We start from the raw sequence: 72,089 nt of genomic DNA on the forward strand, positions 1-72,089 counted from the left end.
CACCATTATGTAGCTGGACATAGGTAGTGACCTATGTCCCGTACACACGTTAAATGGTGTCGCCACCCTCACGAAGTTTGGGAAAATGGTCCTTGACGATGTGGGGGCACCTCTGCTAGTGCAGGGGTGCCCTCACACACAGGTTCTCTGCACCCTGCCCTCAAGGCTTGAGGGCCTGCTATAGCATTGATTATAAGTGAGCTGGTGCATTGTAAATGGCAGTGAAAGGGTGCATGCACCTTTTCACGCAGGCTACAATGGAAGTGCTGCAGAACCCTTTGCATGGGCTCCCCATGGGTGGCAAAAGAAATGCTGCAGCCCATAGGGATCCCCTGGAACTCCAATGCCCTAAGTACCTAGGTACCATATAGTAGAGACTTATAAGGTGGCACCAGTATGCCAATTTTGGTGAAATACTGGGTTACCATTATGCAACAACAAAATTTAGAGGAGAGAGAGCTTGATCACTGGGGTCCTGGTTAGCAGGATCCCAGTGAACACAATCAAGCACACTGACATCATGCAGAAAATGGAGGTTACCGTGGCCAAAAGAGGGTACTTTCCTACAGTTGATGACACTGAGACATTTAAATCTAAGGTGCCTTAAGTGGAAGGCTAGCTTGGCCCCTTCTTAGAACCGAATTCCAAGGTAGTTGTGATGCTGTCAAAATGTGTAAAACGCCCAGCCGCCAGCTAACTTGCTTTTTGTGGAGGTACTTGCCAAAAACAACAATCTTGGTTTTACATTGGTTTACCAGCAGGTTATTCTCCTGATTGTAGCAATGCAGTGCACTCAGGGCTGTCTGTTAACCGTCTGCTAACCATCTGTTAATCGTCTCTGGTGTTGTCCATGATTACAGTGTCATCTACATACTGCATAATGGGAGGAGGACCCTGCCGGCTTTGTAGTAACTAGGCTTGTTCTTACCAGGGCGGCTGAAAAGGAGGGGGGCCGATACGCAACCCTGTTTGAGCCCGTTGTAGGTCGACACTCTGGTTTTAACTGTATTGGGGCTTGTTTTTAACCTGAACCAATGTCCCCTGGTGTAATAATATGATTGCCCTAAGATGTAGAGGCAGGATTCTCCATGCGCTTAACTTCCCCCATAACCTGCCCCATTCCACCATATCTAAGGCAGTGCTTTAATTAACGAAGCAGCAGAACAAGGAGAGACACTTCTTCCTAACTGCATAAGAGGCTAAGTACGACAGCGCCATGATGTTATCCGTTGTTGAGCCTTGAGGCCTAAAACCTGATTGAAAAAGCTGAAGAATAATTTTTTCTGTTACCCATATTTCTAAGTCCTTCAAAAGGATACGTCCGTAGGCTTTGGCTTTAAGATCAAGAAGAGCAACAAGCCGATAATTGGCTGGGTGAGAATCAATCCCCTCCAGGTGAATGGTATTGTTGCTGTAATGAATGTGTGGTTGAAAAGTAGCGTGAGGGTGGACATCTAGAAATCTTGAGCCATTTTAAGCATGGCAGCTGGAATCCCCATCATTCCTCATTTTCTTAATAACTTCTCTTACCGCTCTTTCTTAGATAGATGCACTCTGCTGGAGCCAAAAGTCAGGAGCAGGTGGATAAAGGGCAACTTCCACCGTCAGACTGATTGTGTATAACCTTTCAACGTCTCTGATCCAGGCCTTTTCTGCCACACCATTCTCCTTAGGCTGCTTTGAGTTGCCCTAGTGATTTAAGTGCCTCCACAGACTGGACTGTTCTTCTGGGTTAAGTCTGCTATGAGATCCTCCCAATGCCAAGTACTGTTGCTACGTTGGGTGTCATCTTATCTGCCTTTCTCCTCCTAGCCCAGACTAGAAGTTTGTCTGGTGGACCATTTGATTCTATGGAGAAGCTTGTGATGCTCTTTTCCTGTTAGTTCCCCAAGTGCAAGTAATGAGTGAGAGTCTATGGAGGCCAGTTGAAGGGTTTATCCGCAGGGCTCTGTGATCACTTTCATCCCTATTGTCGACTTCAAAGTCTTGGATCATGGGTGCCAGCCCTTTGCAGACAAAGATGTAATCAATTGTAGAAATGTTCGTAGAAGTGGGATTAGTGCGCCATTGGGGGAACTTCTTTTAAGGTTTGAGTTGATCTGCGGTTATGGTTGTGGAGGAGAGCATATATAGGTGCAGCAATTCCAGGCTATGCAAAGAGATTGTAAGGCTTATTAAGTCCCCGGTGTTAAAGTCTCCAGCTACTACGGCTTGATGGGAATCACATGTAAGCAACAGCTCTTCAATCATGCTTGCTAGCCAGGACAAAACCTCTTTCTTTTGATACTGGGCAGGTTTGAGGTAGACGTTAATTAGCTAGCAGACATACGGCTTGAGTGTTAGACTTGAAACTTTTGATAAGCAGGGTGTCAAGAGTGTCCAAATTGCTGGAAATTTCTGTAGTCACCATCTTTTGGGCGAACTAAAATGAAAATGAAAAGGCCACCCAATGGTCAACCAAATATGTTATGTTATGAGGCCATAAGATGAAAATAACCTTCAAGTGACAAAGTGGCATATTTACAAGAAAGTGGTGCATCAGTCCCGTCCCTGCCCCACCTAACAACACCATGGCGGTTGTTAGGCCAATAGCGTCAAAAAAATTTACGCTATTGTGGGTGTTCCTCTGCTGCATCAGCATCACAAATTTTGATGCTAGTGCAGAAAAGCACAGGGAGGCCCATTGATTAAAATAGGTGTATCATTTTAATGCCTGCTGCTAGCAGCCATTAAAAATGATGGAAAAAATGGTGCAGTGAAATGTTTTAAATTTTACTGCACCATTTTATCTGGCCTCTCTGCGTTGGGACGCCCCTCCTTGCATACATTATGACGCAGGCATAATTTGGTGCAAGGGTCTGTTAATAAGATGCTGGGGAAAAGCCACCTTACGCCGCCTTAGCGTGAACAAAATTACATTTGGAGGCACAAGGTGGCGGTAGGGGCTTGGAATTATGCCCCATAGTATGCCCCCATTAAGTAAATAGGAGGGAGCTAACTCACCTGCTAAAAGTTTCGAAAGACCTGCCATATTCCAAGAACTGATTGTCAGTCATTGACTGCTGCCTTCCTCTCTGTTGGTATCATTGTCTGACTGTCTGAGATTGATGTTAGTAGTAATGCCTTTCAGACCTATGACCCCCAGAACGATCTGCTGAGGGTGTCCAAAAAGACACATCCTGTTGATTGTCAGTGCATGTTATCCTAAAAGCGTTGGGGGCCTTAAGGCTTGTATAGAAAATTATGATGCTGTTGTTGCTATTGTCTGTGCCACACAGGACTGATGCTACCCTCTACCCCTTTGGGGTAGTGGGGGGAAAGAACATGCAGATACTTCTACGGGTGAGGGGACTTGATGTCTATCCCCCAACCCGCTAATTGAGGTGCTTCCTTGAGTACTGAAGGTTGGAGGTGATGGTGGTGAAGGTCCACCACAGTTGGGTGCCCCCGGGAAGTTTCTGAAATGTTACCCACTCCAGATCCTCTGAGTGGATATGAGCCAGAGATGGTATATGTTTGAATATATTGCTCCAGTTCAAGATATCATATTAGCCTTGAATGCAGTATCTTAGGGTGAGCACTGCCTCATAAACACTTGAAGCTTTGCTTGATGCAGATGCTCCTAGATTCTATCTGGCTGTTTGAGTTGGAATAGAAGGGCCCAAGCCTGGTGGGTCAGTTATTAGGATTCCATTATGGCTAGTGGCCAGCGCTACAGTGTCAATAGGTTGCCTGTTGGATGAAGAGGATTAGCGAAGGCTGACGTAGAGACGCCTCTACTGGGTGCACAAATAGTTCAGCACTTGGATCATATGCCTAGGTAACCTGATTACTGGCTTCCGTACTCAACTTGTTTGGCACTTGTACATGTATGGACTCAAAGGCAGGACTTTCCTCTTGTTTGGAGTTGAAGATTGAGTATATCAGAGCACAGTCCTTAGATTCTGGTGTTGCAGTTTAAGTGAAGTTGCTTCCACGCAGCTCTTTTTATTTTGCGTTTTTATGCTGCTTCCTCAGCTTTTTCTTGGGCTGTCTAGACATCAGAGCCTCTTGAGAGGCAGGGCTCAATGGTGTTTCATTTTTGTTCTTTTTAAGCTCAACCTTGGAGCTGAGGCTGGAACATGATTCAAGATCTGGCACATCAGACCATGCTGCGGAGCCTGATTGGTCTTGATAGAGCGGTGGATTATCCAGTTTGTTTGAACTTAAACTGGAGAGTATCCATTCTACACTTGCGAGACTCAGTGTTTTTGCGGTGGGCGCTCGGGCTGAACAGTGCCAAAGGGCCGTCTTTACCTCTGAGTGAGGTGACAATCTCACCAAGAATCTCAGGAAGTATTGTCCATTTATCTTTTATAGTTGCACAAGAACAAAAGCACAACTTGGTGCCCAGTTTGCTTTGTAATTCATCTTCAATTAAATCAATCTTAATACCTAGGTCCACCAGGTGCTGCACAGTTGACTAAAGAAAATCTATTTTAAGCTCCACTTTTGTCGACTGCCTTATCATTGCTTTGGCTATTGAGTTTTGTACTGCCTTTGTGACTGATGAACGCAGATCCTCAATACTATTAGAGGCTTACATTCCATGGCAGGAGGACCCTGTCTCTTTAGGCGTTCTAAACAACTTTGGTGTGAGCTTGAGTGTTCTCTTTTATTTAGTCTGGAGGCTATGTAAGAAAGACACTGTCAGTTCCCCTATGTCTGGATTCTCAGTGGCTTGGTAAGGGTCAGGCAGGATGGGGCCAGAGGAAATTATCAGGCAGTCGGGAATTGATCCTTCAGGACCTAGGACCTCATTTATGAATCTCTAGCAGCACCCAGAGCCACCAGAGCGTTGATTTGTTTTTATGCTCATGTAGCGCAGCGTACCAGCCCATATATACATGGCCACGCAAAGCCACCTTGCTTGGCTTTTCATGGCCTTGTAAACATGGACTGCTTTCATGTATAACACTGCATGAAAGGGGTGTTCCATGGGTGTTGCTTGGGGTGTTCCCACATAACACTCATAGAATCTAGAGGAATCTGATGCATTCCCAGATTTACAAGTCTGGAAATGCATTAGACCTGTAGAATGACGCAATGGGGAGAAGTATCTTTATTTTTCCCCATATTTTCCTCTTTCTATGTGTGCTGCAGAATGCAGCACAAATTAAAAGAGGGACACCTTCCTGCACAAAAACAATAATCCCCACAATGCAGGCACCCTTACACCATGATGCAATGGTGCTTGCGCTGGCACTAGGCAATTTGTGCACCATCGCAGAGGGAGAGGACAGACAGGTGCACTATCTTGTAGATACGTCACATTTCAGCCCTTACCAGGTGGCACAGGACAGTGCAGCATGTTTCTTGCTGCACCACTCAGTACCACAGGCCTTGTAAATGAGGCCTCTAGTGTGCTATGATGATGGATTTGTGCCACAATTAATTGTTCTTTTTTAACTTTTTTTATGAGGCTCCCCCTCACCTGCTATGTTTAGAGGGTTTGTGGAGACTAGCATCAGGTGTGCTCTTGGGCCAGGAAGAGGTGAAAGAACTGCATGAAGGCTCCCCTTTGGAGGAGCCCTCGTTAATGATTTAGAGGGTGAGCATACCTGACCAGTGCTCCGGGTGGTCCTTGCTATCGCTGGGGTGAGGTGACCTTCCCCTCTGTGGTGGAGTTTGGGTGAGTGGCAGGTTTTCTCTTGGCTCCCATGTAGATGGGTGCTTAAGGCAATTCCCTTGTATGAACTTCAAGGGAACTTAAAGTTAAATCGTTAGATGCCTTCTCAGAGGTTATTGGAGCAATACAGGGCACAACTGATTGCTTGTGAAAGGCGGTAGCATACAGGTTGAGCAGTGAAGAGAAGAGGCAAGACTGAGAGGCTAGAGTGAGTAACGAGCAGGGCTTACCAGCCAGCCACACCCAGCACTAGCTGGACCACTTCGATGAGGTCCTGGGGCACACTCTTAGCACTGGTTGTCAGCAACCACCGCGCTCACCCTCTGAGGGCTCCAATGGCTCTCAGGTGCATGGGGGGTAGCGGTAGTGGAAAGGGGAAAGGCTTCAGAGGGCAATGACCACACCTTTCCTCATCTCATCCGACCCCTGCCACTTCTGCCCACTGCCTCACAGTGCACTTCAATGAGGGCCTTAGCTTTTGCAGCATCCATGGAGCTGGAAGCTCGTTGAGTGCTACCTTGTGGTCTATTAGAGACCTGTTTTCAATCTGCCAGTAATTACAGATTGAAAAGTAATCGCCACTCTCAGCTCTGCCTCCCCACATCACTGTGTCACCTATCTCTCAATACGTCTTTCAGTGCATCTGCACCCCACTGCGTCCTGCACCCAGAGCTGCAACTAGTCACCATTGAAGAATGGGAAATAACCCAAATAAACATATTAAACTGGCAAACTATTATTGATTCATGTCATCAGTTGGAACCAGACATCCTGCTTCACAATAGGAATCCCACATCAATACCACCAATAGTCAAAATCAAAAGCCATTTTGTGGCTAAAGGATCATTTAAAAACACTGTGGCACTCTCTGGATGCTTGTCGCAACCAACTTCCAGTGTCCAGTAGATGCCATACCATACATATAAGTGAAAGAATGCAGCCATATGTCGATATGATAGCAATGTAAAATGAAAGACAAAATGTTCACGTTTTGGACTTGTCAGAAAATTTTATAAATAACTTTAATATTGTCCCATTTTCTGATAAACGAATATCTGTATGTATTGTCCATGAAATGGTGCCACATATGGGGAAAGGCATATCTTGTGCTGCAAGCATATATGAGACAGGCTCTCAATCACCCATAACAATTTGTCACATTCCTACACACACTTGTTCATACATCACCAACACCCGTGCTCTCGACACACATGGCAGCCCTTCCATACTGCCCTTAGACATTCTATATGGTTCAAATCATAGTATTTGGCTCTAAAAACACTAGGTATCAAGTCAATGAAGCTGTGTGTGGGTTGTATGCTAACAATGTACAAGTTGTTTAGCCTTCAGTAGGTCAGAATGATTTGTACTGATCAGAAGTAGCTCACACTACAGGAAATGTTTCAGACCCCTGACCTATATGATGTTTGTGGGCTGGATTTGTAAAATGAGGAAATTAAGGCCCTCAGTACAACATTGGCGATAAATGCCACTTACCGCCGTGCAGAAGACCGCTAACACACCACTGCGGCGGTGGAATTCCGCTACAAGCTATCAAGACCCACAGCTCGGAATCTGACATAATACAGACACCCACACAAGTCCGCCACACCAAAGGTCAGTGATAAACTGGCAAAAACAAAACCTCCTCCGCCACGCCAACAGGAATACGCCCACACTATTCCATTGGCGGTACACACCGCCGCGCTTAAAATACACACACATTTACAAAACACAACCACATTGGACAAATCAAAATACACACACCTGATACACATACACACACTACTCCCACACACCCAATCCAATATAAAACACACACCCACATCACCCACAAACCCTTAGTACCTGAAATTCCAAAAGAAGGCCGGAGAGAGACACCACCAGAAACAACACTAGCATCCATTTCTGTTCCTTTCTGTAATATTTCTTTTGGTAGGCATACAAGCAGTAATACACATGGAGCAGAACATTGGACCACACTGAATACAGATACAGCATGTGAAAAATATTGCAATCATTACACACAGGATAGTCAGTAGTTTCCAGCCCCAAGCGGAAACAAGAGCCCAAAACCATCCAGAAAAAGTTCAAGTACCAGTCTCTGTGTTGATTTCTGCAGCAGTCTTATGCCATTTAAATATTGCATCATATACTGAAGGTGAGTGATCTGGAATGAAAACGCAGCAACTACTACCGATGATGTGACATGCACCACCTCGATCAGCTAATATCACATCTAGAACCATACGATTTTGGAGCGCTACAGTCCTCGCAATTTGGAGCTCCTCAGTAATATTCCCAAGTGCCAGAGCTGCCTGATTGGTAACAGATTCCACATCCCTAGTCAATCGTCTCACTTTCCTACTGTTTAACGAAGCACCCACAAAGGAGAACAACCCTAAATTAAAATCAACATATTGTTGCAGGCTAGTGTCCGTTTGGTCTACCTCATTTGTACTTATTGTTCTTTTATATCTATTTTTAATGATGTCATTGAACAGTTTAAAATCTCGGTGATATGATGCAGGGGCCAAAAACACAGGGGGTAATAAAAAAGATACATAACACACACCTGACCACCCAACAGGTACTTGGTAATAACCATAGTTACCACAAACAAAATATGTATTATGTGAAGCTGTAAAACTACTATTATTTACACCCTCAATAGTTAAAATCAAGGTACAATCGCTTATCCCCACTGGAATTTGCCCAATGCTATGTATACATAAATCTGCTTTAGTTTTTGTAACAGAAATCACCAATTGTTCTTTCTTGTCAAAGTTCCTTAAATTTGTGAAGACATATGGTATTGAAACATTGTCTGGTTGATACTCTTCCCATTCCCATTTAGTTCCTTTGGCTTCGGGATACCCATCTTTGTCTTGGTAGCATACTTTATTAAGGCGAAAAAGAAGTCCGCCCTCTGTACCTTTTCCAGATGCAAACAAAAGTGTATACCAAGCTTGACAAGAACCATTGTGTGAAAAAGGAAGAGGAATGAAAGGTGTTCCTCCTTTCTTTTGATTCACAGGTATCATTCAACATACCCAACAGTTAGTAGTATTTGTAGCATTATGAGTATGATGCAACATCTGAATGAAAGTATTATTGAAGTACGATTGACGGTGCTTCTGCTCCTGATAGGGAAGCGTAAAGTAATAGTGATCCTCTGGTACTGGAGTAGTGGCAACAAAAAACTCACGAGCAGGAGCCTTCTTTTCAACAAACCACCAAAACAACAACAAACCCCATAGTACTAATGATCAGTTTGTTATTCATTTTGGCAACAGTAATAATCGACCCTTTCAGGAATTAATTAAAAACAATCGTTGGAGCTCTTATCCCTGGGCAGCTGCTGATTTCTTCACCACGTGCCAAGACGGGTGTCACTACTCTAATGCATGGCTGATCCCCCCCCTTCCCACATTGGCTCTCCGTTTCACTAACCCAGGGCGGCAGCTCAACCAGTTTTCTCCAGCACTACGGGGTCTTTTCTCGGTCTCAAATTATATCGCGACACTCCAGAAATCGCATGGTCCGGAAAGAACTCCGCAGATTTGTCAGGTGATATAGCACGGCCTTTCTCCGTAGTCAAAATCTCTTTATGATCGGTCCGCATAGCAGGTTCCACCAAGGTAGGTAGCACTCTCTTGCAGTGAGTACTATGGACCCAATTTTTCGGTTCGTCACTCGAACTGCTGTCCTTGTTGCAAGGAGCACCTGCTCTGGGCCTCGCCACCTTGGTTCCAAGCTGCTTGATCTTTCAAAGGACTTAGGGGGTCATTCTGACCCCGGCGGGCGGCGGTCGCCGCCCGCCTGGCGGGAACTGCCATTAGGCCGCTCCGTGGTCAAAAGACCGCAGCAGCCATTCCGACCTTCCCGCTGGGCCGGCGGGCGCTAACATTAGCGCCCACCGGCCCAGCGGGAAGGCGGCCTGCAACACTGAAGCCGGCTCCGAATGGCAGTTGCACCTGTCGCACTTTTCACTGTCTACTAGGCAGACAGTGAAAAGCAGGCTGGGGCCCTGTTAGGGGAAGCCTGCACCGCCCATGCCAGTGGCCCCTAGACACCTGTTACCGCCAGCCTCTTCCTGGCGGTGACAACCGCCAGAAACAGGCTGGCGGTAAGGGGGTCAGAATCCCCAACAGCGCCGCAATGGCGGATTTGCCCAGCCGGGGGAAAACCGGCGGGAAACCGACGGCCCCGGTTTTCAGATCGCGGCTTTACCGCCGCGGTCAGAATGGGCAAGGAAGCACCGCCAGCCTGTTGGCGATGCTTCCGTCATTCGCGGCCCACCAGGGTCGGAATGACCCCCTTAATCATCACCTGGTTACCAGGTCGGAGTTCATGGCCTTCACCTGTAGATCTGTCAGGAAGTGCTTCTCGAACCTGTTGATGAATACAAACCAAATTGTCGGTTAACTGTGCCAAATAATCATTCATCAGGACACAAGGTACATCATATACAGAATTTGGCTTAGGAACTCCCCAAATGTTCATTGGCCTTCCAAACACTATTTCATAGGGGGTAAGGCCTATTTGAGAGTGTGGCACTGACCTAATAGACAATAATGCCAACAGTAATGCATCCGGCCAAGTTAAGGATGTGGAAGCCTGTATCTTCGCTAACTTCAGTTTCAAAGTAGCATTATACCTTTCCACCAACCCTGCTGATTGTGGGTGGAAAACCGCATGGAACTTCTGTTTGATCCCTAATACTTTCAGGACATACTTAATAACTTCCCCAACAAAATGAGGTCCATTATCATTCCATAAAAGTCTGCAAACACCAAACCTAGGGAAAAATTCTTTCAAAAGCACCTTCGCTGTGGTAATGGCAGTATTATCCTTTGTGGGGTATGCCTCTATCCATTTACTGAAGGCACATACCACCACCAAGACATACTTTAAATTGTTGCAGCGTTCAAGCTGAATATAATCCATTTGTAGAACTTCGAAAGGTGCAATTGGTGTAGCAAACCCTCCCGCAGGAGTTCGTGTCCCTTTTCCAGGATTGTATTGTAAGCAGATCAAACAAGACTGTACTACTCTCTTAGCTTTACTGGAAATTTCTAGATGCTCCCAAACTTGCGTAAGCAACTTCGTTATTGTTGAAGCTCCAACATGTGCCAGCCCATGTGCCATCTGAACCATAGGTTGTACAAAATCTATAGGCAATTTCTATTTCTCCATCTGTTTATTCCGCCAACAGCCCTCATCATCCAATTCTCCTTCTTCAGACCATTGCTCACGTTCTTTCACAGAAGCAGATTTCTGTATATCTAATACGTCTTGCCTAGCATTATGCCAACATTCAGCTTGTGACTTCACTACATACATAGAAGTAGTACTTCGCTGCATCGCAGTCTCAAGTGCTACGAGGTCTGCAAGGGCATTACCTTGCCCTATCTTATCGGTCATTTTCTTGTGTGCACTACATTTCACAATAGCTAGTTTCTTTGGATATGTCAATGCAGTGAAGAGTTTATGCACTAATTCTCCGTTCATTATCTGCATCCCGTGGGATGTGAGAAAGCCTCTCTCCTTCCAAAGCAAACCAAAATCATGAGCCACTCCAAAAGCATAGTGGCTGTCTGTATAAATGTTCACACATAAGTCAGTACTAAGCTCACATGCTCATGTCAAAGCTATTAGTTCAGCTGCTTGAGCTGAATTCTGTGTTATACGAGCTGTCTCCACTACTGTGTGTATTGTGGTGATTGCATATGCAGCTGAGGTTGTACCGTCTGGCAACTTCAAACAAGACCCATCAACCCACAATTCCCCGTCTACATCTGGAAGGGGCGTATCTTGTAAATCAATACGACCCTTTATCTGTTTTTCGGTAAGGAATATACAATCATGTGTTTCTTGTGACTGAGGCTGAGTCACCGGATATGGCAACAAAGTGGCTAGATTTAGTGTTGCACATCTCTTCAGTGTAATGTGAGGAGCCAGCAATGTCAATTCATATCCTGTCAGATGAGCGCTAGTTAAATGTTGCATCTTGGTTTGATTTAAAAGACCATCAACCGCATGGGGTACTAACACCAACAGCTTATGTGACAAAACTATCCCTTCACTTTGACGTATTGACATAGCTGTTGTAGCAACTGAACGAAAACACCCAGGCAACGCTAGTGCGACAGGATCAAGTACTGCTGAAAAATATGCACAGGGACGCTGCTTATCTCCATGTGTTTGTACTAAAACTGACAATGCACATCCATCTTTCTCATGTACGTAAAGTGCAAAAGGCTTTGTGTAATCTGGAGTACCTAACACTGGTGCTGAACAAAGGGCTTGTCGTAGCTGCCGGAAAGCAGTCTCACATTCATCTGTCCATGGGAGGGGCATTGGAGTGTCTTTAGTCAAAAGTGCTAGCAAAGGTTTGACAATGTGTGTAAACCCTAATATCCATTGCCTACAAAAAGAAGTAAGACCAAGGAATGCACAAACATCTTTCTGAGTAGAGGGTACTGGTGTGTCTAAAATTGCTTGAATACGATCTGATGTAAGTGCATGGCCCTCCTTAGGCAAAAGGTGACCTAAGTAGGTTACCTTTTGTCTACAATATTGCAATTTCTTTCATGACACTTTATGATGGTGTGAAGCAAGAAAATAAAGTAAGGACAAAGTGCACTCTTCACATTGCTTAGGGGTATCAGCTGCCAACAAAATAGCATCAACATATTGTATGAGAGCCACACCTTCAGGCAAAACAAAAGAATCAAGTTGTCGTTTTAACGCTTGACTATAAATACTAGGACTCTCAGTATAGCCTTGAGGAACTCTGCAAAATCTATATGATCGTTTATTCAAAGTAAAACCAAACAAATATCGGCTATCAGGATGAATAGGGATCAAAAAGAAAGCATTCTTCAAGTCTATCACAGAGAATGTAGTTGCTGTCGGGGGAACCAAAGTAAGAAGTGTCGTGATGTCAGATACCACAGGATATTGTGGTACCACAATCTTATTGACTTCTCGTAATATAGCATATCAAGACCCACAATATTGTCTGGTGTATTTGGAGAAAGTAAAAATGGACATGGAGCAGTAAATTTATCAACATGGAATGCAAGTGGTTGTGACAATGGGCTAGGGGAAGGTGTTCCATCGAAACCTATCGATGTAATGGTTAAGCCAGACAGGGGAGCCCTTGGAATCAATTGTTTAGACAAGGTGCTACAAGTAGCTCCTGTATCAACCAGAAACTGATCAGTGCTGTAACATAGGGACGCCTCTGATCTACTGGAACTTCAACTGATTGCTACCCCATCCTAGGCAATCCTATGCATAAGCAGAATCTTGCAAATCAGGCTGCACATAGTTAGACATCTGGTATTGGTTCAGTCTATCAAAAGTGTTAAACCCATCCTGCCCTCGTACATTAGAATCATTCCTAGCATGATCATTCATGCTTCTTCTAGGCCCTGATTATCCTTTTCTCATCGATTTCTCATTTGTCTCCGACCACGTGAACACTGCTGAAAACGTAGTGCTGGACAATCGGCAGCCCAATGCCCAAATTTCTTACAGTACGCACACTGATCAACAGACAAATTCAAACGAGTGTAAGAAGAACCATAAGATCCACGTCCACTTCTATCACTACCTCTAAAAGGCAGACCATAAGCTTGAGCCAACATAATCTTCGTCTTTAATTTGTTAATCTTTTTATCCTCGCTACCTTTTGCTTCTAATTCCTGACATTCATAATACTGAGCCATAGTCAAAAGAGAAACCGGAGTAGAGGTAGTCCGTGAACTTTCACTAGCTTTTAGACAACTAACTATTCCTGGTAACAGATTTGCGACATATTTATCGACAAACAAATGTCTGCCCGTATCATCTGACAATATCTGACAGCTAAAATCATGAAATGCTTCTTCAAAGCATGTAAAGAAATCAGAGGCCGATTCATCTGCCTTTTGCTTCCAAAACGCTAAAATAGTCCAATCTATCTTTTTAGGGGGAATAATCGTTTTTAACTTAACTAATATGGCTGCGGGAAGATCTAGAATCAACTGATATGGCTTTTTCACGGGTTCCCTATCCCCGTCCATCTGTTCTAATTCTTTCCATGACGCCCCAAAAACTACACGATCATCAACTTTACGAACAGTTCTCCACATATCTGGCTGCAACATCAATCCAAAAAATAAATCAATGTCAGCCAAAGTCATAGTACAAGAACTAATTTCTCCCTCAACTTCCTCATAAAAGGCAGCTGGATTTTTCTGCGGGTCAGGTAATGCTGTTTTAAGTGCCATTACATCTGCCCTATTCCAAGGAGTATACACCCAATTATAAATAAAATAACCCTTAGCATTATCATCACTTGTACCCAATCCTTTAGGAGGAACATACAAAGGCGCGGCCTCCCTCATTGGTTTCGCGTGAACTATCATAGTCTTATCTGTTCCGAAGATGGAAGCTTACACCCCGCTGGTCTGAGATGTCCGTGCAACTACATCCACGGCCCTTTTCTCCTCTTGCAAATGGACTGCCACAACACATAATTTCACCAAACGCCTGATTGCATCAGCCACCTGGGAGAAAACAAAAAGACCATCACGCATTTGCTTATGATCAGCTGCTACATCATCGGGCTCTAACTCATCAGAATATTTCCGAAATAGTTCAATAACTTCTGTGCCAAATGCCTCAGTAAAATATAGCTGCTCCTTTTCCGTCCACCCTTTCATGTTGTCTAAAAGTTCAGAAGCAGAGACAACGCTACGACTTGTTTTACGAGCAATAGATCTAAGCTCAGACGCACGGTCAGCAGGCAACATAGAGCGACTGTCTAGTATCTTCTGTTGCTCTGTACCGGAGACCTCTGCAAACTCATGAGGGGCAGAAGGAATGACATACGGAGGTGGAGGGCGATCTAGTAACAAAAAATCATTATATGGTTTATTAAGGATAGGATAGAGAGGTTGCCTAACAGTGTATTGGCCAGTTACCTGTAATTTACGTTCTTTCTCTTCTAGCTCCTTTAAGTCATTTATTTCTTTCTTTCTCATTTCCAATGCTTTCACATATACATTCTTCCGCTGCTCTTTCTCAAGCAAGGCTTGCTCACGCTTCACTCGTCCACGCACTTCTTTCTCCCACATTCGTACACAGTCAAACATATCTTGCCTAGACCTTCGCTTACACATACATTGTTCCACATACTCAATCTTTCGCAAATCAAATGACCCATGCATAAGCCAACGTAACTCAGGATCCACACGAGTGTATTTATTCCATAATGTGCTGTACATTATAGAAGAAAGACCATGTTTAACATACATATCTCTATTGGGCATCCCCTCTGGGGGTGCCGGTTGCGATTCTTCCAGTCTCAAATTGGTACCATTACAAAAGCATCACATCCTACGAAGTGCGCTAAAAACAGGCATGCCAAAAATAGTGCAGAATATGCAATATTATAATCAAAGTAGCACTTAAGGTGCTGTTCAAATCAAAATTAAATTGGAGAAAATTCTCCTCATTACCTGCCTATATAAATTGCAATTTATATATCAATTCAAAGGACACAAATTGACTAGTCACCCAAAACACGAGAGCCACAGTAAGTGATGTTAAACTTCATTACCAAACAAAGGCATTAAAACCCACAGCAAGTGCCGTCAAACAGCTCTTACCAATCACAGGGTGTCCAGGTTCCAACTGCCAAGTTCTAAAATCGACCAAATGGTCACTGCATGATGAATGAACAAAAAGGATCTCAATCGAGGACCGGCGCCACCTGGATGGTAAAATCAGGAAGAAGGGAAAAACGCACTGGTTGCCAAGACTCGGGTCTCCTGAGGCATTGATCGTCCGCAGCGAGATCCCAATCCTTCGTCACAACCAATCCGTTGGGCGTCAGAGTCGCCGATGAGTCCCTGTTCGGGCGCCAATTTGTCGAAGTAAGCCTCAGCAAGGCCTACTATTGAAAGGGGTTCGCCCTTCTCTGCACAAAGTCCTCAGACCATATAGGAAGAAGTTGGCACAGAAACTGAAATAAAAGACAAAGTTTATTAAACCTCATGAGGTGGTACTACAGTTCAAACAGCACCCTTCGGTAATGTTTGAAGTAGCACACTGAACTAAGAGAGCATGGTCCTTTTATACCCACGCAGGGGCTAACAGAAGGTGGTACAATTAGAAAAGCAAGACTTACATACATATAAGGTCATATGAAAATGCACAGTCGACAGGTAGGAGGGGCTAACAGTTTTCAAGGACTAGTTCACATGGGAGATGTACACACCATCTGCACATTCATCGAATGATAGCTTTTCCGGTTTCTGTACGCCTGTTCACTTCTGCGTGGGGGTACCAAGGCCACATGTGTCCCATCAATGGCACCTATGATGCTGGGGATATGTCCCAGGGCATAGAAGTCACCTTTCACTGTAGGCAAATCCTCCACCTGAGGGAAAACGATGTAGCTGCGAATGTGTTTCAGCAGGGCAGACAACACTGTGGACAGCACGTTAGAGAACATTGGCTGGGACATCCCTGATGCAATGGCCACTGTTGTTTGAAAAGACCCACTTGCCAGGAAATGGAGTACTGACAGGACCTGCACTAGAGGGGGTATCCCTGTGGGATGGCGGATAGCTGACATCAGGTCTGGCTCTAACTGGGCACACAGTTCATGGATTGTTGCATGATCAAGTCTGTAGGTGACTATTACATGTCTCTCTTCCATTGTCGACAGGTCCACCAGCAGTCTGTACACCGGAGGATGCCGCCATCTCATCACCTGCCCCAGCAGACATGCCCTATGGAGGAGAAGAGCAAGCAGAGAGTCAGCCTATACTGAGGTATCACAAAATGTAATTTGCACACATTTAATAATCCTCACTGTCCCTGTTACTGTGTGTATGCAAGGCCTAGATACGCGTGACGTAGTTATTATTAATGCCATGTGGCCCCCTAAAATGGCGGCTACCTGACCTGTAAGGTGGTACAAGGGGATATGAGGTAACTGCGCTGGCGTTCTACACCGTTGCGGTAGGCGGTCGAAGACCGCGGCGCAATCCTGCATTGGTTAACATTGGACCCCATGGGTCCGAGGAGCCAATGATGATGTGCGCCAGCGGTGACGGTACTCACCGCCGCGGACGTGACCACCATTTTCTATCTGTTCACTCACTTGATACCTGACCTTCAACATGAGAGGACCTATACTGCAAGTGCTGCTGTGACCTCAGTCTGGAAGCGACGATGGCTCATGTGTCTGGTGAAAGGGCCCCTGCCTTCACTTTCGGAGGAGTTGGAGAAATTAGTGGATGGGGTCCTCCCCAGTACACACAACTGTACGGTCCTCCAGACAAACAGGTGAGTACACTGTGAGCATGCTACATGGCCAATGCCTGTTTGGAGTGGTGTGGATGGAAGATGCATGGGGGGGGGTACTGAGGCCTGCATGATCAGATGGTGAGTGTATGTGCGTCAGGGCAAGGGTGGGAACGTGGGTCAATGAGTATGACGGTCCGGACGGGTAAAGATCTTCCTTTTCCCCTGTACTATTCCTCTAGGTCAGCGCCCACCAGAAGAAGGATATTTGGCGTGCCATCGCCAAGGACGCCTCGACCCTGGGGATCCACCACAGACGGAGCACCCACTGCCAGAAAAGATGGGAGGACACTCTCCCCTGGAGCAAGAAGACGGCGGATGCCTAGCTGGGGATGGCCTCCCAACGTGGGAGGGGTGTCTGTTGCACCATGACCCCCTGATGTTCCGGATCCTGGCGGTGGCCTATCCAGAGTTGGATGGGGTCTTGAGGGCATCACAGCAGCCACAAGGGGGTGAGTACAGTCACATTCATCTGACTGTGCGCGCATTACGAGATGTCTGGGTGGGGGAGGTGGGCAGTGGGTTACCCTAGGCCGGGGCGAGCTTGGTAGGCAAGGTCCCTTGAGAGGCAGGTTCAGTGGAACCCCAACCCCACTAGTGGTTAGTGCCATCTACACCTAGTCAGGCTCCTGTGACTTCCATGTGTGCAGCAATTGGGCTTAGGCCTTGTACCCCATGGGCATGTGAATAATCTAGGAACAATAAGTGCATGGCGTAGTACAGAGGGCTGCTGTGTCTATAGTGTCCGCCAACAGTAGTGGTGTTGCATGCACTGAACATGTATTTCTTCTGTCTCCCCCCCCCCCCTTTTTGTGGTCTCCCTGTTCCTGTGTGCAATAGCATCATCAGGCGGAGAAGCAGTGGCACCGGAGCAGGAGGGAGCTGCATCCCACTTGGCCCTGGAGGGCGAAACAACGGAGTCAGAAGCCACCAGTGGGACAGAGGGCGAGGGGAGCTCCACGGCGGGGACATGAGGTGACAGCAGTGACAGCACCTCCTCCTCTGATGGGAGGTCCCTTGCGGTGGCGGGCCCCTCTGTGCCCCCCGCATCAACAGGTAGAGCTGCCACCCCCCTACCAGCAGCCCCTCAGCATGTGTCCTGTGCCCGCTCACCCAGAAGGGTGGGCATCTCCTTCTCCCCAGGCACCTCAGGCCCTGCCCCAGTCAGCCCTGCTGCCCTCAGTGAGGAGGATATTGACCTCCTGAGAGCCCTCACTGTGGGGCAGTCTACCATTCTGAATGCCATCCAGGGTGTTGAGAGGCATTTGCAACAAACAAATGCATACCTGGAGGGCATTCATTCTGGCCAGGCAGCCCAACTGAGAGCATTTCAGGCTCTGGCCTCAGCACTGATGGCAGCCATTGTCCCTGTGTCCTGCCTCCCCCCTCTAACTTCCTCCACCCAGACCCAATCCCCTGTATCTCAGCCTATCCCAAGCACACCATCAGGCCAGCATGCACACACCTCAACACACAAAAGTGGTTTAGGCAAATATAAGCAGCACACATCCCACAGGCACTCACACAAGCATCATACCCATGCAGACATACCAACATCCACTGCCTACACTGTGTCCCCCTCCTCCATGTCTCCCTCCTCCCTCCCAGTCTCGTCTCCACTCACACCTGCATGCACTACATCTTCAGCCACTACCTCCATCACCAGCATGCACATCACCACACACCGCTCACGTGCACTCACCACCCCACTTCCATTCACACATCCCCTGTGTCCTCTCCCAGTGTGTCAGTGAGCCCTCCTCCCAAAGTACACAAATGCAGGCACACACCCACCCAACAGCCATCCACCTCACAACAGTCTCCACCCCATGCACCTTCACCCAAATTCAGCAGACGTACACCTCCTACAGCCACTACCTCTTCCTCTACTCCCAAACCCCCTCCATCTACCCGTTCCAGTTTGTCTAAAAAACTTTTCCTGGCTAATATTGCCCTCTTCCCTACACCCCCCCGTCCATCCCCTAGGGCCAAGTTTTCCAGGTCCCAACCCAGAACCTCAGCCACCACATCCCCAGGCCCAGTGGTGCCAGCAACTGCGGGCTATTGGAGTGCGCCAACCATCACAGCTGCCAGTGTGCCACGGAGCGAGGGCAAGGACATTCCATCACCTGCCAAGCTAAAAAAGTTGCCCACATCCAGGAGGGAGAAGCAGAAAACACCTGCTACCAAGGGGTCAGGGAAAACGAAAAGGGATAGTGGCAAGACAGCTGCGCCATCATCAAAGGTGGGGAAGGGCCAGAAACTGAAGGGCAGGTCAGGAGAGGGCATGGTGGCACCGACTGAGGGACCAGTGTCACACCTTGTTTCCACGTCAACGCCAACCTGTACGGCTGAGAATACCGCCACCGGCACCGCCGCCAGCACCGCTGCCACAGAGCCTGCAGCCAGCACCGCTGCCTTAGAGCCCGCCGCCAGCACCGCTGCCACAGAGCCCGCAACCAGCACTGCCGCCACAGAGCCCGCAGCCAGCACCGCTGCCACAGAGCCCGCCGCCAGCACCGCTGCCACAGAGCCCGCCACCAGCACTGCTGACACAGAGCCCACCGACAGCACCGTTGCCACAGACACCGCCGACAGCACCGCTGCCACAGAGCCCACTGCCAGCACCGCCGCGACTGACACTGGCGCAAGCACCGCCGCGACTGACACCGCCGCAAGCACCGCCAGCGTCCCGCGACATCCTGAGCCAGTGGCACCACCGCAGACATGGCTGCCATCCCCAGTGGTCAGTCATCCGAGGCTGGTGGTGGTGAGCTCCAGGAGCCTAGGCAGCTTCCATGAAGCATCACTTTCAGTGGAGAAAGGCATCTACTACCTCAGTCCTTGGCAGGATGAAGCACTCTGGGCACAAAACCCCCTCCAGAACCAGTGGAGTATCACATCCACTACCTCTGTCCTTGGCAGGATGAAGCACTCTGGGCACAAAGCCCCCTCCAGAACCAGTGGAGTATCACATCCACTACCTCTGTCCTTGGCAGGATGAAGCACTCTGGGCACAAAACCCCCTCCAGAACCAGTGGAGTGATACATCCACTCCTCTGTCCTTGGCAGTATGAAGCACTCTGCAGAACCAGTGGAGTATCACATTCACTACCTCAGTCCTTGGCAGGATGAAGCACTCTGGGCAAAAAGCCCCCTCCAAAACCAGTGGAGACTGTTATCCACTTGAGAGACTGTGGCTTTGCACTCCACAGGATGAAGCAGTGGGCAACCCACCCACTGAAAAGACTTGAGAGACTGTGGCTTTGTACTCCCCAGGATAACGCAGTGGGCAACCCACCCACTGAAAAGACTTGTGAGACTGTGGCTTTGCACTCCCCAGGATGAAGCAGTGGGCAACCCACCCACTGAAAAGACTTGTGAGACTGTGGCTTTGCACTCCCCAGGATAAAGCAGTGGGCAACCCACCCACTGAAAAGACTTGAGAGACTGTGGCTTTGCACTCCCCAGGATAAAGCAGTGGGCAACCCACCCACTGAAAAGACTTGTGAGACTGTGGCTTTGCACTCCCCAGGATGAACCATTGGGCAACCCACCCACTGGAGAGACTTGAGAGACTGTGGCTTTGCACTTCCCAGGATAAAACAGTGGGCAACCCACCCAGTGAAAAGACTTTTGAGACTGTGGCTTTACACTCCCCAGAATACATCAATGGGCATGGAGCCCCCTCGTGGAGCAGTGGCATCGTGCGTTCATCAGGCTGAGGTGCCCCCCTAGATGCCTGTATATTTTCTATGTGATGCCCCTCCAGTGTTCTCTCCGTTTGGAGTCAGGTATCATGTGTGGGCCTCGCCCATGCATTTTGGGCCCAGTGGTCCACGGACAATGATTGGTACACTATCCGGACTTCTGTAGTTGGTGTACATAATTGTATATACTGGATTTTGACTTTTGACTAATGGATTTTTATTGATTACAATGGTTACAATCATTTCCCTTTGTCCTTGCGTTCTTCCAAGGGGGGTGAGGAGATGTATGTGTAATGTTGCAGCATGTATTTGTGTATATGGTGTTGTGGGTGAGGGTGGGGGTGTTGCGTGTGTATGTTGCTCTCGTTTCCCTCCCCTCTTCCCTGTGTTGTAGGTGCAGTACTCACTGTGGTCGTCGCTGCCGTCGTTGGAGCTCCTGATAGAGGAGCAGGAAGACCATCGCCGGCAGGATCTGGAGTTCTGACTCCCTGTCATCCTGGTTTCTCGTCGGGTGTGGAGAGGTGAGTGATTGTCCCTTCTGTGTACTGTTTCCGCCGTGTTTTTATTTGCGTTGGTTCCACCCCGGAAAAGGTGGCAGATTGCTGGGTTGTGATAGGGTGGGCGGTACATTGTCTTCCTCCTGTCTGTTGCGCTGCGCTGTTTGTTTGTACTGCCGTGGCGGTCGGAGTGTTAAAGTGGCTGTCTATGTTGGCCGGTTCCGCCGTGGTCGTGATTCCATTTTTTTTTCCACCGGCCGCCAGGGTTGTAATGAGGGCTTAAATGTGATGAGGGTACTCAACAGGTCACATCAAATTTGTATTTCCCAGGAAAAATATAATTGTTTGGTACAAAAATCTGTACTAAAAATTTAGAAATGCTTGTGAGGGATTTAAGAAAATTGTGTTACAGCAATACAGACAAACAAAACCTCACAAAGCATTTTTTTTCTTTCTTTTTCTAATCCAAACAGGTCAACGCCCATCAGAAGGCCATCGCCAAGAAGGTGCAGACCGTAGGGGTCTATAAGCAGCGCAGCACACATTAGCAAAAAAGGTGGGAGGAACTACGATGCTGGACCCGCAAGTGATCTGAAGTCCAGCTCAGTCAGTCCTCCTAACGTGGGAAGCACAGTGACCTGCCCTCTAATGGCCTGCATACTTGCCATGGCCTATCTGGACCATAATGTGCAGTTGAGAGCCCAACATCAGCATCAAGGGGGTAAGGTAATTTTTTGAGTGTTTATTGTTAGTCAACCATTTATTGTTAAAGCAGTGATTTCTGTCATCGACATATAGATTGACACACCTCCAACGCAAAAAAGGATTCCTGGAAGGTATACATTTTGCACAAAGTGTATGGTTTTTTGTGTATTGATTTTGGTTGAGGGTTACCACTAGATTCCTTATCACACAAGACTGTTGTGGGCAGACATATGCCTGACTAAGAAAAAAGAGATACCTGGATTTTGTCTATGTTATTAGTGACAGTTGTACAAAACAGGCCTCAGTTGTGGATTCTGTCAGGTGTAATGCTCCATCACAAATGTGAGGAGGTAAATTTGGCCCTATTACAAGTGACATGAAATACAATGCACATATGAAATCACCCATCGCTTGACCGGGAATGGTTCCCTTCTCAGGAAGCAGGACGACAAGCAGAGAGTGGAGTGCAGAGCCATGTGGAGCAGAGCGGAATTGTAGTCACTGTAGTCCTGCAGAGTGGGAGCAGGGAGGAGGACAATATGACAAGTCAGCAGTGGGGCAAAACATTCTCTGCAGAGGTGAGAGCAGTCGGCTCAGACCCCTGTGTGGTTGGCAGCTGCGGTGGGAGGAGAGGCAGCAGTGAAGCAGAGACAGCAGCGGGCCTGAGAGAGGAGGTAACATTGGTCACAGACCACATCCAAGCCCTGTGCGCACTCTGCAAAGGCCTTATCACACCTGCCTAGCCACAACCATCATTACCATCTTCGCCTTCTCTTTGTCTCCTCACTACCGCTGTCAGCCGTTCTCAGCAGCAGCAGGAAGCTGGCAGATAGCTAGCCCAGGCTAGCATAAAATCAGGTCCTTGTAAGCCCCGCAGCCCCGGTAGCTACCTGTCCAGCCTAATCAAGCATTCTTCCCATTGCTGTGCTGACCAGTGCTCTACTCTGCTCTATTCTGCTCAATCTGCTGTATTCACCTGTTGAAGGTGGGCTTAAAAGCGGGTATTAGCAATTCTCCCACCCAACTCGCTTCAGAAGCCTGAACATGCATTTTTTTGACACCCTGCTCTCTGCTGTCAGCCATGTCCTCTGCAGTTCATTCAGTTCATAATCTCATCTCAGGAACTCAGCTCATTTAAGCATCAACTTAACTTTAGCCTGGATTTCAGACTCTCTGACTCCACCTGCGGAAGAAGTGAAGGGAGTAGCATTGTCAGAAGTGACAGGGCGACCTTAGGAGGCTGTGGCTATCATCAGAGGATACAGAAGCAACTGGTGTTAGAATGATGTGGCTTGTACCTCTCTAGACATTCCCACCCAGGTATTGCCCCAAGGGTGAGCCTGATAAACCACAGAATAGCAATGCACACTATGAAATCGCGTAAGACGTGTAAAATGATGAAACGTAAGAACAAGGCCCTCCGGCAACTTGAGCTAAAAGAAAATCCACCCTAATCAGCACCTCAACACACAGTAATTCTATCCCCAAGGGTGGCAATGAGTCTCCTGGCCTAGCCCCGGGTGAGGACAATCCCCACGCCCTACAATACAATCGATACATCCACTCAGAGCAGTTGGGACGTTCTCTATATGCAAAGTCTAAACGATGGACAAGAATTCTTGTTTCTTAAGGACCAAGCAGCCATTATTTTTACTTCAATTTCCAACATCCCAGGACAATTGCCCCTTTTGGAGCTAAATGTTATTAACCTAGTAGCCTCATACGGCCGGACCACCTTGCCCCACAAACAGAACTAATGCGCCTGCTAACATCAACATTACTAACAAGAAGGATGCAAAACTTATTTACCAAAGCCCCCAAACTATGGAAGTGCATTCTCAAGCCCTGGGAAATCTCACAAAAAGAGATTACAAAGTGGAGAGATTCAATCTATACTTACCTGAAGTGCATTCAGGTGCATAACCCAGGAGCAGGCACACCGAAATCATTGGATAGAAAGGACGGCAGTACCCTCACTCTTTTTTTGAAGAAATGGAAGCAAAGGAGAACATTATTAAAGAGTATCCATATTCCACACCTTCCAAACTCACAACGATGGACCAGGGATTAATGTTTTGCAACAAAGCAGCTTCCCTGCCAAATAACAGCCCTAAAGTAATAAGCAACCAAGATGCCTTTCAGCAACAATGCTTATCAGCACAAGCTAGTTGTGGCTCCCCTGATAGCCTAGTCAACTTGGATCCTCCATGAGCAAAACCCTTATCAAACCAGTCTTCACTCACATCATCGGAATGGAAAGCTATCTTAGCCATGTATGGCGAAGACAAGGAAATTCGGTCAATGGCCCTCATTATGAATGTGGCATTCTTAAGACCTCATTGCAGATAGTGAAAAGCGCATCAGGTGCTATTGCACACAACACACCACAATATTGCCATCAGCACTATTACGAGCAAGTGTCAATGTTGTAGGCTGTTTCCCGCTGGGCTAGCGGGAGCTCTTAATACGGGCTGCGGGAATGAGACCACAGGAGTATGGCGGGCAGCATTTTCCACCTGCTCATGAGGGCCATTATCCTTTCAAGCAGAGGCCCATGAATCTGTATTTGCAAGCGCAACCAACATCTCGTTAAGAACACTGCAGACAACAATGGTTGCCCTAAACTATCAGTCCACGAAAATGGACATTCATATTAAATTACTGAAGACACTGGGAGTCTTAAGCACCGGGATCAACACGAAGATTGACAGCCTTAACAGCCCATAACTAAAGCACACAAAACAGCGGAAGTCATTGCGCCATTAACCTTCTGCGCCTGCTCTCCAATTCTAGACAAACTGGAGTCACTCTTTTAAATGTTGGTTGACATCCTCAACAATCTCAATCAGGACTCAAAGCTTCCAAATTTGGCAATTAACTAGACAAAATAAATTTCTGAGTGCCTCACTCAGCATGCCTCACAGCCAACACACTAAGAAAAGGAGCGTGCGCCAAGTGACCACCAGGAACAGATCTCCCAAGCCCCTTTTCCATATACAGACACAACAGCCCTCATGGCTGCATCCGAGGGCCCTTTAACCAACCATCCGCCTATGGAAGGACCAACTGCTGGACTAAATTAGGACTCTTCTGGCAAGAGTCAGCAAACACAATTGGTCCCTGACCAACCACCAGTAGGCCAGAAGAAGAAGAACCGGTGGAAAGCCCATAAACACAGAAAAAAAACAGGCACAAGGAAAAGTATTTACTCATTTCAGCAACCGCAGCAGAAACCTAAACTTACACAGCAACATACCTGATGAAGAAGAAACAAACTCGGGCAGCGATCAGGCCGACTGGGTCGAGCACACCCGCTCTCAACCTGCCAACCCAGGTATATTGACTAACGAAGAAACAGTTGGCTCAGGAGAGGCTATAATGGGCCCAAGCAGCCAACACTGCCAGGCGTCAACCCAAGTAGATAACCAATTCCCTGTAACCCCCTCTGACACCAGAGAACAGAACAGCTGACAGACCTCCTAAAGTAGGCCACTAAGTGGTTTTGGACTTCCACGTCCCCACAACAGACCACACGACTAAGAAACTGGAAGAATGTGTCCATTGACATGCTTGCTTAACGCCCAAGCAATAATGGTGTGACACTATAACCCCATTTTGAACATACACAATCTATGTCAAGATAAAACCAGGGTCCGGGACAACTACAAATTAGATTCAATCACATTGTAACACGGTTTCATGAGCAACCAGACAGAAGGGACCTGCTTTTCAGAAACTTCGCTCAGACACTTTGAGCTATTGGAAACAGGCCGCTCAGTGTCTCTATCCCGCACGCATTTGGCAGCTGAATAATTGTAATGTACCCCGACTATTAATCATGAGGCCACTTTGACATTCTTAACCACAAGAAGATTCTTGAATTACTAATCAAAATTTCAGAAACTAAGGGCCAGAAAGGGACACCTTCCTGCACATTAACAATAATTTCTGGCATTTTGCTCTTTCTATGCATGTCGCAGAAAGCAAAAAATGAGGAGGAATAAAATTATACCACCTTGTTGCACCTTGCTCACGCCACCCCTGAGGGTGGCGTTAGATTTTGGCGCTGCCTCAGGTTTACAAAGTTTCATAAATCTGCGGCAGCATAAAAATTTAATGGGTGTTGCTGTGGCACGCCCACAGCAACACCCATTGCACGCTCCTTCCACACACAGTGCTGAGTGGGAATTGGGCCGTATTTACAAGGTGACGTTAAGCCACAAATAGAGGCTTAACGCCACCTTGTAAATACTGCGCAGTGCTTAGCATCACAGGAGCGTCACAAAAAGTGCCACTGGGGACCTATAAGTACGCCCCTAAGAACTTAACTACGGCCAGCACAGACTGTTGAATTCTTGGCTCCAGCACTGGTCACCTGCAGCTGCCAACCAGGTACTAGAGGTGGCAGCAACCCTTAAAAATTGGGAGATACTGGTGTCTTCCGAAGCAGAACTGGTCTATCCTCACATTCAACCAATCACAAGATAAATCAAATGGCCACCTCCCCACACAAATATCCAAGCTTGATTCTAAGGAGCGCACAGAGTAAGTCTCTGAGGCCCCCCCACCCACAGCCCCCTCTTGAGCACCTCTGTCGCACTTAACTGCCAGAGCACCCGCACAAGACAATGACTGGAGCTGGATTCCAGGAGCCTTAAGTCAACCAAAAAGTCAAGCATGAATAATGCTGAAAGCAGTGGTTCAAACTGATCATACCGGCAAGCTTCAGATCTGCTATGGAATATTAATTGATTGTCAGACAAACTAGCAAACAATGCAACACTGAAATACCTGCAATCCTTTCAGATTATTATGCTTGAAGAGACATGGGTTGAACAAATGCTGGCAATTCCGGGTTACGTCAGCTAACTATACAACGCCTGCTACAAAAAAAACTGCTCACATCAGCCTATGTGGAGACATAGGGGGTCATTACAACATTGGTGGTAAAAGGCGCTTACCGCCGTGCAGAAGACCGCCAATACACCGCGGCGGCGGCGGTATTCCGCCACAGCTATTATGACACACATCTTGGAATCCGCCGATATTCAGACACCCACACAACACCGCCACACCAAAGGTCAGTGATAAACTGGCGGAAACAAAACCTCCACCTCCACCTCCACGCCAACAGAAACACACCCATGCTATTACGACCCACGAATCCACGCGGCGGTCTTTCAACCGCGGTATTCCATTGGCGGTACACACCGCCGCGCTCAAAATACACACACATCTTCAAAACACCGCCACATTGGACAATTCCAAATACACACACCTGATACACATACACACACCACTCCCACACACCCAATACAATATAAAACACACACCCACATTACCCACAACCCCTACGACCAAAAAATCACGAACGAAGGCCAGAGAGAGAGCACAGAATAGACAACCCCATCACACAGAGGCACACAACACCATCACCCACACAACATCCACGCACAAAACACCACACACCACTACACTCACCACACACATTACCACATACACCACCCCACACATCACCCACACCACCCCATTTCACGCCAAAGACACCCCCGCTTCTCCGAGGAGGAGCTCAGGGTCATGGTGGAGGAAATCGTCCGGGTAGAGCCACAGCTATTTGGCTCACAGGTACAGCACACATCAATGGCCAGGAAGATGGAGTTATGGCGCAGAATAGTGGACAGGGTGAAGGCCGTGGGACAGCACCCAAGAAATAGGGAGGACATCAGGAAGAGGTGGAACGACCTACAGGGGAAGGTGCGTTCAACGGTCTCCAGGCACAACATCGCGCTACAGCGGACTGGCGGCGGACCCCCACCTCCTCCCCCACAACTAACAACATGGCAGGAGCAAGTCTTGACCATCTTGCATCCTGAGGGCCTCGGAGGAGTCGGTGGAGAATGGGACACTGGTAAGTCAAATCTTAACTACCATATCCCCCACCCTACCTGCATGCTATCACACACCCCCACCCTCACACCCTCCCCTATCACTCCAAATCCTCACTAATCTACCCATAACACAAACCACCCATCCCAACACCAAGACCTGCATGACACAACTAAGCATGGACACCCCTCACTAAAGCATGCCCACTGCACATACCCAGAGCACCCCCCCAACCATCATCACACAAACCCACACACAGGAATGCTTGCACTGGGGTACACAAACACCAACCCATTGCACACCATTACACACACGCATGCAATAATTATGCTCTTATGTCCCTGCGGGAACACAAAGGACCGTCACCACACCAGAGGGTCCAGACAACACCACTCCACCCCCAGAAGAGGCCCACAGTGACTAGAGCAGCTCTGCCCTACTGGATCCTGATGACCAGCCCGGACCATCGTGGGCCTCGGGACAGTCGGTTCCCCTTGCACAGGCACAGCCCAACACCGACCTTCCACCCTCTGGTAACACCAGCACAGCACCCACCCAGTGGGCCCAAACCTCCCTACCCAGGACAGGTCAATCAGCAGTGTGTCCACCACTATAGGGAACCCAGGCTAACCCGCCACCCCAACAACAACAGGGACCTGGGGGCAGTGGTAGTGGGCACACGGTCCAGGGGACGGAGGCCCAGGAACACAGGGGAACTGGGAGGGCTGCTGTGCAACAGGGGGCGGACAGGCCAAGGGAACCCACTCTCCACGAGGCCCTATCCTCCATCATGGGAGCATACCACCACTCCCAGGAGACGATGGCGACGGTCCTGGACAAGTTGCAGGAGACCCCGTGCCTGCAGGACAAACTGTATTTGGGGTTCAGGGAGGAGCTCAGGACCATCAGCTCCGCCCTGGGCACCATCGAAGGGGTGCTGAAGGACATACAGCAGACCTTGAGGGACACCGTGGCACTCCAAGGGGCCCCTGACACTAGCCAGGACGATGAACTGCCCACCACCTCCGACGGTGCTAGTGGACAGGACGCCCCGCCACAGGACCAACACACCAGCACCCCACCCCCTGCAGACAGACAACCACCACGCAAGCGGTCCCTGAGATCCAGGAACAGGACAGAGCAAGATGGCAAGACCCCCGCCAGGAAATGAGACCACCCTGATTGTCCTCCCACTGTCCCACTTTGTTACCCTGTCCATACTTAAACTGCGCCAGCTCCACTTCCTATGCCAAGATGGGCAGTGCACCTGTGAGACTAATAGACTGGACTCTGCCATGGACATTCGTCCGCCATCACCCATCCTCATTTTACAAACCCCTCACATTTCAGAGCACTTCAATAAACACCCTTGAAACACAAAACAATCTGGAGTCAGTCTGTGATTTAGTAAATATGTATTATCAATGACAGTGTCATAATGGGTTTACCATTGTAAGGCTAACATACCTATGTCACACATCACAAGCCCTTGAAGGATGCAAGCAGTTGACACGTAGGTAACCACACCTGTGAAACCATAATGGAAGGGTACAACTTACCAAATAGTGATTTAAATCGAGAAACAGGATAGAGGTAGACGTGTGAAAGTTAATATAATGCTAAAAATGAAAATGTTCTCACCTGTGTCTCACTGGAAATATTGCTGTATGACTGACTCCCTGTTGTCGTTGTCTTCTTCCTCAGCTTCATCCACATCACTGTCCACAGGCTCCACAGACTCCACAGCTGCTACAACATCGTCATCTGGATCATCCTCCTGCAGAAAAGGCACCTGGCGTCGCAAAGCCAAATTATGGAGCATGGAGCAGGCAATGATGATGTTGCACACCTTCTTCGGTGAGTAGAATAGGGAACCACCTGTCATATGGAGGCACCTGAACCTGGCCTTCAGGAGGCTGAAGGTGCGTTCGATCACCCTCCTAGTCTGCCCATGGGCCTCATTGTACCGTTCCTCTGCCCTGGTCCTGTGATTCCTCACTGGGGTCAATAGCCAGGAAAGGTTGGTGTAACCAGAGTCCCCCAATAGCCATACATGGTGCCTGTCGAGTTGAGCCATCATATCAGGGATGCTGCTATTCCGCAGGATGTAGGCGTCATGCACTGAGCCAGGGAACATAGCATTTACCTGCGAGATGTACTGGTCTGCCAAACAGACCATCTGGACATTCATTGAATGATAACTCTTTCTGTTCCTGTACACCTATTTACTCCTGTGGGGGGGGGGACCAGAGCTACATGGGTCCCATCAATGGCACCTATGACGTTGGGAATATGTCCAAGGGCATAGAAGTCACCTTTCACTGTAGGCATATCCTCCACCTCAGGGAAAATGATGTATCTCCTAACGTGTTTCAGCAGGGCAGGCAACACTCTGGACAACACCTTGGAAAACATAGGCTGGGACATCCCTGATGCCATGGTCGCAGTTGTCTGAAAGGACCCACTTGCAAGGAAATGGAGCACTGACAGCACCTGCACGTCAGGGGGGACTCCAGTCGGATGGCGGATTTGTGACATCAGGTCTGGCTCCAACTGGGTACATAGTTCCTGGATTGTGGCACGGTCAAACCGGTAGGTGACGATGACATGTCTCTCTTCCATTGTCAACAGGTCCACCAGCGGTTGGTACACCGGAGGATTCCGCCATCTTCTCATATGTCCCAGCTGACGGTGCCTACGGAGGACAACAGCGAAGAACCAGTCATTATTCCTCCAGGTATGTACCCACAGTTACACACAAGACTACACCACTCACAAAACCCTTCCTGTATGTGTGTTGAGTGTAGGCCTAGCTATGTGAGACGCAGTAGTAAATGAAGCCATGTGGGCCCCTGAAATGGCAGGTGCCTGACCTCTAAATTGGGACAATGGGATTGTGGGGTAACTGCGCTGGCGTTGCACACTGTCGCGGTAGGCGGTCGTAGACCGCGGCGCAATGCTGCATTGGTTAACATTGGACCCTATGGGTCCCAGGAGCCAATGAACAGGTGCGCCGGCGGTGATGATGCGCACCGCCGTGGACGTCACTGCCGTGGACGTCACCGCCATTTTCTATCTGTTCAATCACTAGATACCTGACCTTCGACAGGAGAGGACCCACACTGCAAGTGCTGCTGTGACCTCAATATTGAAGCGACGATGGCTGCTGCGTCTGGGGAAAGGGCCCCTGCCTTGGTGGAGAGGGCTGGTTGGAAGAGGGAAGGGGGCAGATTTCATAGCACAACAATGCATGGGAATGAATGGGCCACATGGCCAGAGCAGGGAGGGGCCCACTCACAACGACGGTGCAGTTGGTAATGACTGTTCCTCTTCCCTTGTGCATGTCATGTAGGTCAGCGCCCACCAGAAGAGGGACATTTGGCGTGCCATCGCCAAGGAGGTCCAGACCCTGGGGGCCCACCAGAGACGGGGTACCCACTGCCGTAAGAGATGGGAGGACATTCGCCGCTGCAGCAAGAAGATGGCGGAGGCTCAGCTGGGGATGGCCTTCCAACGTGGGAGGGGTGCCCGTCGCACCATGACCCCCTGAAGTTCCGGATCCTGGCGGTGGCCTACCCGGAGTTGGATGGGCGCTTGAGGGCATCACAGCAGACACAAGGGGGTGAGTACAACCTCATTCTGCTGACTTTGCGTGCAGTGGAGGTGTCTGGGTGGGGGAGGTGGGCTGTGGGTGTCCCTAGGCCAGGTCGAGTTAGGTAGGCAAGGCCCCTCTGTAATGTAGGCCATGTGGCACTCTATCCCACCTCAGCAGAGTGCCAAGTTGAGGTACAGTTGTCCCTGTGGCATACATGTGCGCAGATGTCCACCATTGCCATGTAGGCCATATCCCAGAAATTGCATGGGCAGAGGGCAGGAGCACGGCGTAATGCAGGGGGCTGCTGCGTCTGTCTTGTCCGCCAACGGTAGCGGTAATCCATGCACTAAAACTCTCTTTCTTCTGTCTCCCCTCCTTTTTCTGCTCTCCCTGTCCTTTTGTACATCAGCATCAACAGGCGGAGGTACAGTGGCACCGGAGCACGAGGGAGCTGCATCCCACATGGCCATGGAGGGCCACACCACGGACTCTGAATGCACCAGTGGGACGGAGGGCGAGGGAAGCTTCACGTCGGCCACCGGATCACCAAGCAGCGACACAGACTCGTTCGCCGATGGGGGCTCCCTTGTGGTGGCGGCACCATCTGTGCCCCCCACCTCTACAGGTACAGTCCCCTACCAGCACCGCCATCCCAGCAGCCCCTCAGCGTTCGCCCCGTGCCCGCTCACCCAGGAGGGTGGGCATCACCTTCGCCCCAGGCACCTCAGGCCCTGCCCCAGTCACCCCTGCTGCCCTCAGTGAGGAGGCCATTGACCTCCTCAGGTCACTCACTGTTGGGCAGTCTACCATTGTGAATGCCATCCAGGGTGTAGAACGAGAGTTGCAACACGGTAATGCATTCCTGGAGGGCATTCATTCTGGTCAGGCTGTCCTTCAGCGAACCCTGCAATCTCTGGCCTCAGCACTGATGGCAGCCATTGTCCCTGTGTCTAGCCTCCCCCCTCCAACTTCCTCCACCCAGACCCAATCTCCTGTACCCCAGCCCATCCCAAGCACACCTACACACCAGCATGCACACAAGTCAACACACACAAGTAGCTCAAGGAAACATAGGCACCACACACACCACAGGCACTCACACAAGCCTCACCCACGTACAGACACAGCAACATCCACTGCCTCCACTGTGTCCCCCTCCTCCTCTTCTCCCTCCTCCCTCCCAGTCTCGTCTACACACACACCTGCATGCACCACATCTACAGGCACCATGAATCGCACAAGGACACCCAGCACCCCAAGCCGCTCACCTGCACTCACCACCTCCACTGCCATTTACACATCCCCTGTGTCCCCTCCCAGTGTATCTGTGACGCCCCCTCCCAAAGTACACAAACGCCGGCAATCACTCACCCAACATCCATCCACCTCACGACAGCCTCCAGTACCTGCACCCAAAACACCTAAATTGACACCTCCTACAACCACCTCCTCTTCCTCCACTCCCAGACCCCCTCCAGCTACCCATCCCAGTGTTCGCCAGAAACTGTCCCTCTGTAAAGTTGACCTTTTTGCCCCCGCCCCACCCCCTCCAATTCATCAGTCCCGTCGTAGCGCCTCAGCCAAAAAGCCTCCAATACCAGTGGTGCCTGTTCAAGGTTTGTGGAGTGCACCGGCCACCAGGGCAGGCAGTAGGACCCGGAGCGTAGGCACTGGCAGCCCACCCCCTGTAAAGGCTCTAAAATTGGAGAGTGGACGACGGGACTGTGTTAAGACTCCTGGTGGGAAAACAACTGACATGGGTTCCAAGGGGATTGGAGAGTCAGCTGTGACACGTGTCACGGCAGAGAAGTGCGCCATCATTTCTGGCTGTCGACACACAAGCGCCAGCACCGTCGTCACTGGTCCAGAGACCACTGCCAGAGTCACAGCCCAGGAGGGCCCAAGTATCGTCACTGGTCAGGACACCACCGCCGGAGTCACAACCCAGGAGGGCCCAAGTATCGTCACTGGTCAGGAGACCACCGCCGGAGTCACAGCCCAGGAGGGCCCAAGTATCGTCAGTGGTCAGGAGACCACCGCCGGAGTCACAGCCCAGGAGGGCCCAAGTATCGTCACTGGTCAGGAGACCACCGCCGGAGTCACAGCCCAGGAGGGCCCAAGTATCGTCACTGGTCCAGAGACCACCAACCAGAGTCACAGCCCAGGAGGGCCCAAGTATCGTCACTGGTCCAGAGACCACCGCCGGAGTCAGTGCCCTGGAGGGCCACGGCTGCCACAGCCTCGCTGGGCAATGATGGAACGTCATGCCACACACCAATGCCCAGTGTAGAGAACGTCATGCCACACACCAATGCCCAGTGTAGAGAACGTCATGCCACACACCAATGTCCGTATCTGAACCGCCATGTCAAAGCACCGCTGAACAGGGCAAAGCACCGCCATGTCAAAGCACCGCTGAACAGGGCAAAGCACTGCCATGTCAAATCACCGCTGAACAGGGCAAAGCACCGCCATGTCAAAGCACCGCTGAACAGGGCAAAGACCGCCATGGCAAAGCACCGCTGAACAGGGCAAAGACCACCATGGCAAAGCACCGCTGAACGGGGCAAAGACCGCCATGGCAAAGCACCGCTGAACAGTCCGGAACCGCAATGGCAAAGCACCGCTGAACAGGGCAAAGACCGCCATGTCAAAGCACTGCTGAACAGGGCAATGCACCGCCATGTCAAAGCATCGCTGAACAGGGCAACGCACCGCCATGTCAAAGCATCGCTGAACAGGGCAAAGCACTGCCATGTCAAAGCACCGATGAACAGGGCAAAGACCACCATGGCAAAGCACCGCTGAACAGTCCAGAACCGCAATGGCAAAGCACCGCTGAACAGGGCAAAGACCGCCATGTCAAAGCACCGCTGAACAGGGCAAAGCACCGCCATGTCAAAGCACCGCTGAACAGGCAACGCACCACCATGTCAAAGCACCGCTGAACAGGGCAAAGCACCGCCATGTCAAAGCACCGCTGAACAGGGCAAAGCACCGCCATGTCAAAGCACCGCTGAACAGGGCAAAGACCGCCATGGCAAAGCACCGCTGAACAGGGCAAAGACCGCCATGGCAAAGCACCGCTGAACAGGGCAAAGACCGCCATGGCAAAGCACTGCTGAACAGGGCAAAGACTGCCATGGCAAAGCACCGCTGAACAGGGCAAGCACCGGGTAGGAATGAATAGCCTGCCACATCAGACATCCTTATCCCATGTGCAGCTGGGACAGTGACAGGACAGGAACTTTCACGGGGAGACTCATCCAGTCTGGGCACCAGTCCCCCCCAGTACCAGTAGAGACCTGCCTCTACTTGAGAGACTGTGGCTTTGCACTCCCCAAGATGGCACAGTGGGCAACCCACCCACTGTAGAGACTTGAGAGACTGTGGCTTTGCACTCCCCAGGATGGCACATTGGGCAAACCACCCACTGTAGAGACTTGAGAGACTGTGGCTTTGCACTCCCCAGGATAAAGCAGTGGGCAAACCACCCACTGTAGAGACTTGAGAGACTGTGGCTTTGCACTCCCCAGAATGGCACAGTGGGCAAACCACCCTCTGTAGAGACTTGAGAGACTGTGGCTTTGCATTCCCCAGGATGGCACCGTGGGCAAACCACCCACTGTAGAGACTTGAGAGACTGTGGCTTTGCACTCCCCAGGATACATCAATGGGCATGGAGCCCGTCGTGGATCTGGCTTTGCAGTCATCCGGCTGAGGTGCCCCCCCTTCCCTTCCCCCTGAGGTGCCTGTAGTACTTCTATCTGATGCCCCGGCAGTGTTCTCTCCGATCGTGGTCAGGTATCCTTTGTGGGCCTCGCCCATGCTTTTTTGGTGCACGGACATTATTATTTACATATCTGCACTACTTCTCGTATTGTATATAATTATGACTGATTTTCAAATATATATCTGTATATTTTGTTATGACATGTATATTGCCACATTACAAATGTTTGACCGAATTTCGCATTGTCTTTTCATTCTTCTGGGGGGATTGTGGGTTGTTACTGTGATTTTTGTGAATGCATTGGTGTGTATGTTGTAATATGCGACGGTGGGGGTGGGGGTGTTTGGTGGGTGTCCCCCTAACTTTTGCCTCCCCATGTCGTAGGTGCAGTACTCACCGTTGTCTTCGGCGCCTACGTAGCTGTTGGGTGTAGAGGAGCAGAAACACAAGGGCAGGGAGTATCTGGAGTTCCAGGTCCATGGAGTCCTCGTTCCTCGTGGGATGTGTTCAGGTGAGCGTTTCCCCATAGCAAAAGCTGTTTCCGCCGTGTTTTTATCCTCGGTGATCCGCCCCCGAAAAGGTGGCGGATTGGCGGGTTGTAATACTGTGGGTGGTACATTGTCTTCCGCCTGTCTGTTGGCGGTGACCGCCGCGCTGCTTGTTTGCACCGCCGTGGCGGGCGGTGTGTTAAAGTGGCTGTCTTTGTTGGCGGTTTCCGCCAGGGTCATAATTCACTTTTTTTTGTCCGCCGGCCTGTTTGCGGTATTTCCGCAGCTTTAACACCGTCCGCCAGGGTTGTAATGACCCCCATTACTTACATCAAGATGGTCCTATAAGGAAACCACACTCTGCAACTGACAGCTTGGAACAGCCTCCAAACAGTTCTAACCACCTTTAAACAGGACTTTCTGATTTTTAATGTAGCTATATTGAACATTTACATCCCCACCAAAATTTTAAAAAAAACAACTAGCATGAAAGCATGTGAATAATGAAATAACAAACTTGCAGAATGGACCCCATTCTCCAGAAATAATCCTTTCTGGGGACTTTGACATGAATCTACTAGGGTCAATGCAAGACGAGGATACTTTGTCAGATTTGAACACGCTCTGTTTGGTCTCAGAGCAACCTCAAAATTGTACCTTCAAGCACAACAAAAAAGGGAGAGAGCTCATCAGAGGCCTGGAGTTCCTGAACCTACATGTGACCAATGGCTGCTTCAAAGAGACTGCCCCCGTCCTTCATCTACCACAATTACAAGCACGATCTCTGATAGACTTCACGGTGTTCTCTGTTCCATTAACTCACTTGGTCGCTAGCTTTGCTATGACCCAGAGGGAAGAAAGTGACCTCTTACTTCAAGAGAAATCCCTCACACTACTCCTGGACAACCACAAAGCAACAGGTGCATTTCAAGCCAGCATATATACAATAAGCAACAAGAAATTGAAATGCCATTGACGTCATTTAATGATCTAACTGATGCAGTAAAGCACTCATTTACAAAAATCCTGTACAACACAAGTGCAACATACAACATCTGGGAGCACTTTATAACTGAATTTGTGGATAACCTGGCTGCACAAGGAGGTAAATTGATCAATGCACAAAGAACTGACCGCCCGTCAGCCCACAGAAAAGCAAAGGAGCTAATGCAGCGTTTAAATCAAGCCCTTCAAACATATCAGAAATCCTCTAGTGAAGATACATTGGTAAAGTCCAATCTTGCCTACAGAAAGCACCTGTAGGCACAAAAAAGAGATGCTAGAAACAATCTAACTGCCAAACTACTGTGCGATCGCACAAACAACAGGAGCAAACAATTCTGGAAGACGGTGAACAACTTAGGCAACCTATTGCAGCTAAGATATACAGTTAACATGTCTGAAGAAAACTGGTATCAATACCTCTCAAAAAACTTCAGCCACTCGGACAGGTCGTCACATCAGGACCTGGCTACAGAAAATCCAGCGATAGCTGTACCTGCCCTCACCACTACCTCTATCGCAACCTCAGCTCCAATTATTCTGACCATTCAGGCTGCAGCCATTCTGCAAATAATCTCAAAATGCTGAAGAGAAGGCGCACCAAGCCGAAAGGCTTTCCAACAGCCATCTTCAAAGAGGATAAATCATTTTGGGCCAGGTACCTGGAGTCTGTATAATCACATTAAATACCACCCCTTCCTCTTGGAAAGGCTCCACTATCACTCCTAGGGGGAACAACTGTGACCCAGTGAACTATCATCTTATAGCACTGCTGGATGTGGAATCAAGGTACTTTGTAGGCTATCTCTTTGAGGAGCTAGTAACCTGGGCCACTGAGAAGAGTCTTGCCTCGATAAATCAAACAGGGTTTGATAAAAGAGTGGGAACAACAACAAATATCCTGGCTATATCTTTGCTGTTTGATCAATCTACAGCCACCAAGCAGCCCCTTTATTGCACCTTAATAGATTACAAGGCCAATTCTGATCAAGTGGATAGGAGAAAACTGTGGGAAAACTAGCCAGGAGGAACATACCCAACCTGCTGCTGAATACCTTGATCCTTCTTCACACTGACACCTAGGTGAGAATTAAGTTAGGCGATGGATCCAATTTATCGAGAAAGATTTCAACTAATCAAGGCCTGCAGCAAGGGTGCGTCCTAGCCCCTTCTCTCTTCCATCTCTTTTTAGCTGACCTCCCCACCAGCCTTGCCTAGATCAACTCCATCCACCTAAAATATGTTTTCACTGCAAGATTAAAGTCAGTTCATGTTGACAGTAGCAGATTGGCATGAAGACTAATTCCTTCACAAATGTGCTTGTAAGCCGGTCTGTTTCAACAAAGATGAACTTATTAGGCAATCTTTATTAATTGAAACAGACAGGAATATGTACACATTGATGAAATAGTCACACATAGCCCAAACAACAATTTTAAGTCCAGATGTGAAATCAATGTTGGAGCACAGAAGGTATTGAAAGGGACTTTTGCAGATGGACAATGTACATGTACAAAGTTTTTTCCTAAATATTTATTTTGGTGACATGAGTTCACTATTCAAAACAACCAGTCTATAGCATTCAGAGATGTCAAATGAATCAATGAGGAATTTGAAGTGTTTAAGTGAAATGATCTAAACTGAAATGTGACTAACGGTGGAAAGTTCCCAAGCTAGGACCAAATGGGTCCATAATGTTCCATACATGCATGGGGTAGTGGTAAAGTATACCTAAGTTTTATAGCCTGTTAGTAGGTGAACATTTTAAATTAAGAAATGTTTTGTTAGATGACCTTGTGAACATTTTGATTTGCGCAGATGTGATAAAAATGTTGTATATGTCTTTTCAGCATCTGCAGCATCAGGTAAATGAGACATTGGCCATGAAAGAAGAGGTAAGCTGTGTGTCAGGCGGAGCTACATCAGAGATCAAACAGACGACTGGAGGGTGAGGGGACTGGCACGGAGGCCACCAGCTCATTATCTTCTTCAGAGACCTCCACAGAAGACCAGTCCCTAGTAATGGCGGACTGGACAGCACCTGTCCCATCTTCATCCTTGTCCATCATACTGATTCCCATCTCCACACTCCCTCTTGCTCCCTCCAGTTGACCAAACATACCAACCTAAAAGGGCGGGGTCTCCTTTGCCATAGGTACCACCCTCACCCCTACCCCCCAGCTGCAGACTGTAAAAAGGGTATGGACCTTTGCATCATCTCTGTAAGCCAGTCAGCGATTGTGAATAGCATCCATGGTCTTAGTTCCTCAGATGCAACAGATAGTTGCATTCCTGGAAGCAATTCATAATCTGGCATGCAGAAATTGCTGGCAAAGATAGCCTCTGCATTGACTGTGTCCCACCCCCAATTGGCCCAACTTTGTTCTTCCTTCCTCATCTCAGATACCACCTCTTAGACCAATCCGTAGCACATTAACTTCCTTGCACACATCCACGCCAACAGATACAAGGAACACACCCACACATAAACACAAACACAGCAAGAAACACAAACATACACCCATTCAACAGACACACACTAGGCAGTACACCCACAGGAACAACAACAACTATACCCACCACCAGAACTATATGGACCACCACCACACCCACAACCACAGCCACACGCACCACCACAACAGCCACAAACACAACACTCCTACCACAGACACATGCTTCACCATCACACCAACAACCACCACCACAGTGACTAGCACAACCACAAACACCATAACCACAACATCCACCTCAACATCACACTCATCTAAACACACACGGTCTCATAAACAAACATGTACATGCAAAAGAACAACCATCAGACACACACACTCACAATTACCTGAATGCAAAACACCTACAACAGCATTCATCCACACAGACACACTCACAGAAAAGCACACACACAAACACTAACACCCACAAAACACAAATGCACACACTCACCCCAAAACTATGCAACTTCAAGGAAACACACACCCAAACATACACAAGACCCACATGCACCTGAACAACACCCATTCCAGCTCCCTCTACCTCTCAAACCCCAAACTCTCCCACCTCTTCTACTATTCTACCTCTACCTACTTTTACTGCCTACCAGCCCCCAACCCCTAAAAGACCTTAACCCACAGCTCCCAAGAAAGATTTTTGAGGTGGCTGCTTTGCCCACTACATGGCCCTTACAGAGAAGGATGCATCTGGCAGTGTAATTAGGAGGCAGGTTCTGGGCCTGAAGCCCACATTTGAATTCCAGAACTCAATGGACAATTAATATTTTTTTATTTTAAGTTTTCAATGTGAGAGAAGTATCTCATTTTGGAATATCTTTTATTTTCTCAAAATGTTTCCTGGCATTATTTTAAAATTATTAGTGATTGTGTGATGACAATGTTAATGTAAATCTGAGTAACAAAGTTATTGTATTCATGATAGTAACAAACACAGGTTGCATTTTTTACATATTACTATAGCGCATACATTAGTGTTGTACATGTGTGGTGGCCATGTTAACTTTGGTGCAAGCTTTCAACATTATACTGGACACTTACACCAAAATTTAACATGTGTATGTTTTTGTAACTTGTGAATGCAGGTGTGTTTATTTAAAAATGATAAGTATTAATCCCTTCTCTGCTAACCTCCTCCCCCTCCTGTGCTAAGCCTTTTATAGCTATGTAGGGTAGTTTGCAGTTAGCCCCCTGTAACTTTTAGTCTATATAAGTTATCCACACCAAATTTACTTCCTTTTTCCCAACATTCTAGGGAATTCTAAAGGTACCTAGGGTTTGTGGATTACCGTTGGGAGGCCTGAGAAATTATCCAAAAAACAGCTACATTTTGTTTTTTGGGGGAAAATTTGAAAAAAGTGCTGCAAAAGAAAGCATCTGGATTTTTCACTATAAATGAAATCAACAAAGGATTTGCAGTGATAAAATCACCACTTTTCCAGCTTTCAGGAACATGCAGACTTGACTCAGAAAGCTACATTGTTCAACAAGGTTTTAGGCATTTTACTGGGGCATATCCCATTATTCCTATTTCTGTGCTTTTAACCTGCTTCCAGTAAGTGACAGAAATGGGTGTGAAACCAAAGATGGATAAAAGTTATACATTTCTGAAAGGTAGACAACATTCTGAATTCAGCAAAGAGTCAGTTGTGTAGATCCTTCAAGGTTGTCCTTTGGAAAGTAACACTTGAAACACAAAAATATTGAAATTGAGTTGAAAAAACTGCCATTTGTGTCTGTTTTCAGCTGTAACTTTTATTAAGTATGACAGATTTCCAAACACTATATACCGTTACGTCTGCTGGACCCTTCTGGTTGCCAGGACATATAAGGCGTGTATGTTCTGTAACAACCTATGCTATCCAGAGCAAATTACTGAGCAGCACCTTATTTAGTAAAACATAAACAGGGAAAAATAGGTATCAAGGAAACCTATGTATTTTCAAAATGGGCCCAAGATATTGAGTTTAGAAGCAGTGGTTATTTGCACATCTCTGATTTTGGGGATACCCATACTTGCAAGTGAATCAGAGGGCATTTCTCAAAATAACTCCTTTTTTACACACTGTCTTACATTTGGAAGGTGCAAATGCAGAGAAAGACAATTAGTAATAAAACTTGTTCTGCTATTCAGTGTTTCCCAAGGTCACTCGATAAAAATGGTACTTAACTTTTTGTGTGGGTAGGCCTAGTGCCCATAACGGAAACAGCCCAAAACGTAAAGTGGACACATCACATTTTTCCACTGAAACCTGATTAATTTTCTTCACTGTGACAGGCTGTGGATTTTGGGCCCTAGCACAGCCAGCACCTAGGAAAACCTAGGAAACCTGTACATTTTCTAAAAACTAGACAACTAGGGGAACCCAGGATGGGGTGATTTGTGTGGCTTTCACCTGATTCTATTACCCAGAATCCCTTGCAATCCTCAGAATTAGTCTAAAAAACACATTTTTCTCACATTCTGTGATGGAAAGTTCAGGAATCTGAGGTGAGCCGCAAAATTTCTTCCACCCAGCATTTCACCGTCTCCCAATAAAAATTACACATCACTTGTGTTTGTAGGCCTAGGGCCCGCGACAGGAAGCAGCCCAAAATGCAACATGGACACATTACATATTTCCACTGAAAACTGACAAATTTTTTGGAATGTGCCTAGCTGTGGATTTTGAGCCCTAGCTCAACTGGCACCTATGGAGACCTAGAAAACCTGTGCGTTGTTAAATACTAGACACCTAGAGAATCCAGGATGGGGTGATCAACACATTTTTCTACCCAGAATTCCTTGCAAACCTCAAAATGTATCCAAAAAACAAATTTTCCTCACATTTGTGTGATGCAAAGTTCTGAAATCGGAGGGGAGCCATAAACATCTTTCCTCTCAGCATTCCCTTAAGTCTCCCGATAAAAATGGTACCTCACTTGTGTCGTTACACCTAATGTCTGTGACTGGAAATGCCCTAAAATGCAACATGGACACGTCATGTTTTTAAACTAAAAACTGGCTTATTTTTTGCTATGTGCTTAGCTGTGGATTTTGGGATGTAGCTCAGCCGGCACATAGGGAAACCTAGCAAACTTTCTTCCTTCCACATCTCTGACAAAAATGGTGCCTCACATGTGTGGGTAGGCCTAGTGCCCGTGACAGGGAATGCCCCAACATGCAACGTGGACACATCACAACAAAAACATTTACAGATTGACACTAAGGCCCTCATTACAACACTGGCGGTAAATCCCGCTTACCGCCATGCAGAAGACCGCCAACACACTGCCGCGGCCGAGAAATTGCGCCACAGCTATTACGACCCAGAGCTCGGAACCTGCCAAAATCTAGACACCCACACAAGTCTGCCACACCAAAGGTCAGTGATAAACTGGCGATACCAAAACCTCCACCATCACGCCAACAGGAATATGCCCACACTATCACTACCCACAAATCCACACGGCGGTCTTTCAACCGCGGTATTCCATTGGCGGTACACACCGCTGCGCTCGAAAAACACACACATTTACAAAACACTACCACATTGGATAAATCGAAATACACACACCTGATACACATATACACACCACTCCCACACACCCAATACAATATAAAACACACACCCACATTACTCACAAACCCTTAAAATGAAAATTTGGAAGAAGCAGAGAGACAGAAAAGCAAAGACCACACCAGCATACAGAGGCACACAACACCATCACTCATACACATCCACGCACAAAACACCACACACCCCCAAAACATCACCCCACACATCACAACACACACTACTTCACACATCACCTACACCACCCCATGGCACCGCAAAGGCACCCCAGGTTTTCTGAGGAGGAGCTCAGGGTCATGGTGAAGGAAATCATTCGGGTAGAGCCACAGCTATTTGGATCACAGGTGCAGCACACCTCCATAGCTAGGAAGATGGAGCTATTTCGTAGAATCGTGGACAAGGTGAACGCAGTGAGACAGCACCCAAGAACTAGGGATGACATCAGGAAGAGGTGTAACGACCTACGGGGGAAGGTGAGTTTCGTGGTCTCAAGACACCACATTGCGGTTCAGAGGACTGGTGGTGGACCCCCACCTCCTCCCCCACAACTAACAACATGGGAGGAGCAGATCTCAGCTATACTGCATCCTGATGGCCTCGCAGGAGTAGCTGGAGGAATGGACTCTGGTAAGTCAAATCTTTCACTACCATATACCCCACCCTACCTGCATGCTATCACATACCCCCACCCTCACCCCCATCACTCCAACTCCTCACATATGTCCCACTATCACAAACCACACATCCCAACAGCAAGCCCTGCATGCAACAACAGAGCATGGGCACTCATCACCAATGCATGTCCACTACACATACCCACACAGATCCCCAAACCAAATATCACACAAGGTCCTACACAAGAATGTAAGCACTGGGGTACAGGGTCACCCACCCATTGCACACCATGGCACACACAGATGCAATAATCATGCCTTTACACCCCTGCAGGACCCCTACTCAATGTCACCGGACAGGAGGTTCAGACATGTCCATTCCCCCCACAGAAGAGGCCCACAGTGATGACAGCAGCTCTGTCCAACTGGATCTAGATGACCAGCCCAGCCCATCTGGGACCTCAGGACAGTCGGTTGCCCTGACACAGTCACAGGCCACCACAGATCCTCCCCCCTCAGGAAACACCATCACAGCACCCACCCAGTGGGCCCATACCTCTGTCCCCAGGACACGACAAGCAGCAGTGTGTCCACCACTACAGGGACCTCAGGCAAACCCACCACCCCAAGAACAGCAGGGACAGTGGGCACACGGTTCAGGGGACAGAGGCCCAGGAAAACCGGGGAACTGGGATGTCTGCTGTGCGACAGGGGGAAAACAGGCCCAGGGAACCCACTCTCCACAACGCCCTCTCCAACATCATGGGAGTGTACCATCATTCCCAGGAGACGATGGCAACGGTACTGGCCAAGTTTCAGGAGACCCAGCGGCTGCAGGAGGAACAGTATTTGGGGATCAGGGAGAAACTCTAGTCCATCAACACCACACTGGGCACCATTGTAGGGGTGCAGAACGACCTTGTGAACACCAGGAGGGACACTGTGGCACAACAAGGGGCACCTGACACTAGCCTGGATGATGAACTGCCCACCACCTCCGCCGGTGCTAGTGGACAGGAGGCACTGCCACAGGACCACGACACCAGCACCCCACCCCCTGCAGATGGAGAACCACCCTGCAAAGGGTCCCTGAGATCCAGGACAAAGACAGAGAACAATGCCAAGACCCCCACCAAGAAATGAGACCACCCTGAATGTCATCCTTCTGTCCCACTTTGTCACCCTGTCCATCCTTAAACTGCCCTAGCTCCATTTCCTATGCCCCGTTGGACAATGCACCTGTGAGACAAATAGACTGGACTCTGCCATGGACATTCCTCCACCATCACCCCTGCCCATTTTACAACCCCCTCCACTATTTTGCACTTAAATAAATACCCTTGAATCACAAAACAAGCTGGAGTCCGTCTGTGCTTTCACAATTGTGTATTTGCAATAACTGAGGAAAAACCCAATGTCCATTCTAATGTCTACATACCTATGTCACACAGCTCTAGTCCATGAGGTAACATAGCAGAGGTCACACAGTGGGACCCACATCTGTGAAATTGAAAGGCAAAGTGACAAGTCAGGGTCCATACACTGGGTGAAAGTGACAGACAGATGATAGGTCTAACAATTTTATCAGATGTAGAAGGCAGTGATGTCTTCTTACCTGTGTCTCACTGGAAGTATTGCTGGATCACGGTGTTTCTGTTGTCTGTGTCCTCTTCTTCTGCCTCCTCTTCTTCACTGTCCACAGGCTCCACAGCTGCCACAAGACCTCCTTCTGGACCATCCTCCTGCCGAAAAGGCACCTGTTGTCGCAAAGCCAAGTTGTGCAGCATACAGCAGGCCACGATGATCTGGCACACCTTCTTTGGTGAGTAGCATAGGGAACCACTTGTCATATGGAGGCATCTGAACCTGGCCTTCAGGAGGCCGAAGGTTCTTTCAATAATCCTCCTCGCTCGCCCATGTGCCTCATTATAGAGTTCCTCTGCCCTTGTGCTGGGATTTTTTCACTGGGGTTAGTAGCCATGACAGGTTGGGGTACCCAGAGTCACCTGCAAATGTCGGGGGACAACTGTTAGACACACACTAACCCTTAGGGACAACCCCAGACCCACACAACTATTCACAGGGTATAGGGTCCTTGTCCTCACCTAATAGCCACACACGGTGCCTCTGGAGTTGCCCCATCACATAAGGGATGCTGCTATTCCGCAGAATGTAAGTCTCATGCACTAAGCCTGGAAACTTGGCGTTCACAAGGGAGATGTACTGGTCAGCCAAACACACCATCTGCACATTCATAGAATGGTAGCTCTTCCGGTTTCTGTACACTTGTTCACTCCTGTGGGGGGGTACCAATGCCACATGTGTCCCATCAATGGCACCTATGATGTTGGGGATATGTCCCAGGGCATAGAAGTCACCTTTCACTGTAGGCAAATCCTCCACCTGAGGGAACACGATGTAGCTGCGCATGTGTTTCAGCAGGGCAGACAACACCCTGGACAACACGTTGGAGAACAAAGGCTGGGACATCCCAGATGCAATGGCCACTTTTGTTTGAAAAGACCCACTTGCCAGGAAATGGAGTACTGACAGGGCCTGCAGTAGAGCGGGGATTCCTGTGGGATGGTGGATTGCTGACATCAGGTCTGGCTCCAACTGGGCACACAGTTCCTGGATTGTGGCACGATCTAGTCTGTAGGTGACTATTACATGTCGCCCTTCCATTGTCAACAGGTCCACCAGTGGTCTGTACACCGGAGGATGCCGCCATCTCCTGACCTGCCCCAGCAGACGTGCCCTATGGATGAGAATAGCGAGCACAGAGTCAGCCATCACTGAGGTAGGAAAAAAACAATAGTATTGCACACATTTGTCAATACGCTATGTGCCTGTCTCTGTGTATACGCAAGGCCTATATATGTGTGATGCATTAAAAAATAATGCCATGTGGCCACCACAAATGGCAGCTGCCTGACCTGTAATGTGGGACAAAGGGATATGAGGTAACTGCGCTGGCGTTGTACACCGTTGTGGTAGGTGGTCAAAGACCGCTGTGCAATCCTGCATTGGTTCCCAGGAGCCAATGACGATGTACGCTGGCGGTGACGGTACGCACCGCCGCGGACGTGACCGCCATTTTCTTGCTGTTCACTCACTTGATACCTGATCTTCGACAGGAGAGGACCTACACTGCACGTGCTGCTGTGACCTCAGTCTGGAAGCGACAAGGGCTCATGTGTCTGGGGAAAGGGCCCCTGCCTTCACATCAGAGGAGTTGGAGAAACTAATGGATGGGGTACTCCCCCAGTACACACTACTCTACGGTCCTCCAGACAAACAGGTGAGTACACTGTAAGCATGCTGTATGGGCAATGCCTGTTTGGAGTGGTCTGGATGGAAGATATGGGGGAGATGAGGCCTGCATGATCGGACGGTAAGTGTATGTGCGTCAGGGCAAGGGTAGGAATGTGGGACAATGACTGTGACGGTCCGGGCTGTAAAACTGTTAAATTTTCCCCTGTACTATTCCACTAGGTCTGCGCCCACCAGAAGAAGGATATTTGGCGTGCCATCGCCAAGGACGTCCGGACCCTGGGGATCCACCACAGACGAAGCACCCACTGCCGTAAAAGATGGGAGGACCTTCACCGCTGGAGCAAGAAGATGGCGGAGGCCCAGCTGGGGATGGCCTCCCAACGTGGGAGGGGTGCCTGTCGCACCATGACCCCCCTGATGTTCCAGATCCTGGCTGTGGCGTATCCGGAGTTGGATGGCCGCTTGAGAGCATCACAGCAGCCACAAGGGGAAGAGTACACTCACATTCAGCTGACTCTGCGTGCATTGGAGGTGTCTGGGTGGGGGAGGTGGGCAGTGGGTTCCCCTAGGCTAGGGCGAGCTTTGAAGGAAAGGACCCTTTGTGAGGCAGGCTAAGTGGCACCCCATCCCCACCAGTGGTAAGAGCCATCTACACCTAGTCAGGCTCCTGTGACTTCCATGTGTGCATCAATCGGGCATAGCCCATGTACCCCATGTACCTGGGATTAATTAGGGAACTCCAAGTGCATGGCGTAGTGCAGAGGGCTGCTGTGTCTGTAGTGTCCACCAACGGTAGCGGTATTGTATGCACTGAACATGTCTTTCTTCTCCCCCCCCCTTTTTGTGGTCTCCCTGTTCTTGTGTACATTAGCATCATCAGGCGGAGGAGCTGTGCCACCGGAGCAGGAGGGAGATGCATCCCACATGGCCCTGAAGGACCAGAGAACAGAGTCAGAATTCACCAGTGGGACGGAGGGCGAGGGGAGCTCCACGGCGGGGACAGGAGATGAAACCAGTGACACCGACTCTTCATCTGATGGGAGCTCCCTTGCGGTGGCAGGCCCCTCTGTGCCCACTGCATCTACAGGCACAGTCGCCACCCCCCCTACCAGCACTGCCCTCCCAGCAGCCCCTCAGCGTGTATCCCGTGGCCGCTCACCAAGGAACGTGGGCATCTCCTTCGCCCCAGGCACCTCAGGCCCTGCCCCAATCAGCCCTGCTGCCCTCAGTGAGGAGGCTATTGACCTCCTGACATCCCTCACTGTTGGACAGTCTACCATTCTGAATGCCATCCAGGGTGTAGAGAGGCAGTTGCAACAGAAAAATGCAGACCTGGAGGGCATTCATTCTGGCCAGGCAGCCCAACAGAGAGCATTTCAGGCTCTGGCCTCTGCACTGATGGCAGCCATTGTCCCTGTGTCCAGCCGCCCCCCTCCAACTTCCTCAACCCAGACCCAATACCCAGTACCTCAGCCTATCCCAAGCACACCATCAGACCAGCATGCACACACCTCAACACACAAGGGTGGCTCTGGCAAAAATAAGCGCCACACATCCCACAAGCACTCACACAAGCATCATACCCATGCACACATACCAACAGTTACTGCCTCCACAGTGTCCCCTTCCTCCACGTCTCCCTCCTCCCTCCCTGTTACGTCTCCACTCACACCTGCATGCACTACATCTTCAGCCACTACCTCCATTACCAGCATGCCCATCACCACACACCGCTCACGTGTACTCACCACCCCCACTACCATTCACACATCCCCCTGTGTCCTCTCCCAGTGTGTCTGTGAGCCCTCCTCCCAAACTACACAAATGCAGTCACACACCCACCCAACAGCCATCCACCTCATGATAGCCTCCAGCCCATGCACCTTCACCCAAAGTCAGCAAACAAACACCTCCTACAACCATTACCTCTTCTTCCACTCCCAAACCCCCTCCATCTATCCGTCCCAGTGTGTCAAAAAAATGTTTCCTCTTAAATGTTGAACTCTTCCCTACACCTCCCCCCCCGGTCCGTCCCCTAGGGGCCCCCTTTCCAGGTCCCAATCCAGCACCTCAGCCACCACATCACCGGACACAGTGGTGCCAGCAATACCCGGTTTTTAGAGTGCTCCAAGCAACGGGCTGCCAGTGTCCCAAGGAGCGAGGCCAAGGACATTCCCCCATCTCCAAAACAGAAGAACTTGCCTACATCCCGGAGGGAGAATGCCAAAACACCTGCCACTAAGGGCTCAGCCAAGACAAGTGTGGGGAGTGGCAAGACAGCTGCACCAGCATCTAAGGTGGGGAAGGGCCTGAAGCAGAAAGACAAGTCAACGTCGCCGCCAACCTGCACGGAGGATAAGACCGCTACCGGCACCGCCACATCCACTGCCGCCAAGGACACCAGCGCCAGCAGCCCAGATACAGAGCCCTTCAGCAGCACCGCGGTCAGTGAGCCAGCCACCAGCACCGCCATTACAGACACCGTCTCCAGCACTACGGCCAGTGAGCCAGCCATCAGCACCGCCATTACAGACACCGACGCAAGCACAGCGGTCAGTGAGCCAGCCACCAGCACTGCCATTACAGACACCGCCAGCAGCACCACGGTCAGTGAGACAGCCACCAGCACGGCAGTCAGTGAGCCAGCCACCAGCACGGCAGTCAGTGAGCCAGCCACCAGCACCGCAGTCAGTGAGGCCGCCGCCAGCACCGCCGCCACAATGACCGCCGCAAGCACCGCCGCTAATGACACCGCCACCAGCCCCGCCAGCGGCCCTGCGACAACCTGAGCCAGTGGCACCACTGCAGACATGGCTGCCATCCCCAGTGGTCATCTGTACGTGGCTGGGGGTCAGTTCCAGGGGCCTGGGCAGCTTCCATGGTGCCCCACCGTCAGTGGAGTATCACATTCACTACCTCAGTCCTTGGATGAAGCACTCTGGGCACAAAGCCCCCTCCAGTACCAGTGGAGACTGTTATCCACTTGAGAGACTGTAGCTTTGAACTCCCCAGGATAAAGCAGTGGGCAACCCACCCACTGGAGAGACTTGAGAGACTGTGGCTTTGCACTCCCCAGGATAAAGCAGTGGGCAACCCACCCACTGGAGAGACTTGAGAGACTGTGGCTTTGCAATCCCCAGGATAAAACAGTGGGCAACCCACCCACTGGAGAGACTTGAGAGACTGTGGCTTTGCACTCCCCAGGATGCATCAATGGGCATGGAGCCCCCTTGTGAAGCTGGCGTTGTGCACTCATCCGGCTGAGGTGCCCCCCCTTCCCTTCCCCCTGAGGTGCCTGTTTTATTTCGATCTGATGCCCCTGCAGTGTTCTCTCCGTTTCGATCGGGTATCTTGTGTGGGCCTCGCCCATGCATTTTTGGCCCAGTGGCCCACGGACTATGTAGGTGCAGTACCTGGACTTGAATTCTTGGTGTACATATTTGTTTATGGTGTATATACATTCTTGACTAATGGATGTTTATTGATTACAATGGTTACAATCATTTCCTTTTGTCCTTGCATTCTTCCAGGGGGATTTGGGGGGTGTAAAGGTAATGTTTCAGCATGTATTGGTGTGTGTGTTGTTGTAGGTGAGGGTGAGGGTGGGGGTGTTGCTTGTTGCGTGTGTGTGTCACTTTCTTTTCCCTCCCCCCCTCCCCTGTGTTGTAGGTACTGTACTCACCGTGGTTGTCGCCGCCGTCGGTCGTGCTCCTGGTAGAGGAGCAGGAAGACAATCGCAGGGAGTATTTGGAGTTCAGGCTCCATGGCGTCCTGGTTCCTCGTGGAATGTGTAGAGGTGAGTGTTTTCCCTTCCAATTCCTGTTTCCGCCAAGTTTTTGTTCGTGTTGAATCCACCCTGGAAAAGGTGGAGGATTGGCCTGTCATAATTGTGTGGGCGGTACATTGTCTTCCGCCTGTCTGTTGGCGGTGACGCCATGCTGTTTGTTTGCACCGCCATGGCGGTCAGAGTGTTAAAGTGGCTGTCTATGTTGGGGGTTTCCACCATGGTCATAATTAAAAAAAAATTACCGCCGGCCTGTTGGCAGTTTTACCGCCACTTTACCACCGACCGCCAGGGTTGTAATGAGGGCCTAAATCATATTCATAAGTGCATTTTTTTGTTTTACGTTTTTAGGCTGACTCTGCTTTGGGCACCCATACAAATTTTGGGTTCATTTATGTTTTTGTAAAAATATGGCACAGAATTGCAAGACAGATGCATGATTTCCGTCACATTTTGAGATTTGCAGGGCATTGTGGATAAGAAAACTTGCTGGGATCCACATGCCCGGGTGTCAAGATTTTGAACAGACTTTCCCTAGACAAGTAGCGAGCACGCTACCAAGTCTCTTACTTCTGTGATGTCCAAAACACTCCCATTGTTAACAAAACATCCTTAGGTTTTGTTAAAAAGACCCCTCACCCACCAACCGAGTTGGTGGCATGCTTCATCATTGAGGTCCCACTCGAGGAACCTAGCATATCAGAGGTGTGATTTGGTGCCTGATTACAGTAGAGCAGGTTTTTTTCATAAGTTGAATTCCCAGCTGAGAGGAGAACTGCAATAAATACATCTTCTAGCTACCCACCATTATTTGTACACATACACATTGGTTGAATTTGGCATGAGGGTGAGTAATGGTTCATTATGTAAAATTTCATTAACAAGAGATTTCACAAAAATGAATGCATTGCTAAACAACTGAGATTTAAAAAAACGGAACCAATGACTCAGCTAATAAGCCGCGTCAAGGCACCAACTGCTTTACAGTCTATTCACACACCTTTCATACTTGACACACACAAGACCGTTCATGCCACCAGCCACAGGCCCAGCACATTACAACACTCACATCAACAGACAGTGCCATTCAAGGCCAATCACTTTCAGATGCCCACCTGCCTGACACTGCAATCACATGGGCTGACGGAGTGGGTGAGCTGGACTGGCATTTGGCTAGCAGTCTGTGTAGTGACCAGCAGCCAGTCACTACTCACACACTGCCAGCCAAATGCCATCTCACTCATACTGCCATCACATTTTTTAACAAAAAAAAAAGTAAATGCAAAACTACAAACACAACAGCTCTAACTAAATGCATCACACTAATGCCAACTATGAAATAGAACAAAAATTAAAAAATGATACAGACCAGGCAATGCTTACAAGAACTCCCAAAAATGATTTTGGGTGTGGTGCATTCTAAAACAAGCAAGCACACACAGCCCTGGTTCAGAAGAACAATCAGGGCAGTTCAAATGACTCTCCTTCCTCATGCCTCTTCACATACAGACTCTACACCTCCTAGAGGGAATTTGTTTTGGGCGTGGGAGGAATGTGATCAGCAAAGTGACAATCTTTCAACCTAACAACAGCACAAAACAAAATATAATGATAGACGGAGTGTTGAAACTTTTCAAACACTCACCCCCAGTCACAGATCTAGGTTTAATCAATCGTTATTTTGCTTGCCACGTCACCGAAGTTTAGACCCAGACATATGCAAATCAGTCTTGACCCTGTTCCCCATGGGAACAATCCAGCCCGAACTGCCAGGGAAGGTCCTTCCTGGACAGAAAACAAGCATCCTGGTACCGGTTTCAGGGTTTCACCCTTCATCAGCCAGGCTAACTTGAATCCAGAGGCACAGGGAGCAAGAAACCCATGTCAGTGCATATCATAGCCACTTAGGGCGCAGAAAGCAACATCACAAAACAAAATAAAATGATGGACGGAGTGTTGAAACTTTCTAAACACTCACCCCCAGTCACAGATCTGGGTTAAATCCATTGTTATTTTACTTGCCACATCACCCCAGTTTAGACCCAGCCATATGTAAATCAGTATTGACCCTATTCCCCATGGGAACAGTCCAGCCCGAACCACCAAACTCTGGAGAACAATCCTTGAACACATCAAAAGCATTGAAGGTTGCTAAATGGAAGAGATGGACAGCCTTATGAAAAGCAGTGTGAGGCTCCAACTTCTGATCTACTCTATCAACACCATCCATGTGCTTATTGTAGTATAAAATGCAAACCGGTTTTCTCACTTCAGCAACCTGACACCAAACTGTCCCAGGGATTGTACTTTTGTTATGGATGGTAGTCAGCATGTAGACATCTCTCCTGTCTGCACATCACTATGCAAGGCACTGCAGTGTCCCCTGTCAAGTTTTTTACAAATAAGCTCTTTAGGGTAACCTTTATGGTTAGAGCGGATTCTGCCACAAACAACAGTGTCCATTTTGAACAATTCCCTGAACAATTGCACACCCTTGTAGAAGTTATCTCGGTACAAATGGTGACCTTTGTTAAAAAGTCCTCTACCAAGTCCCCACACAATTTTCCCACTAAGTCCCAGATTTATATTTTTTGACACAAAACTGCCATCTTAATGGAATAGCGCAATCTTACACAATGGGTGGGCTAGCGTAAAAAAATAATGACGTTAGCCGGGTGGGGGCGGCGGTATGGGAAGAGGGAGTTTTGAACCAAAAAATGATGTTAGGCTGGTTAGAATAAAAACAAATGACTCTAATGAACCTAGTGTTATTTCTTGATGCAAAACCATCCATACCACATGACTCCTGTCTTATAAAAGACAGGAGTCATGCCCACCACCCCAATGGCCAGCACAGGGGACAAGGGTCCCCTGGGCATGGCCATTGCACCCAGTGCCACGTCCCATTTCAGGGCCCACAATGGCACTTTGAAAAAAAAAAAACTTACCTCTACTTACTTATACTTACCTGGGATGGGGCCCCCCATCCTCTGGTGTCCCTCTGATGTGGGTAGGAGTGTTCCCGGGGATTGGGGAGGGCACTGGTGGGCTCTTTCCATACTGTCCGACCATGGAAATGGGTCCACAGGTCCCCTAACTCCTGCCCGGACCCAGGCGTTAAATAATGGTGCTAAGCAGTCTTAGCACCATTATTTAGGCCCACCTCCCTCCTGTGCACAATTTTTGCATGGGAGGATAAATAAGCTACTAGGGCCTTAGAGTCATTTTTTGGATGGGAACGTCAACCCTTCATCTCATTGATGCAAGGAGGGTTCACGCATCCAAAAAATGACTCTAACGCCAATATTTTGGTTTTAGACTAGTCTAGCATCAAAATATAAATATGGAGTTAAGTTTGCACTGAATTAGCTTAAAAAAATGACACTAATTCAGCACAAATCAATTTTAAATCTGGGACTAAGGGTCAATAGTGGAATACCTACCAGTATGCACGTGGAAACTATAGACATATCCTGTACTACTCTCAGACAGCATATACATCGTAATAACATGCCTTCCCACTAGGAATGTACTGCCTAAAAACCAAACAGCCCTTGAACAGGACCAAAGACTCATCAGCAACTATTTCTTTCCCTGGAACATAGATCTCTCAAAAACTATCTAGAAAGTGATCAAGGTCAGGCCAAAGCTTAAAAAGACAGGAACAATCAGGGTGATCTTGTGACAGCGCCGAACCATTATCGACAAAATGCAGCATCTGAATCAGAAGCAAATACTAATCATAACTAATGATTGCAGAAAACATGGTCGTTTTCATCAAGGGGCTTGTAGAGAAATACGAAGACAGCAAAGGCTTCCTTATCAAACCCATCAAAAAGTTAAACCCAGAAACGTCTTCATCTCATCCAGATTTGTGGGAGTCCATCAGGTAGCTCCAGAGCTTGGCCTAAGTGTGGCACTGTTGACCTTCAAGTACTGTTCAGCATACAAATTAGTCTTGCTGCGCCACCCTGCACCACCGGGAAATGGCAGAATCGCTGTGTATCTATAAGATACCGCAAATTTCTCTACTCTCCCCTGTGCTGGTGCACAGATTGCTGTCATGCACCAATGTAGACACCCTAGCACCATGGTGCTAGGGTGCTGCCTTGTGAGGATGATTGTTTTACTTTTTCTATGTGTGCTTCAGCACACATAGAAAGAGTTAGAAACGGGAGAAATAAAGGCATTTCTCCCTGTTGCATCACTCTTACACCATCCCTGAGGTGACGTAGAAATCTGACACATTCCCAGACTTGTAAATCTGGGGATGTTTCAGATTCCTTTAGGTTTCCTGGGTGTTCCATGGGGGCACTCCAAACAACACCCATGAAACTCCCCTTTCATGCAGTGTTATGCGTGAAAGGGGTGCATATTTGCAAGCTCATGAAAAAGCCAGGCAAGCCTTGTAAATATGGGCTGGCACACTGTGACACTGGAGCATCAAAAAAATGATGCTCCGGTAGCGCAGTGTGTCACTAGGGCCTCCTAAATCCTAAATCAGATGATTCCTCTTGGATAGAAAACTCACTGCCAAAATCTTGCACTTCCTTCTCTGCCTCAGATGCAGAGTCAAAGGAACAGTCAAACAACATACCAACAACCTCCTGAGTGGTAAACCAGTGGTTATTGTAGGAGGCTGGCCTGGTGTGTGGTGGGTACCTACCTAAGCATACCCCCAGCAAATCCCCACCCCATCACTCACATCCCACCCCCAATCCCAATACATACCCCCCACCCACCCTGACCCCATCATTCACCCCCACCTCTGATCCCAATACATGCCCCCCATCCACCCCTGATCCCAATACTTACCCCTCACCCCCATTCATTCATGCCCCCGCAGGCACACACACACTCACACTGATAACACCTGTTCATTCACACGCACCCACCACACAACAGCCCCTACAGTCATACACACACCCATACACACTCAAACACGAACCCACTGCACAATACCACCTCTTTACCCCCTTCCTTCTTGGAACATCACCTTACCTGGTCGTCCAGGTGGTCGTCCGGGAGGGAACATGGTCCACAACACTTGCACCGCAGACACCGTCCCACCAACACAACATCGCCACCCCGTTTTCCAACTTGGAATACAGGGGGTAGTGTTTTGTTGGCGTGGCGTGTGGGTGGTGCCTCCACCACTGGATCGCCAACCGCCACTATAGCTGCTGGTGGTTTTCTGCCTGTAGAATGGTGGAAGGCCACAAACAGTCGTAATCTGGTGGTCCATAGACTGCCGTGCTCGAGGTCTTTTGGTGACCTCCAGCATTGCGGTCTGCAGTAAACACCTCCGAAACACTAATCAACACATCAGTGTTCCGAAACTAAAGGCACTTTATCTTGGCATAGAGGCTATATTCCCTTAGGAGGTAAGTAATACATAAGTTATGTACACTAGTATGCAGAAATAGGCATAAAACAGTTAGAAAACCGTGCAATACAGGAAAATCCCTAGGGGGAGCACAAACCATATACTAAAAAAATGTAATGCGAGAGATGGTCCCCCACCTAGGAAAGTGGAGTGTGTAAAAGAAACATAGGAGTACTAGGAAAGCCCAAAGTTCAGTACCACAACACCCCCCAGTGAACAGGAAAGCAGGAGTAAATCACTGTAGTTCCCCAGAACACTCAATTGGAAGAAAAGAAGAATAAGGCAAAGCCCAGAAGATACTGCAAGACACCAACAGTGGATTACTGGACAAGAGGACCTGTGGAAGAAGGGGACTAAGTCCAGCAAGCACAGCAGAGTCCAGGAAGGACAGGAGCCCCTACCCACTAGAATGACGGTGCAAGAGATGAGGCGACAGCGATGAAGGAGAGTCGTGCTGCACTCCAGAAGACAGAGTCGAGTTCCTGGAGGATGCAGGTGATGTACCACGCCGTAAAGAAGATTGCAGTCAGGTTTGCATCTTCGGATTCCACCAACAAGCCTTGGTAAATGCAAAACTCATCGTTGGCAGCAAGTGGTGCTGCCAGGGACCAGGAATGCCCAGGAGAACTCTACCCAGGAGGGGGAGTCAGAAGGGACCCTCAGCAACACAGAGAGCCTACAGAAGCATAGGCAGCACCCACAGGAGTCCCACGGGACGGGGACACAGAGGTCGAAGAAGGAGCCCACGCATCACTACGAAAAAGGATCCCACCCCGTAGGAAAACCACTCAGGATGCTGTGCATTGCAGGAAGGAATGCTGGGGGCTGGAGCTTCAAGATGGCTGAAGATCCCATGGAAAGGATGCCAACAGCATCAAATGGCAGCTGCAAATGGCAGCTGCAAATGACGAAGGACGGAGGGTACTGCCCTGCGTGGAAAGCAAGAGCTTACCTTCACCAAAGTTGGACAGCTGGAAGAAAGGACAATGAGGACCACTGTAGTCCACCACCCGTGTTGCAGGATCAACACAGCTCAGCAGGAGAGAGGATACATGCAACTAGTCATCTTTGCAGTTGGTGCCTGCAGACGAAGAACAGTGACTCCTACACCCCAAGGGAGATTCCTTCTTCTTTCCTGTGCAGACTGAAGACGGGCTGTCCTCAGAGGATGCACGACCTGGGAACTGTTGCATTTGCAGGCAGGAGCTGTTGAAGGCAGAGTCTTGCTTCTTTGTTGCACCTTGTCGGGTCCTGGAGCGTCTGGATACAGTTTCTTTGGCCAGAAGACGAAGTTGAGTTTGCACAGGAAACCTGCTGGAGTCTTGCTAGGCAAATCTGAGGAACAACCCAAGAGAGAGACCCTAAACAGTCCTTAAAGGGGGATTGGTCACCTAGCTGGGTGACAACCTATCAGGAGCGGGCTCTGACGTCACCTGCTAGCACTGGCCACTCAGATGCTGCCAGAGTTCCCTGCCAACCTTGAATCCAAAATGGCAAAACCCAGGGGCCCTGAACATCACTCTTGAGGTGGTGATGGACAGGGGTTATTCACTCCCATTTCCTTTGTCCATTTTCATGCCAGAGCATGGGGGTCCCTTAACTGGTATAGACTGTTTTATGCAAGGAGGGCACCAAATGTGCCCTTCAAAGCATACCAGTGGCTTGGGGAGGCTAACCCTCCCAAGTCTGTAACACCTATTTCCAAAGGGATAGCGTGTAACACCCCTTTCTCAAAGGAAATTCTTTGTTCTGCCTTCCTGGGATTGAGCTGCTCAAGCAACATGAGAGCAGAAACCTGTCTGAGAGGGGGCAGCAGCTGGGGCAGCCTGGAAAACCTCAGCAGGCTGAATTTCAATACTGGGGGTCCTCTAAAGAGCCCCCAGAGTGCATGGAATCATACATTCAATGCTTACCAAAGCATTGGGGTATGATTACAACATGTTTGGTATGAAACATGCCTATGTTCGGAGTTACCATTATGTAGCTGGACATAGATAGTGACCTACGTCCAGAAAACATGTAAAATTGCATCCCGCACTTATGAAGCCTGGGAAAATGGTCCTGGAGGTCGTAGGGCACCTCTGCTAGTGCTGGGGTGCCCTCACACAAGGGTACTCTGCACCATTCCCTCAGGGCTGAAGGGCCTGCTAGAGGGGTGACTTATAAGTGACTGGCACAGTGTAAATGACAGTGCAAGTGTGCCTGCACCTTTTCATGCAGGCCGCAATGGCAGTCCTGCAGAAGCCTTTTATGGGCTTCCTATGGGTGGCAAAAGAAGTGCTGCAGCCCATAGGGATCCTCTAGAACCCCAATGCCCTGGGTTCATAGGTACCATATACTAGGGACTTATAAGGGAGCAAAAGAATGCCAATTTTGGGTGAAATACTGGGTTACCAGTATGCAGTGACCACATTTAGAGGAAAGAGAGCATAATCACTGGGGTCCTGGCTAGCAGAATTCCAGTGAACACAGTCAAACACACAGACATCAGGCAGAAAATGGGGGTAACCATGGCAAAAAAGGGTACTTTCCTACACAATACCCCCCTAAACAAGGGACAATAAGGCTAACCTTTCCCAGATGAGTCTTCATTGTCTAACTGGAAATACCTGGAAAGTCCATCTGCACTGGAGTGGTAACACCCAGGTCTGTGTTCCACTGTAAAGTTACCCCCTACAGGGAAATAGACGACCTCAACAACTTAGGGTTTTCTCCTTTTATTTGTTTTAGCCATAAGAGATTTTTGTGGTCTGTCGGAACTATGAAGTGAGTCCCAAAGAGGTATTGTCTCAACTACATCAGGGCCCAGACCACAGCAAAGGCCTCCCTCTCTATGACTGACCAACACTTTTCTCTAGGGGTCAACCTTCTGCTGATAATAGCTACAGGTTGAACCTGGCCCTCTGTATTCAGTAGTGATTAAGCTGCCCCACCCCCTTCCTCTGAAGCATTAGTCTGAACTATAAACTTCTTGGAGAAGTTTGGTCTTTTTAAGGCAGGTGCAGTGCACATAGCCTGCTTTAGTTCCTCAAAAACTTTCTGACAGCTACCTGTCTATGATACCTTCTTAAGCATTTCTTAGAGGTCATTAAGAGGGGCAACAATGGAGCCATAATTCTTAATGAACCTCCTGTAGTACCCAGTGAGACCAAGAAAGGCTCTGACCTGGGTCTGTGTTGTAGGGGGAGACCAGTTTAAAGTAGTCTGGATCTTCCCCAGTAGTGGTTCAATCTGTTCTCCACCTAGCAGATGTCCCATATAAACCACCTTACCCTGCCCTTTCTGGCACTTTGAGGCCTTGATAGTGAGGCCTGCTTTCTTCAGGGCCTACAAAACCTTCCATAGGTGGACAAGGTGGTCATCACAGGTGGAGCTGAAGACAGCATTATAATCTAGATATGCTGCACTAAAAGCTTCCAGACAATGGAGGACTGTGTTTACCAACCTCTGAAAAGTGGCAGGTGCATTCTTCAAACCAAAGGTCATAACAGTAAACTGATAATGCCCTCCAATGATAGAGAAAGCTGTGCTAGGTTTCGAATCTTCTGATAGGTTGATCTGCCAATACCCTGCAGTCAAATCAAAAGTGTTGAGATACTTGGCAGATACCAGTGTGTCAAAAAGCTAATCTGGGTATATGGTGAACATCAGTCTTGGTGACTCTGTTAAACCCTCTGTAATCTACACGGAATCTCATCTCCCTTTTCCAATTTTGATATTGAGGTTTGGGTACAAGCACCACTGGGCTGGCCCAGAGGTTATCAGAGTGCTCAATCACTCCTAAGTCAAGCATTTTCTGAACTTCAGATTTAATGCAGTCTCTGACATGGTCAGGCTGTCTATAAATCTTATTTTTGACAAGTAAACTGTCTCTAGTATCAATGGTGTACCCACACTAATTACTCTGACCAGGTGTCAGAGAAAAGAGTTCAGAAAACTGCCCCAAGAGGTTCCTGCAGTCCTCCTTCTGAGCTTCAGAAAGGCAGTCTGCCAGGATAACTCCTTCCACTGACCCATCAGCTGCAGTGTTGGAGAAGAGATCAGGGAAAGTCTCATTCTCATCTTCCTGTCTCTCATCAGTGGCCATGAGCAGGATTAAGTCAGCCCTGTCATAGTAGGGCTTCAGGCAGTTCAAATGAAGCACTCTAAGAGTCAACTAAATAAGTGACCTCACCCTTCTTTTCCACTATGATGTTTGGTCCACTCCATTTTGCCTTGGAGTGCCCTGGGTGCCACAGGCTCCAGTACCCGCACCTTCTGTCCTGGTTGGTACACTATCAGGACAGCCTTCTGGTCATGTCATTGTTTTTGTAACTCTTGGTTTGCCTGAAGGTTTTTAATGGCCTTTTTCATGTACTCAGCCATTCTTAATCTTAGGCCGAGTACATCATCCACTATATCTAGTTTAGGGGGTTTCAAGGGTTGCTCCCACCCCTCTTTCACAAGAGCTAATGGACCCCTAACACGGTGATCAAAGAGGAGTTCAAAGGGGTTGTACCCCACTCCTTTCTGGGGTACCTCCCTGTAGGGAAAAAGGAGGCATAGTAAAAGGACATCCCTTCTTCTTCTGAGTTTTTCAGAGAGTCCTATAATCATACATTTGAGGGTTTTGTTAAACCTGTCAACCAACCAATTTGTTTGGGGATGATAAGGTGTGGTGAACTTGTAGGTTACACCACACTCCTTCCACATTGCTTTCAGGTATGCAGGCATGAAGTTATTACGTCTGTCTGGCACTTCCTCTTTTGGAAAACCCACCGTGGATAATATTCCCAGGAGGTCTTAGGCCACTGCAGGAGCTGTGTTGGTCCTCAGAGGTATTGCTTCTGAATATCTAGCAGCATGTTCCACTACTGCTGAAATGAACCTATTGCCAGAAGCAGTACAAGGGTCCAGGGGGCCAACAATGTCAACCCCTACCCTTCCAAAGGGCGCCCCAATCACTGGCAGTAGGATCAAGGGGGCCTTTGGGGTGCCACCAGTCTTACCACTGGGTGGCAAATGACACAGGAGCGACAAAACTCCTTTGTGTCTTCTGACATGTGAGGCCAGTGAAAGTGGGGGACCAGTCTGTCCCATTTCTTACTTTGCCCCAGATGTCCAGCAAGGGGAATATCATGAGCTAAGGTCAACAGAAATTGTCTATACTGCAAGGGAATGACCAATCTCCTGGTGGCACCAGGTCTTGGATCTCTTGCCTCAGTGCATAAGAAATTATTTTCCCAATAAACCCTATGGGTGTCACTGACATCCACTGCCCCTTGTTTGACAGCTTGCTTTCTTAAACCCTCAAGTGTGGGACAGGTCTGCTGGGCCACACTTAACACCTCCCTGTGAGAAAGTAGCCTCTTTCTAGCATGGTTAACCCTACTTTTGGCCTGTTTGTGAGTGTGTGTCAGTGTGTTTTTACTGTGTCACACAGATCCTGCTAGCCAGAACCCCACAGCTCATAGATAAAAACATATATGTCAGTGTGTTTTGCCTGTCTCACTGCGATCCCGCTAGCCAGGACCCCAGTGCTCATAATTTGTGGCCTAATGTGTATGCCTGTGTAGTGCCTAACTGTGTAACTGAGGCTCTGCTAATCAGAACCTCAGTGCTTACTCTCTTTGTGCTTGTAAATTTGTCACTGTAGGGCAGTGACTTCAGTTACCAATTTCAGTTGGCATACTGGACCCCCCTTATCAGTCCCTAGTATATGGTACCTAGGTACCCAGGGCATTGGGGTTCCAAGAGATCCATATGGGCTGCAGCATTTCTTTTGCCACCCATAAGGTACTCAGACAAGCCCTTACACAGACCTGCCATTGCATCCTGAATGAAATAGTGCACACACTATTTCACAGCTATTTTCATCGCACTTAAGTAACTTATAAGTCACCTATATGTCTAACCTTCACTTGCTGACAGTTAGGAGCAAAGTTACAAAGCACTAGCAAAGGTGCCCCCACATAGTTCAGGGCCATTTCCCCAGACTTTGTGAGTGCGGGGACGCCATTACACGTGTGCACTACATATAAGTCAATACCTGTATGTAGCTTCACAATGATAACTCTGAATATGGCCATGTAACATGTCTAAGATCATGGAATTGTCCCCCCATTCCTAATCTGGTATTGGGTAGCCAATTCAATGCATCCTGGGCGCTCCACCATGGACCCCCAGTACTGCCAAACCAGCTCTCTGAGGCTTGCACTGCAGCTACAGCTGCTGCCACCTTACAGACAGGGTTCTGCCCTCCTGGGGTCTGTGCAGCCCACTCCAAGGAAGGCAGAACAAAGCATTTCCTCTGGGAGAAAGGTGTTACACCCTCTCCCTTTGAAAATAGGTGTTACAGGCTGGGGAGGAGTAGCCTCCCCCAGCCTCTGGAAATGTTTTTAAGGACACAGATGGTGCCCTCCTTGCATAAACCAGTCTACACTGGTTCAGGGACCCTTTCTCCCCTGCTCTGGTGGGAAATTGGATGAAGGAAAAGGGAGTGACCACTCCCCGGTCCATCACCACCCCAGGAGTGGTGCCCAGAGCTCCTCCAGTGTGTCCCAGACTTCAGCCATCTAGCTTTGCAAGGTGTGGGGGCACTCTGGAGGACTCACACTGGCCAGTGCCAGCAGGTGACATCAGAAACCCCTCCTGATAGGTCCTTACTGATAAGGTAGCCAATCCCCCTCTCAGGGCTATTTAGGGTCTCTCCTGTGGGTTCTCTTCAGATTCTACTTGTAAGTTTCCTTTAGGAATCCTCTGCAACAACTTCAGCATCCTCTGACCTCGGATCAACCGCAGCCTGCTCCAAGAAACGCTGTAACTGCAACAAAGTGTCTACAAGAGACACTTTTCTTCAGCAACCTCAGCTCCAGGTCAGCAAATGCAACAGTTTCCACGATGTGCATGCTCTGGGGACTCCCTGTCTTCATCCTGCACCAGAAGGACCAAAGAAATCTCCAGTGGAGTGACGGAGTCACTCCCCTGCTCCAAGCAGGCACCTTACAAGGTTAGAACCAGTACCCTGAGACTCCTCTCACGGTGACGAGAGTGCTACTAAGGACACAGAGGTGGACATCATCGACTTAGACTGTCCTGAGCTCCTGCTAATGCAATTTGGAGGAGGTAAGACCTTGCCTTCCCTGAAAACGATGGTACCCCTGTATTTTGTGTCTTCTTTGTCTCCTGAGGCCTCTGTGAATTCTTTTAAAAACTCCTTCATGCACAGCCTGGCCTAGGTCCCCACTACTCCACCCTGCGATGCTCAACTCGCTAGGTTTCTCTCCGACAGCATGGGACCTTCTTTTGTTGTGCTGCATCAACCATGTTTTGCACCTCCTTTGAACACGGATCCGGTGGCTTATGGGGGTGCTCAATGGCATCCTGGGGGCTCTTTAAAGTGCTGAGACCCCCCTCTTCCTCCTCACTCAGAGTTGAGGCCCTCAGGTCCCTCCTGGGTCCATCCAGCACCATTTTGATGAAAAACGCACTTTTGCCGTAGCCAAGGCTTGGTGGTGCCTTCCAACACAAAATCTCATTTGCAACGATCTTCACGCCGTGGGACATCATTTGCATCATGCAGAAACCTGCTGCATCTTCTTAGGGTGCATTTTTGCAGTCTTGAACTAACAGGGGACTCTTCTTTTGCACCCTCTTCTGGGTTGGCAGGGGCTCCTGTCCTTCCTGGAACTTCTTTTGACTTCTGGATTTGGTCCCCTTCCTTTGCAGGTCTTCAGGTCCAATAATCCTTCAGTTGTTCTTTGCAGACTTGCTTGGCTGCTACAAAATCGTAAGGAAACTTACAGTACTTTACTCCTGCTTTTCTGGGCTCTGGGGTAGGGAAATTTACTTACCTTTACTGTATTCTTACTCTCTCAGCAATTCTGCACACACTACACTTAGGGGGGAATTTGTGATTTACATTCCACTTTTTTAGTACATGATTTGTGTTGCCCCTAGACCTATTTTCTCCCATTGCATTCTATAGGATTTCCTACTGTTTGTACTGTTCTATGACTATTTACTCATCTAATGTTGGTGTCTAGTGTATATATTGTGTATAATACTTACCTCCAGAAGGAGTATTGTCTCTAAGATATTTTTGGTACTGTGTCACCCAAATAAATACCTTTATTTTTGGTAACACTAAGTATTGTCTTTACTTCTGTATAAGTACTGTGTAACTATAAGTGGTATTGCATGAGCTTTGCATGTCTCCTAGTTCAGCCTAAGCTACTCTGCTATAGCTACCTCTATCAGCCTAAGCTGCTAGAACGCTACTACAATTACTAATAAGGAATAACTGGACCTGCTATAAGGTGTAAGTACCCAAGGTACCCTCTGCAACCAGGATAGTAGATAACCTTTTACTCTTTCTACCCCTGCTTTTCGGAAGCTCTTGGTTAATTGTTCCAGGATCCGAGTTTCCCTGTCCTCTTTGCTTCTTGCTCTGAGCCCTTGTCAAAGCAAAGATATGCCCAGGAATGCCCAGCAAGGCAGCATGGGCCTCCAACTCTACCTCAGCACAAGCTAAAGTCTCCAAGTCATTTTCTAGTAGACATTCTACAGGTAGGTCTGTGGATACCACAACTATTTTTAGGCCAGTAACTCCCCCCCCCCCCCAGTTGAGATCAACAACAGCCATGCGGTGGCTTACAGTGTTGTTATGGGCATCTGTCACTTGGTACTGATGGCCAAGTAGGTGTTGCTCAGGGGCCACCAATTTTTCAGTCACCACTGTGACACTGGATCCTGTGTCCCTGTAGGCCTCACCCTGAACACCATTGCTTGTACTTATCCATATTAAGGGGACAAACAGCAAGGGTGGCAGGGTCAATGCCACCATCAGAGACTAAGGGCCAGATGACATCATTGGCAGAGGGGATTACTCCGTCCCAAAAGTTACGGATATCCCATCTGCTGTTTTACAAGTTCCATAGGATATAAGGGAACTTGTAATATGGCATGTGGGATAGCCTTCACTTTTAGGACGGAGTAATCCCCTCCGCCAATGTCGTAATGAGGCCCTAAATCAGCCTCAGTGATTTCCCTAACTAAACCAACCCCCACTACACTTACCAGAGTGAGCCCTGATACACCGCTGGATTGGCTATTGGTAGAGTTATTTTTCCCACCAACAGTGCTTTTGCTAGGAGTACTAGTTGAAGCAGTGGGGATTGTGGTGGTGGGAGCCTTGGAGTTTTTCTTTGGACAAGTATTATCACTTGCGCAATGGCCTTTGTTCTTACACATATAACACCAAAGCTTTTTATTTTGATGGTTGGAAGAGGATTTAGACCCACCCACAGAGGATGTTTGTGGGACTGATGAAGACTCCTTGTTTTTATCTTTGTCCCCACCTCTGTCATGAGACTTACCATTCTTCCTCTTGTCCTTGTCACCCCCTGTATGAGCTTTTCTGCTCATCCTTGATCTGACCTATTTGTCTTCCTTTTTTCCCAATTCTTGGGGAGAGGTCAGGTCTGAGTCAAACCAAGTATTGGTGCAACAAGTCAGACACACAATTATTCAATATATGGTCTCTCAAAAGCAGATTGTATAAGCCCTCATAATCAGACACTGCTCCCATGTAACCAGCCTTCTAAAGCCTTAACAGAACAGTCCACAAAGTCAACCCAATCCACTCCTTTCTGGTTTCTCTGAACCTAATCCTGTATTGTTCAGTGGTTAAGCCAAATCCATCCAAGACTGCACTTTTAAGAAACCATTGTTGTCTGATTCTTGTTTTCTGACAGTTAGAAGTCTATCCCTCCCCTTGTCAGAAAAGGACAACCAAAGAATAGCAGCCCACTGCCTTTGAGGGACCCTCTGAACTTTGCAGGCCCTCTTAAGTGCAACAAACCACTTGTATATATCAGCCCCCACCTTGTATAGGGGGACATTTTTATGCAGGTTTTTAGAATCAATTGTGTCCTCCCTGGCCCCATAACTCCTGCCTGACACTGCTGCTGCTGCCACCGTGGAGTACTAACCCCAACCACTGCCTTTCCCTTTCTACAGCCGAGGCCTCCCTATCTAGGGCTAGCTGATGCTGCTGCAGCCCCAGCCGGGCCTCCTCCAGTCTAATTTTCCTGAGCTCCCTATCTATGGAGTCATCACCTGGAGTTGAACCATGGGATCCCTCAGACAATGAGGTGATGTGGGAATGGGGAGAGGTAGACCTTTCCCTAACTTTTGTGACCCTAGCGACTTGACCTCTGGGTGTGAAGGGAACCCTACCTGAATCACTTCCCCTCCCTAGCTACACTAGTAGGTCTGCTAGGTGGAAGATCTTTGGAAGAGCCCTCTCGTGAATCTGAAGGATGATTATTTGAACCTAAGGGGTCAGAATCTCCCTCTACCTCCCTCTCCTCCTGGCTATCAGCATGTTCCTGATCGTCCTGAAGGAGAAGGCTCAAAGAAAATTCTTACTAGGGTTGTTCCCTACATCTAGTTTTCTGTCTGAGCAAAGCCCCTTCAATTCCTTGAAGGCCATGCCCTCATAAAGAGTTCCCATGACCTCAGAGCTAGGCCTAGCAGTAGACATGATGTGAGTGTGTGTTAGTGTAGTGTAGGGAAACGTAACCTAGCTAACCTCTAGTCTCTTGGAAAGGAAGGTATGGGACTAGAACCCTATACTAGGTATATGTGTATAGCTCTAGGTATAGAGTATTCTTTGATGTGGAAGAACCAGTGACAGAGTGATAAGGCAATAGGAAGTACTTATCCCACTACTGCACCACCAATGTAGGAGGCTGGCCTGGTTTGTAGTGGGTGTCTCAGGTACTTACACCTTATACCAGGTCCAGTTATCCCTTATTAGTGAAATGTAGGTATGTGAATTGTCTATAAGCCAGGCTCTTTAGGGGTAGTGTGGATGAGCAGCCAAGCTTTAACTAAGAGACATGCACAGCTCATGCAATACCACTGTAGTCACACAGTACTCACATACATAAAAGAAAATACTCAGAGGTACAAAAATAAAGATACTTTATTTTGGTGAAACAAATGCCAAAAACACCATAGAGACTATACTTCCTTAGGAGGTAAGTAATTCACAAATTATATACACTAGTGTGCAGAAATAGCTGTAAAAACGGTGCAAATAGTGAAAATCACAATAGTTAGAAATGGGCCTAAGTAGAACACAAACCATATACTAAGAAAGTGGAATGCGAAAGTCGGTTTCCCATCTAGGCAAGTGTAGTGTTTAGAGGGGCGCTGGGAGTATTAGAAAACACCAAAGGTAAGTAAAAAACCCACCACAGAGCCCAGGAAAGCAGGAGTAAATCACAGTAACATTCCTAGAACACACAAGAACACTAGAAAGAAGATATTGCAAGAACCAGAAGAGACTGCAAGACACCAATGATGGATTTCTGGACCTGAAGACCAGTGGAAAAAGGGGACCAAGTCCAAGAAGCACAGAAGAGTCCAGGGAGAACAGGAGCCCCTACTAACCCGGAAGAAGGTCCGAAAGAGGAACTACTGGTGAAGAACAACAGTCAGTATTGCACCCGAGAAGACGGATGCAGGTTCCTGGTTGGTGCAGATGATGTCCCACGCTGGATGGATGATTTCAGTCTGGTTTGCTTCACTGGATTCCGCCAACAAGCCTTGGCACATGCAAAGCTTGCGGTTAGCGTAAAATGGCGCTGCCCAGGACCAGGAAAGACCTGGTGGACTCTACCCAGGAGGGTCAGAGGGGCCTCTCAGCAACTGAGAAAGCCCTCAGAAGACCAGACAGAACACACAGGAGTCCCACAGCACGGGGACAAAGAAGGTGCAAAAGGAGGCTCATGCAGCACTACAACAAAGGGTCCCACGCCACCGGAGAACCACTCAGGAAGTTGTGCATCACAGGAAGGAATGCTGGGTGCCTGAGATGCGCGTTGCAGGAAAAACTTCATGGAGGGATGCCAACAAGCCTTGGCAACTGCAAAAACATGCGGTGCACAGCAGTCATGTCTTGCGTGGCGAGACAAGCTCTTACCTCCACCAAATGTGGACAGTTGAACATCAGGACCATCAGGACCACTTCAGTCTACTACCTGTGATGCAGAATCCACGTAGCTTGTCAGGAGAGGGGTCCCACACAATCGGTCACCATTGCAGAGAGGTGCTTGCTTTAGCAGGGGAGTGACTCCTTCACTCCAAGGGAGATTTCTTCATTTTTCTGGTGCAGGCTGAAGACAGGCTGTCCACTGAGGAATCACAACCTGGAAACTGTTGCACTTGCTGGCAGGAGCTGAGGATACAATGTTGCAGAAGTCATCTTTGCTTCTTTGGTGCAGATTGTAGAGTTCCTGGAGGGTCCAGATGCCGTTTCTTCAGTAAGAACGTGAAGTAAAGGAGGCAGAGGATTCCTGCTGGAGTCTTACAATCTGAATCTGAAGAACCACCCAAGAGAGAGACCCTAAATAGCCCTGAAAGGGGGATTGGTCAGCTAAACAGGTAAGCACCTATGAGGTGAGGCCTCTGACGTCATCTGCTGGTACAGGCCACTCAGATGCCCTGAGAGCGCACTGCCAACTTGGAATCCAATGTGGAAAAACCCAGGGACCCTCCGGAGGAGCTCTGAGCACCACCCCTGGCCCACAAAACTCTTCTGGGGATGGGTCTAAATCCTCTTCTCACAACCATCAGGATAAAACGCCTTGGTGCTATATCTGTAGGAACAAAGGCCATGAGGCAGGAGACATCTCTTGCCCTAAGAAAAGCACCAAGCCTCCCACCACCACTACCCCCACTGCTACAACTAGTGCCCCTAGCAATAGCAGTGGTGGTGGGAAAACGAATACTAAAAATAGTCAGTCCAAGGGTGTAGCAGGGTTCTCTCTGGGAAAGGTAGTGGAGTTTGGTTTAAATCTCTGATGGTGGCATTGACCTTGCCACCCTTGTTGCTTGTCCCTTTAATATAGATAAGCACAAGCAACAACCCCTAATAAATGTTGTTCAGGTTGAGACCTACAGGGGCACAGGTGCCAGTGTCACAGTTGTGACTGAAAAACTGGTGGCCCCTGAGCAGTACCTACTTGGTCATCAGTACCAAGTGAATGATGCTCATAACAACACTCGTAGCCACCCCATGGCTGTTGTTGATCTATCTCAACTGGGGGGAGGGGTTACTGGACCTTAAAAAGTTGTGGTATCCACAGACCTACCTGTAGAGTGTCTACCAGGGAACAACTTGGAGGCTTAAGCTTGGGCTTAAGCTTGGGCTGAAGCCATGCTGGGCATTCCTGGGCATATTGTTGCTTTGACAAGAAGCAAAGAGGACAGGGAAACTTGGATCCTGGCACTATGGACCAAAAGCTTACCAAAAGCAGGGGTGGAAAGGGTAAAACGGCATTCACTACCCCTCTACTGATGATTCCCCCTTTGAGGAGGAGGAGTCAACTCCCTGGACAGAACCTACACCTGAGTAACTTCAAGCTGATAAAGCTGAACTATTAGGTGCAGGGGGGCTGCCAGGGAGGAGTTAAGTGTGACACAGCAAACCTGCCCCACACTTGACAATTTAAGACAGCTAGCTGTCAAAGAAGAGGAAGGGGATATCAGTGTGCGCCAAACCTAGATATATTTTATTCAGCTTTATTTTATTTTTACAATAGCCACTTTTACGGTCTTGTTTTATTTTCTGTTTATCTGACTGTTTTTGCCTAGACCAGCACTCTGTTCTCAAACAAGAAATTCTTGCTCACTCTGTGCTTTGTCCAAGGCTACAGCACGGTACATTGCTGGTGAATGTGGTAGAAGTTTAGTCTCCAACATTCTTAGAAAATACACATCTTTATGTAGGGACATTTTCTCAGAAAATCAGCTGTTTTATTATAAAAACACGTCCCTGTCCCTTACACGTTAGAAGGAGATTCCAGCCAGAGAACCACAACTGTATGCTGATTGCTGTATGCTTCGCTACAGATGCTAACGCAGACTGCAGGCATTTGCTCAGGTACGGGGGATGATGTCTTCCCAGGGGAACCTGAAGGGCAGAATTAGAGCTTAACATGTTGTGCTCTATTATAGCCTAGGTAGGAGTTAGTCTATCAACCTTAGTGACAATATGATAAAATTATTTTTATGCTTCACTCTCCTCGTCACAATTTTAAGATTGTCATGCGGTGTTGTCCTGGTTATTGCAGCTCATGCTTTGCTATCTAAGATGCAGTTGTTTTATTAAAATCATTATTGAAACAGAGACTGCCTCTGTTTGTCATATATATGAGACTAAGGAAACTGAGAGAAACGGATGAGACCTGAGTGACCACGGCTTCCCTGAGAAACCAATTATGTCATGAACTCGGCTGCCCAGTCATTCCCGCCCTTGGGTGGAGATGAGGCACTGCCAGTTTGCAGAAGCAAAACCCAGATTGGAGCGACAGGCGTCACCCGCAGTGGGTCATACTTAGTCTCCCACACCATGGGCGATTCTGTCGCTCAAAAATCCAGTAGTCTCATTAGAATAATGAGAGCCTACGTGACATGGCGTCGCCAACGTTTGGCCAGGTTCCAATTTTTGGGTCCTCCGGAGTATCTCTGTCTCATTATATATAATGATACCGCAGTACTGTATACGGAGACGTCCGTGGTACTGAGGATTTCCACCCCAGCTGCATAGGATATCCTATCCGAGGCTGGAGGTTATTCAAGCTTGAACTTTAAAAGGAAGAACCCTATTTGGTGTGCCTTCTCTGAACATATTTTTTATCTAGAATGGCGAATCCTCAGCAGGTAGCAATAGCAGTCAATATGAGACAACCTCTGACTAAACATTTATTAGCAATGTGCTCCCACTGAGAAAATACTCACTGCTGTACAGATGGCGGTCATTAAAGAAAGACCTCTAGCCCAGGGCAAACGCCTAATTGTTGTTTCCCCAATCCCAGCCCTAGAGGCTGTCACAAAAGCCAGCATTCCAAATACAAAACCATTACATCCACGTTGGATACAATGGGCCACGTCTTTGACAGCCTCTGATGTAGACTACATTTTTGACCCAAAATTACAAACTCAAGAAATGTTGCAGTTCGAACTAGAATACCAAGTTCCCGTAAACACACTACCTATCGAACAATATCATAGAGTCATGTACACCGATGGCTCTGCACAACCTGCACAAAGCACCAATATTCTGCTCCTTGCGCAGTCGTAAGTGGTTTTATAGAGGACATAAATTCTGTCCCCTACACACAGTTATGCATACCCTAGGGGATTGCACAGCACAATTGGCAGAGCTAGAAGCCCTGTTGATGGCACTGGAACATACGGATCCTGCACAGCCAACGCTGATTGTTTGTGATTCGTACTATTGTGTCCAGTCCTTCAATGAATACCTGCATTACTTGTGCCAGAATGGGTTCAGAGATTCTAAAGGCAACACCATTAAACACAGACTTCTGTGGGGAAAAAAGAGGCAGATCTAAAAGAAACGCTGCCAAATGTCCATGTTGTAAACACACTTGGACACCAGCGCGTTAAAATACACGTTGCTGGGAATACATTGGCTGATGAAGCCGCAAAGTCAGCAGTGGCAGCGGCTGCGGCTGCTGCAGTAACTCGTTTGAGTTCAAAACCAGACGCAGACATATGAGCTGCCGTGAAAGCTACGGCTGATGGTACGCCCTATCCAAAAGGATTTCCTGACAAATATTCCTACCGAATGGGAGGTATCCTGAATGCTGGAGTTAAGATACCAGGCGTAGGGGTACGAGATATTCCCAACAGAGACATAAGACCACAATTGATTAAAGCAGTGCATGAAGGGGTGGCATCTGCCCATGCTGGTGTGGTGGCTACAATCTCAATCCTACAAGCCCGTTATTGGTGGCCAGGCCTCTACAAAGAGACCAAGCAGTATGTCCTTTGCCAACAAATTAAAGTTTAAACTGCCAAACACCCGCCGCAGACACCCGTCTTGATTTCAAATAAACCTTTACAATGTGTGTAATTGGACCATTGTGGTCCCCTAACACCAGACAGTACATAGAAGTATATTCTGGTCGCTGTTGACTCTTGCTCCAGATTTTTATGGGTGTGGCCACAATGCTCGGCTGATGCTGAGACTGTTATTAAAGGTTTGCGAGTCTTTATTGGTACATATGCAGTTGCGGCTTTCTAATCGGACTAGGGTCCTGCTTTCGCCTCAAGGGCATTCAGGGACTCCATGGCTTCATTGGGGGTCCAACTCCAGTACTCGTCTCCATTTCATCCCGAGGGAAATAGTGTTGTGGATCGATTAAACCGTGATTTAAAGCAATCCTTAACAGCCAGAGTCTTAGGTACGGGTCGTAGTTGGCTTAATCACCTGTATGGAGTTCACTTAACAATCTG

This window comes from Pleurodeles waltl, chromosome 7, assembly GCF_031143425.1.
Source record: "Pleurodeles waltl isolate 20211129_DDA chromosome 7, aPleWal1.hap1.20221129, whole genome shotgun sequence".
NCBI lineage: Eukaryota > Metazoa > Chordata > Amphibia > Caudata > Salamandridae > Pleurodeles > Pleurodeles waltl.